This window comes from Eubalaena glacialis, chromosome 1 (genome assembly GCF_028564815.1).
Source record: "Eubalaena glacialis isolate mEubGla1 chromosome 1, mEubGla1.1.hap2.+ XY, whole genome shotgun sequence".
In the NCBI taxonomy this organism is placed as follows: domain Eukaryota; kingdom Metazoa; phylum Chordata; class Mammalia; order Artiodactyla; family Balaenidae; genus Eubalaena; species Eubalaena glacialis.
Window position 1 is genome coordinate 46,996,766 of NC_083716.1, and position 71,062 is coordinate 47,067,827.

The 71,062-nt window shown below is 49.2% G+C and overlaps 1 protein-coding gene across 2 annotated transcripts; it reads right to left on the reverse strand.

The window, feature by feature from the left end:
- Window positions 1-23,814: 23,814 nt before the first annotated feature.
- On the reverse strand, window positions 23,815-52,081 carry CXCL12 (C-X-C motif chemokine ligand 12). Of its 2 annotated transcripts, none has more exons than XM_061177300.1 (4): window positions 51,940-52,081; window positions 47,793-47,910; window positions 45,499-45,585; window positions 23,815-24,119 (listed from the first exon to the last, which is right to left on the reverse strand). In XM_061177300.1, the coding sequence occupies exons 1-4, from the start codon at window positions 51,998-52,000 to the stop codon at window positions 24,035-24,037; spliced, it is 351 nt and encodes a 116-aa protein (XP_061033283.1). In that variant the 5' UTR covers window positions 52,001-52,081; the 3' UTR covers window positions 23,815-24,034. The 2 variants fall into 2 exon arrangements, with proteins under 2 accessions (XP_061033283.1, XP_061033346.1); XM_061177363.1 differs by lacking the exon at window positions 23,815-24,119 and adding an exon at window positions 39,740-40,199 and having other exon boundaries at window positions 51,940-52,080.
- Window positions 52,082-71,062: the final 18,981 nt, after the last annotated feature.

Below are 71,062 nucleotides of genomic sequence, written 5' to 3' on the forward strand. Positions count from 1 at the left end.
ACAGCTGTGTTGACAGTCCTGGGATGAATGAGGAAAATGTTACAGAGATTTAAAATGTGTGACTAAATGACTCAGTTCTTTGATGCTCCACTCTCAGAAGAAGGCTACTTGGAAAACTTGGATTTTTCTAGAGCTGAATTCAGCCACAGCCGAGGGTGGTCACAGTTTTTCAGGTTTATTTACGAACAGCCATTCGATGGACACACACTACTTTGTACACACCTCACACTTAAGAATACACACATCACACAGACACACACCGCAAAATGTGTGCATGCATCTTCCAATTTCAAAAGGCCATTGCAAGTATTACCATTAGGCACCTCCCACTTGAGGAGCAAGTAGATCAACATTATAGCAGTTGTGACCATGTATACTTATATGATAGCCTAGGTACTCAGATAACTAACCCTTTGAGGCAGGCATTGTCCTCTTTATTCACAGGTAAGGAAACAAAGCCTCAGTGAGGCTAAGTTATTGGCTCAAAGTCACACAGCAAGTAACTCAAAGTTTATCTGATTATCAAGCCCATTCTCTACCACTTCAGCAAACCAGACCGTCTCCTACAGACAACTGAATCAAAGAAAAATATGAAGAGCCCTGATTTCCATAAAGAAGTATAATGATCTCTTCTACTTCCCATACCCATCATGCATAAATTAATTCATCCATTCAACAAATATGAATATGCAGGGCCTACTGCCTGCCAGACATTGCTCATTTTGAGAAGCCCATCCCAGCCAGAACCAAACGTACTGAGAAGCAGCTTCATATCTAGGATTTTATTTCATTTGCATCTCACATGCCAAGAAGCAGAGATAGTTTTGCAAGTCAGGTCATCAAAAGAATAAGAAATTAGAGGTATCTGGAAATGTCACCTCAACTGTTTCAACAGGGATATCCCTTCTCACTCCTGAGTAGGTGTGTTAGTGTCCTAGGGCTATCATAACAAATTACCACAAATTGGGCAGCTTAACACATCAGAAATTTATTGTCTCACAGTTCATGAGGACAGAGTCAGAAATCAAGGTGTCAGCAGAGCCATACTGCCTCCAAAGCCTCTAGGGGAAAATCCTTTCTTGCCTCTTTCAGGTTCTGGTTGTTGCAGTCAATCCTTGGTGTCTCTTGGCTTGTGGCAGCATCATTTCTGCTTCTGTCATCACATGACCTTCTTATCTATAATACATGTATTTCTGCATGTCTACTCCTTTTCTTATAAGGACACAAGTCATATTTAGGGCTCACCCTAATCCAGGATAGCCTCATCTTAACTGTTACATCTGCAAAGATCTCATCTCTAAATAAGGTCATAGTCTGAGGTTCCAGGTGGACATGTATTTGGGATGGGGTGGGGGTGGGGGACACTAATCAACCCACCATAGTAGGAAAGAAATCAGGGAAAACCTAGCTTGGCTTCTCATCTACTCCCTTGCTACCAACACGACTATCTACTAGTTTCCCAAATTTGTGTCTTGATGCCCCCTTTTCTGACCCTGTACCTCTCGACTTAAGAGAAATCTTGGTTGGAAAGTCCTTGGAGTCACTATCTTGCCCCATGAATCTAAGCCCTTGGGCAAGTAATCTTACTTCAGACCTGGACACCCAGGACAATGGACCCAGTGCTCCAACACTCTTACTTAGCTATGGGAGGGTGTAAACCCAGTGGTCAAGATGAGATCTGAACCAGACTAGCATGGGATTACTTTTCAGCTCTACTACCAACTAATGAGGTTTTAGGAAAGTCACTTTAGGAAAATCTCAGTTTCCTCATCTGTAGAATGGGTATGTATAACTCACAGGGTTACTGAGAGGATTAAATTAGGTAATAATTGAATGTTTTTAAATAGTAGCTTTAGTAGTAGCAGTAAAGGGAAAGAATCACAAGAGCCATGGGAAGGCTACAATGAGCTCTGCTACCTGGTTTACTGGGAGGAGTATGGCTGGGGTGAAAGGAAATCAGAACTCCCTCCCATGTTCAGATTGCTCCAGAAATGGTAGGGTCTTCTACCCACTGGACCTGAGAGACCTATTTTACCTGAAGTAAGAGCTTGATTGAGAGAGAAGTAGAGTAGGGGAGAGAGATCTGAAGAGCTCAAAATGCTTAACAGTTCATCCTTGGCTGAGCTGAATACTGCTTCTCTGGAACTTCATGGAATTCCTCCGGGTTTTACTTCCAACTATCAACTCCTCTCTCACTACCTGTCTCCTTTCCTGGTAAAAGAGTAAAACTAAACGACTACGTTAAATAATTCTGAAAAGGAAGAAGAAAGGGAGGTACTGTATTAAGACAGGTAAAAGTCATATTGTATAACTATAATAATTAAATCAATGTGGTTGTTATGGACTGAATTGCATTCCCCGTCACCAAAAAAAATTCATATGGTGACCCTCTAAACGCTCAGTACTTCAGAACATGAGCAATATTTGGAGATCGAGCCTTTAAAGAGGTGATCAAGTTATGATAAGGCTGTCAGGGTAGTGTCGTTACAAGAAGAGTAATCTGACTGGCGTCCTTACAATCTGACTGGTGTCCTTACAAGAAGAGGCTTTAGTTTCCTTGACGCCTCTGGGAATTACCTGGTTACCCTCCCCTCTACACGGACCATCATCTCCATCCCCATTTAAAACATCTGTTCTCATTTTTAGTTCCAGGAATCTGTTCTTTTGCATCATAGCTGGACCCTTCCCTTCTTCACCATCTCTGTGATGGGCAGATGGTTCAAATGTTTAAACCTGCTCAGCCTGGCCTGAGCATTTGTGGCCTCTCAGACCCGGGTTTCCAGGGCTCCTCCTGCATAAGAAACAACGTTTCAACCCAGCAGTCTTCCCAGAATCCTAACTCTAAGCTTTGTTCATGGGAAGTCCTAGGGGTGAGAGCCCAGTTACAAGTCAGTGCTGCTGTTTCCATTGGGAACTGGTCCAGATTGAGCAAAAAATTCAATTTGGGGATACCCAGAATCAAATGTTGAATTTCACTCCATATCAAGTCTCATTTCTCAGCTGCATTGAGGAGCATCTTCATCAGAGGTGAGAGGACCTTGGTTCAGCCTGGGGCCCAGAGCCATGGTTAAGGCAAGTTAACACGTCTCCCTCTGTCCCCCGGTACTAGGCATGGTTACATCTCATCCTCTGCGGTGTTTCCTTCTCGACTGAGCAGAGGCACAGCATTCACAATAGTTCTGCCTCTCCTCTTACTAGACGATGTGTTGGATGTACGACGTTTTGCTACTCATCTGATCCATCAATTCTTTTTTTAAATTTAAATTTTATTGAAGTATGATTGATTTACAATGTTGTGTTAATTTCTGCTATACAGCAAAGTGACTCAGTTACACATATATCGGTTATAGATCTATCTATCTATATACATATATATACATTCTTTTTCATATTTTTTCTGTTATGGTTTATCACAGGATACTGAATATAGTTCCCTGTGCTATACAGTAGGACCTTGTTGTTTATCCATCCTATATATAATAGTTTGCATCTATTAATCCCAAACTCCCAGTGCATCCCTCCCTCACCCTTGGTAACCAAAAGTCTATTCTCTTTGTCTGTGAGTCTGTTTCTGTTTTGTAGGTATGTTCATTTGTGTCATATTTTAGATTCCATATAGAAATGATATCATATGGTATTTGTCTTTCTCTTTCTGACTTACTTTGCTTAGTATAATAATCTCTAGGTCCATCCATGTTGCTGCAAATGGCATTATTTCATTCTTTTTTATGGCTGAGTAGTATTCCATTGTATATATATATACCACATCTTCTTTATCCATTCATCTGTCGATGGACATTTAGGTTGTTTCCATGTCTTGGCTATTGTAAATAGTGCTGCTATGAACATAGGGGTGCATGTGTCTTTTCAAATTATAGTTTTATCTGAGTATATGCCCAGGAGTGGGATTGTTGTGATCCATTGATTCTTGACACAGCAGGGACCTCAAACGAGACTCTTAAAACCAGACTCTTGAGTAAATCCCAGGTTTTGAGAAATCAGGACCTCTACAAGAAGTGAGAGGAACTATGAGAGGAAGGGGTCTTCTAGGGGCAGAGATTTGGTCCAGCAACAGTCAGGAAGTAGAAATGTGATGGTATGGTGGGGTCGGGGCGGGGGGTGGGAGCGGACATGATTGGATCACAGAGAGATTTCTCTCTTAGCTGGAGTCTGAAATTTGTGCAAGTGAATAAGTAGAAAATATGGTCTGAAAGATAAGCCAGGGTCCTTTTTTGGAGGTCTGAGAAATTGGTACTTCTATCTATTGAGAACAAAAACCATAATCATTTTCAGAGCAACGTAGAGGAATCACTGGGATTTATTTTAATATCAACACTTATTGAGCTACCCAGGCTACAAGGAAATAGGCACCCTTTTACTGCCTTACAGAGTCACTCGATCATAGGAAAGTGACCACGCGCACCTCTATAGGAGCATCGGCTTGTCTACACCTTGGGAAGACCTAGTTGCTGACAAAGAGTTCACTGTCCTTAAGCCAGACTCCTGGTGTGTGCACTTTGCCTCTTTCCTCTCTCACATCCCATGTCTTTGCTCCACCTTCCTTTATTTATTTTATATTTTTAATGACTCACAGGCACAGATTGCTAAGTACCCATGGAGCCTGACACTCCTGAAGTGTTCTCAAGCTCCAGAGAAGTGAGCAAGTCACAGAGACCCACCCACACTGTCCTCGGAGCAGTCTGGAGTGCAGTGTGCACAGGGCCCTAAAGCCATTCACTTCCTTTCTAGGAATGACCCTAAAGAACCCGCTCCCCACCGAGGACACACGATGATTTGTGCATGGTGCTGTTCATAGCAGCAGTACTTTTAGGAAGAGAAGGGTTAGGTAAATTACGGCCCATTGTATGATGAAATGGTGAGCATGCTCTCAGATGCATTTTTTTCTAGGAAACTTGAATAATGTGGGGAAAATGGGGAATTCCCTGGTGGTCCAGTGGTTAGGACTCCTCACTTCCAGTGCAGGGGGCATGGGTTCGATCCCTGGTGGGGGAGCTAAGATCCCACACGCCATGGTGCAGCCAAAAAAAAAAAAAAAATGTGGGGAAAATGTTTCTGTTAAAATAATAAGTGAAAAACAAATCTCTGTATATTTATATATATATATAAATAGTAAGTGAAAATCAAATATATATTATATTTATCTATCTATATAAAACTTAATATAAATGATGCCCCCCAGCTTTGTTAACTATGTATGTAAATGTATGCATCTATAAAAGACCAGAAGAAGATATGTTTAGATGTTAACATGTATTTGTCCAAGTTGTGGAAATTTAGAGAGTTTTTATTTTCCTCTTTATACTTATCTATATTTTCAAGAGTTCCTACAGTTGAACTCATATTAATTCCATAACTAAACACAAAAGGTGTTACTTAAAAAGAAGAATAAAGTACTATACTTAACAGGTGTTTCTTGAATACTTATTACATGCCTGGTACTGGTCTGTTCTAAGTGAAGAAATAGAGAAGGAGAAAGGGGGAAAAAAGGAAAACAAACAAAGCCCAACTTTCTTCCGAAAGGAAAAAAACACCCCCTCACGTCCTGCACTGTGTGGGCGGATCACAGGCTGGGCTGGAGAGAAAGACATGCTTCCGGCTGCAGAAGCTGAGCTCAGGTGCTTGAGGCCAGGTCGGCCCACACCCCGGGAGCATTTCAAAGTGAAGGGCTGGGACTTCCCTGGTGGCGCAGTAGTTAAAAATCCGCCTGCCAATGCAGGGGACATGGGTTCGAGCCCTGGTCCGGGAAGATCCCACATGCTGCAGAGAAGCTAAGCCTGTGCGCCACAACTACTGAGCCTGCAAGCCACAACTACTGAAGCCCACGGGCCTAGAGCCCATGCTCCACAACAAGAGAAGCCACCGCAATGAGAAGCCCACACACCGCAACGAAGTATAGGCCCCGCTCGCTGCAACTAGAGAAAGCCGGCGCGCAGCAACAAAGGCCCAACGCAGCCAAAAATAAATGAATGAATGAATGAATGAATCAATCAATCAATCAATAAAGTGAGGGGCCGTTCTGGTCTGCAGGGTCCTGGCAGGCACCCAGCTGGGAGGCAGACCTCTGATTCCAGGCCCAGCCCTGCCCCTGCATCTGGGTGTCAGGGAGCCTTTCCCTGTCCCCACAAATGAAGACCCCAAGACACTCTGTCTCTGTCTTGCAGCTGTGAGATTCTCCTAGATAACACAGGCTTGCGTCCTTCCTTGATGCATGCATGCCTTTCTCCCAGATCCAGCTGTCCAATCCAGATGTCCTCACAGCCCAGTTTACAGTCCAGGTCTAGACGTCGTGGAGGCAAGAAGGCCAAAGCTCAGGAAAGGTGGATTTGCTTTCTTCTTGCTCAGCTATAAACGATGCTGTTCTGAATAATAAACTGGGGATAATTACTTTCAAACTCCCTTAGATCCCCAGCATCACCACCTGCTTGATTCCCCATGGGTGTAAGGCGATCCCCTAAGGCTCCAATCACTTCCACGTGCCTGCTGAGCAGGGCCTTCTCCTTTCTGGCTTTGTTTTGTCTTCTTCCTCTCTGTCTCTTTACAGATTCTTTTGCAGAGACTACATTCTGTGCCTTTTGCAATGATGCATATTGGGAGCAAAGCGTCTGTCCCATCTCTGTGGTCTCTGAAAGTGCACATAGAATCAGCCACAGCATCCATATTCCACAGGCTCCACCCCACACTGAAGCCCAGCATCACGTTTCAGGCACAGGGCAAAGGAGCCACTCCCCTCTGTCCCTTTGCCCGGCCCTTGGATTACCTAGAAGACGAAAATCAGCACTGCCACCTGCTTTCCTAATGAGGCCATGAGAAGGATCGATTGGACTTTCCCAGGTAAAAGAGCTCTGAGATTTTCGAGGTCTTGTGCAGGGGTAGCCATAATTATTATTAGCTGGGAGATGGTCGTGACTCATAGGATATAATTAGAGACTGATTCCCTGCGAAATCCCGTGGCCCTCACCACAGCTGTGGTGAAATCAGGCTGCAGTGAGGCCAGCGTGACCACGGAGTAGAGGAACAGAGCTGGGAGGAGAGGAGGATGGACGTGGAGGGAATGCCGAGGGGAGGGAATACCGAGGGGAGGGATGCAGGTGGCTGCGTGCAGGTGCACCAGCCCGAGCTCCCAGCCTGGGACACACAGAGCCTGCCAGCACTGGACAAGCTCAGGGGGCCCCGTCCTGTAGGTGTGTGTGTTTGTAAACTCTTAGTTTGAAGGTTTCCATTTAAATTCCAGTTGAGAGTGGAACACAAACTTTAAGAGCGAAACTGTGGTTGTGAGAGGGCTGGTGGGTGTGAATTTCAGTGGGTCACGCCTGGTCTGTGTCCTTGAAAAGATCATGTAATCTCCCAGTGCCTCAGTTTCCTCATTTGCAGTGTAACAAGAGAAGCAGCCTCACTGGGTTCTAGTTTGCTCACACGCATTAATACATGGGAGCCACCTCACCGAGGGGTCTGGCACAGAATAAACGTTAGCTATTATTATAGGGATGCCTATAATTTAAATTTAGATCGGTCCATGATCTACAGCTACAGTCTGAGAGCCTTCAACTCTCACGTTCCTAAAATGAGTGCCTCTGCCTGCACATCACAGGTGGGCACAGAGCAGGTGATCAAAAATCAACCAGGACTGGAGAGGGTGTGGAGAAAAGGGAACCCTCTTGCACTGTTGGTGGGAATGTAAATTGATACAGCCACTATGGAGAACAGTATGGAGGTTCCTTAAAAAACTAAAAATAGATTTACCATATGATCCAGCAATCCCGCTACTGGGCGTATACCCAGAGAAAACCATAATTCAAAAAGACACATGCACCCCGATGTTCATTGCAGCACTATTTACAATAGCCAGGACATGGAAGCAACCTAAATGCCCATCAACAGACGAATGGATAAAGAAGTTGTGGTACATATATACAATGGAATATTACTCAGCCATAAAAAGGAATGAAATTGAGTCATTTGTTGAGACGTGGATGGATCTAGGGACTGTCATGCAGAGTGAAGTAAGTCAAAAAGAGAAAAACAAATATCGTATATTAACGCATGTATGTGGACACTAGAAAAATGGTACAGATGAGCCGGTTTGCAGGGCAGAAGTTGAGACACAGATGTAGAGAACAGACATATGGACACCAAGGGGGGAAAACCGTGGTGGGGTGGGGATGGTGGTGTGCTGAATTGGGCTATTGGGATTGACATGTATACACTGATGTGTATAAAATTGATGACTAATAAGAACCTGCAGTATAAAAAAACAAACAAAACAACTAATACTAAACTTTCATTGGGTTATTTGTATGGAAATACGTTAATAAATAAATGTTTCAGACATTACGTGAAATTTCTAAAAATCTTATATGTTCTGGTATAATGTTATAAGTCATAATTCTAGTTATTACTTTAAAATGTATATCTCAGAAATAACTAAATCTCCTTGTCAATTGCACTATTATGAACTTTCATCAAATCTTTAACTGTGGTCATTTTTAAGTCTTTTGTCATTTATAGACAGTTCTGGGTGTACTCTGATGCTTTTGCAAATATGTTCCTATAAAAGGGGTTCATCTTCAAGGAATTCATAGAAAAGACTCTGACAAGTACAGGTTTCTGGTAACTGTACTGCTGAACTGAATGAATAAGCATTTTCAGAACTCTAATGAAAAACTGATGAACTCATAAAAGTGTTAACAAAAGATCAAGATGAAAAAAAAAATTAATTACATGGGACTGAGTGAACTGATGAGGATGATTATAAATTTTGTGACTTTGTTTGAATTTAAAAAAAAAAATCCCACAAGGACTCAGAGGCAAAGAATATACAAATCAATTTTCACTGCAAAGTAAAGGAGCTGTTACAGTGGAGGATTACTGGACTGAATGTCAATATTATGACATAGTCTGAGTGTGTTTCGTGTTTGGTAATTGCAATCATTGTTGCTTTTGTTGTGGTCATCCATGTACAATGCTTGGTGTCAGTCTATTTATCTCTTGTAAAAATAAAATACAGTGTGTGTGTGTGAAAAAAAAATGTAAACAATGCTTGATAGGATAATGAGATTAGAAAAAAAAAAAAAATCAACCAGGAAGTGCTAGAGACATCTCATGGGCACTGTGCCCGGCCACTATAGATGCAGGGAGGAGTCAGAGACCCGCACACGCAGCAAGCCCCAGGCCAGCAGGGGCTTCAAACAACGCCTGTGGGGAAGCAAGACATAAGGTGGGCAGAGCAGGTAGGCCCAGAGGTCACCCGGCTCGGTGTTCAGGGGAGTCCAGCCACCCGCCACAGATTTGCAACTGGAAGGACAACCTCCCAGCTCCACCCCTGCCCCTGTGTGACCTGCCCAGGCCGTTGACTTTCTCTGGACCCCTACTTCTCAGGCTCTGAGAGAACAAAACAACCCGAGACGAGGACCAGCTTTCTGAGCACCGTTGGTCTAACCGACCAAGCACTGTCACCTTAGGGAGGGGCTGGGCTTGCTTCCTGCACTCAAGCCTTTGGAGGGGATGAGACACATTCACAGCCAGGCCTCCTGCCACATAACCAAGCCCAAGGCAGAGGACAGCGGATGGGGAGGGCCATGCACAAATGATGGAGAAACCTTCCCAGTCAGCTCTGGTGGACAAATCTGGAATGGTTTTCTGCATTCAAGCTGAGCCTTTATCATGGGTCTGATATAAAAACTGCAAGTTAAAAGGGGGAGAGTGGGAGGCACTCCAGGAATGAGGGAAGGAAGAGTCTGGAACATAATCAGGGAATATTTATCAGTTCCTCTGCATATATGAACACCGAATTAGGCTAGGTATATGCAAAGGTGAGTAAGCAAGGAGTTCCTACTAGGCGGGCAGAGACACTCGGGAGAACAATGGGATGAAGGACGCGATAGACGTGCGGGGAGCCCCACCCGTGGAGATTTAGGGCTGGGGAACCAACGGCTCTGGTCTGCTCAGGACTGTCCCAGTTTTAGCATCCACAGTCTCACGTTGTAGAAAACCCCTCAATCCCCTTCAAACCAGGGCAATTACTTCCCTACTTGGGGCTTGCTGATTTGGGCTGAACTGTGTCCCCCAAAATTCATATGTTGAAGTCCTAACCCCCAATACCTCAGAATGTGGCTGAATTTAGAAATAAGGCCTCTAAAGAGGTAAGTTAAAAGAAGGTTACTAGGGTGGGCCCTAATTCAACATGACCAGTGTCCTTATAAGGAACAGAGGTTGGGACAGAGACATGTACGTACAGAGGAAAGACCTTGTGAAGACCCAGGGAGAAGGTGGTCATCTGCAAGCCAAGGAGAGGGACCTGGAACAAACTTTTCCCTCATGGCCCTCAGAAGGAATCAACCCTGCCCACACCTTGACCTCGGTCTTTCCAGCCTCCAGAACTGTGAGAGAATAAATATCTGTTGTAGCAGCCACCCGGACCGTGGTATTTTATTATGGCAGCCCTGGCAGACAAATACACTGGGTAAGAGGTAGCCTTGAAACAAGGTGGGGGTCATTCATTCAAGGGGTCCAGCATGTGAGAAGACACACAAGTGGCAGTGACATTGTGGTTTAGTAAAACACCAAAATAGGTGGTCAGGCCAGAGACACAGCCAGGACCCCAATAGTTAAAGCCACATGTGCCAAACTGAGGAGTTTGGGAATTGTCCTCAAGGACGAGGGGATGCTGGGAGGTGAAGTGGGGCCTGAGACATCAAGTTGGAGTTTTAGCCAGTTTCTCTGCTGGGTAGAGTAGGAAGCAAGCGGGCTCGGAGAGACCCAGCAGAGACACCCAGCACAGCTGATGGAGCGGCTCAGAATCCCGCTGTTCACTTTCACCTTCGTCTCTTACTGACACGTGTCTTCAACATGTTCCTCCTGGCCTACAGCCCTCAGTTTCCCCAGAGGTAAACAATACCCAAAACCATAGGGCGTCCCCTTCACTGCCCACCACCCTGGCAGGGGTAGGTTCCTCCCATGGAGTTCGCTGTGCAGAATTTGAGGACAAGACCTCAGCAGTCACCCTTTCTATCAGATACTCCCCTCCTCCTCTTCCTCCTTCTAAGGAGGTTCAGGGGAGGGCGAGATGGTTCCCGCCCCGCCCATGGGGAGCCCACGGCAACCTCGTGGCCACCTCCACTCTGGGAACCCCACCTTACTCCTGGTAAGAGATGCTACAGCGGTCAGCGCACACAGGTTCAGTGGAACCGCAGCTGGTGGATCACACAGGCAGGCGCAGGCCCCCAGGAGAGCTAACGCAGTCACAGATGCAAGGCAGGAAGGGTGGTGAAGGTCAGCCGGCCAGCCACTCTGGGCCCAGCCTGGAAGCTGAGCATACGCAGAGGACATTTACTAACGGAGAAAGTTCTCTGACCTTCATTCTTGGCTTGGAAAAGAAAATGTGTTGAAACAGGTGGGGAAAATGGTAGCTTTAGGAAGGTTCAGACAGAGGAAGAGAAGAGATGTTACCTAAGACATTTTCAGGCCAGAACTTTTCCAGGTGGTACCAAATCCCACTCGGGTGTGGAGTCCTGCGGGCTCAAGTCAGAGCCAGGCGACTGCCAGAGACAAGGCTAATCGCAGTGCGCTGAAGACCAGGCTCGGCCACATGTGCTGAAAGTCCACTCGGAAATGTCTGTCTGGGCCTCAACAAGTCCCTAAAAACCAGTCGACCACACACTGATGGGTGACTGGACCATTGGGCACTGGAGGGCTAATTTAATGTTTTAAATGTAAAGCTTTTAATGTTTTAATGTTTCAGTATTTCAAATCTGCAAACTTGGCAGAGTTACCAAAATATTTATTAAAGTCTCTAGTGATTTATATTTGATGGATTGGCAGGGTAAGAGAGCTGTAGGAGTCTGGGCTCTGGGGCCTCTGTATTCTGCTGATAACTGCCAGCCCCTCCCTCTCTGAGTCAGGCAGTCCGGGGGGATCCATGTGCTGATTGCCTTTGCCTTTCCTCCATCAGAGAATTCCTTTACGTCCCGGTGCCCTCCAGGATCCCTACAGCAGCACAAGTGAAACGTCCCTTAAAACGTCAATAAGCTGATAAAATCATCACATCCAGTAAGATTGCCAAAGTCTCAATAAAGAATCAAAAGAAACAAGTTGTTGACAAATCTGTTTATTTATATATATGGTCACTGAATTAGTCATTTTGCCAATTGATTTGTGACTTAATTGGCTTCCATTGAATTGGAAGGGCAGCTGGGGACAGCCCAGAAAAAGAGACAATGAAATCTGCAACACTCCAGTGGGGAACTGGGCCTTGAGCGGGGAGAGAGAGGGAGGCACCAGGAATGGACGTGGCCTGGGAGCTGAGGCGGATGTACGGATGGGGGAGGAAGGGGCAAGAAGCACTGATTCTGCGGCACCTCTCTGAGGATGCATAGCCTGGACTATGATTAAAGAGTCTAAGAATCTAAGATTCTTGTCTGTTTCACAGGTGAACTCTCAGTAAAGGATAGACCGACCCAGAGGATGGACCACTATGTTCTCAGTGCTTTGCACACGGTAGTTGCACAGAAAATGTATCTTTAATAAATGAATAATGATGATGACAACAAGGATAATAATAATTAAAATAGCTAATATATATTGAGTTTGCAGGAATTATTTAATTTTCAACCGTATGTGATAGTTCATATTATTAAACCCATCTGCAACAGCATGATGGAACCAACAGACCTTGTAATGAAGCATGAAGAAGAAAACGCTGGACCAAGCTTTCCCCCCAGGATAACTGCAGAGAGTAGCTTGATTGTGTAACAGGAAACCGCATCTGTAATCCAACCCCTGGGTCCTCAGTTTATACTCAGGTTCCTGGGCCACGTGGTTCAAATATTTAGAGAAATTCTAAATAGCCCAACTGTGCCTGTTAGCTGTTTGTCCTTAGAGGGGATGCTGTGAGGAAGGGCTCACAGCCCTCACCAGTTTCCAAGTCCCAGGGCTTTGCCTGTCCTGGTGCCTCGCCCATCACTTCTGCCCCATCCTCCACTCCGCCTGCACTTGTCCGATTGTACGTGACCTCTTTCCTGGAGACAAGTATCTGCTTTCTCATTTCAGCCTGCCCAACACACCACAACCAGGGCAATCTGCTTTAAGAGGATCTCAGATCACAGTACTCTCTTGCTCAAAACTGCTGCGGGACTCCCCAGTACCTGGGAGCAGAGGGTCTCAAACAAGAGCCTGCCTCAGAGCTTGCTGGGCCCCCTCCCCAGAGTTTCTCATTTAGTAGCTCTGGGGTGGGGCTGAGAATTTGCATTTCTTGTAAGTTCCCAGGTGGTGCTTGTGGTGCCCATGCTGCTGGCCCAGGGATCACACTTCGAGAAGCACAGCTTTAAACAAAAGCCAAAGGCCTCAACCTGGCATTCCAGCCCTTTCATCATCAGGTGGCAGTCCTCGTGTCCTGCATCTACTTCCATGAAATGTCTTATGCACATCCAGCTGTTAACAGTTAGGGCCGCCATGTGTGTTCCTGCCTCTGCATATCCACTCATCCTGTGTCTCTGCCAGAAATGCCTGTGCCTCTCCACCTTCCCCACCGTTCCCCCAGCTTCTCTGCACATCTGTGTCTTACACAGATCCTTCCCCCTCTACTCCAAGCCACCTGCTTCAGGAAGCCTTTCCTTACTTCTCTGAGCAGGACAGGTTCATTCCTTCCTTGCTCTTAGAATAATTTATCAGCTCCTCTCTTCTAGTGCTTATCAATTTCAACCTCAATTTCTGGTCCTATATGTCTGTGTTTTATGTGCCCTGCTAGAATGTGGGCTCACACAGAGGCAGGGTGTAGCTGAGCTTGTTCAAGTCTCCTCTCTGCTGCTTACTAGCTGTGTGAACCACCACACTCACCGCAGCCTCTCCAGATCTTAGTTTCCTCATCTCTAAAAGGAGAGGAATAATAACCTGCGATGGTTTTTAGCATGTCTGAAAGCACTTTGATACCCCTTCCCCTGAATATGGCCTGACCTCAGTGATGCTTGCAGCTGATAGAATGCAGTGGAAGTGATGCTACGTGATTCCGAAGTGAGGTCACAAGAAGCCGGCCAGCTTCTGCCTGGTTCTCTTGGGCTGCTCCCTCTCGGCACCCAATCACTCTCCATGAAGGACCAATGCAGACGTTCCAGCTGACGGTCCCAGTGGAGGTTCCGTGACAGCCTCAGCAGCCAGACCTGTGAGCGAGTGAGCCTCAGGTGACTTCGGCCCTCACTGCCGCCTGAGACACGTCCATGGAGAGCTGCCAGCTGAGCTGAGTCCACCCAGAACCACAAGGATGGATAACGAAATGATTGTTCCTGCCGCACGCCACTAGATCTGGGGGGCGATTGGTTCAGCAACAACGGATAACTACTCTACATGCTTATTTGAAAAGTTAAATGAGACAATGAAAGAGTTTGAGTACAACTTATACAGTAAGCACACTGAGAGGAGGCGTCTTGGGGTGCGTGCACTCGGCCATCCCCTCAGCCTGACCCACATTAAAATTTTAGGTTTTGCCTATATGCCCTCTTCCAAGTTGTCTACTCTGTCACACAGATTAGATCCATGGTACACAAGCCACAGGCTTCTCCCAAAGCTCAGAGCAAGGCAGCAGTTCTCTTGACGGTTGGTCCCACCCAAGACCTAGGACAAATGTGACCTTGACCATCCCCTCTTGTCTCCAGTAAGGAAATGCATTCAGAGGCTGTGTGATGATGCCGGGGCTCTTGGCACAGACATGATCTTCAATCTGTACTTCCTCTGGCTCCTGAGATAATTATCGGGAAACTTTACCCTGTGTCTGATCCTCGTTCTCAAAGGGCCTTTGTGGATTTTATAGTGGGCAGGCTGGAAGACATGGACCCACATTCCTTGACACGCTTCCTGTTGAGAGGTGGTCTACACCCCCTCCCCCTGAATCTGGGCTTAACCAACAGAGCATGGAGCAGTGACGCTCTGTGACTTCTGGGGCTCAGCCAGAAAAGGCCCAGATGCTTCAGCCTTCCAATTAGGTCTCTCGGGATTGTCCCTCTTGAGCCCCTAGGTGTTAGGGTTCTCTAGAGAAACAGAACTAATAGAAACAGAACAAATAAACAGAACTAATAACATGTTTTAAGGAATTATCTCACCTGATTGTGGAGCCTGGCAAATCCAAAATCAGCAGGGTAGGTGGATAGGCAGGCTGAAGACCCAGGGAAGAGTTGATGCTACAGTCTTGAGTTCCAGGGAAGTCTGGAGGCAGAATTCCCTCTTCTTTGGGAGAGGTTAGTCTTTTTCTCTTAAGGCCTTCACCTGATTGGATGAGGCCTACCCACATTATGGAGGATCGTCTGCTTTATTCAAAGTCTACTGATTTAAATCTTAATCTCACCTAAAAAAAACCAAAACCAAAACCACAACAAAACAAAACAAAACAAAACAAAAACGCTTCACAGTGACATACAGACAGTGTTTGACCAAATATCTAGGTACTATGGCCTTGTCAAGTTGACACATAAAATTAACCATCACAGGCCCTTTCACTTGGAATCCAGTGGCCAAGAAAGGCTACATGGAAAGGCAAGGCCTTCGTGCTGTGGTTGGCAATCACAGTGGAGCCTAACCTGCTTGTTATCTAGCCCAGGTGCCAGACATTGAGAGAAGGCACCTCCAGATGACTCCAGTTCAGCCCTCAGCTGTGAGCATCACTCCTGCCCATTCAGTTCTTTCCAGCTGAGGCCCCCAAGTGCATGGAGGGGAGACCAGTCACCCCCTTCTTCCCTGTTCAAACTCATGAGCCACAGACTCCATGAGCACAGTGAAGTGGTGGTGAAGTGGCTTTATGTCACTGTGTTTGGGATGGTTTGGTAGACAGTAATACATAACTGAACTACTCACATCTTTAGGAGAAATATTCCTACGTAGTCCTCAAATATTGCTGAGGGAGGATTTTGTTGGCATGGCTGAAAGCCTATAGCTCCCCAAACAGTACTCACTACACCAAATACTAAGACTTCTCACCTCTTCCTGTCTCATCTTTCTTTGTTTTCCTTCCCCAGAAATACAGCCTTCTCTGAACCAGCTCAAGAAATCTCAGTTTTAAAGTATTAAGTCCCAAGTTCCCCTCATTTCATCTTCTCATGTTCCACTGAACCCTCAACAAAAGAAGTCTATAGGATGGATCAGTTTAAAGCTTTAAAAGGAATCTAGTTATATATAGGCTCTGGAATTTATATTTGATGAATTACTTAGCTGAGGCTACGTCGGGGGTTACTCTATTAATAAAAAGAAAAAAAACATCATAATTACTTGAGTTAGTGAGTGATTCTTTCCATCTACAAGGGCTCTCTTGTGAATTTCACAGTTTCCCTTGAGCTGGCTGCGAGCCACTTGTAATGAAGGACACTGGGAACATACACAAATAATTAGATTGCTTTGGAGGGAAATGCATTTCTTTAGGAAGGGAAGAGAAAGGAACAGGCTATTTGTTTCCTGGACTCCACTGCCCAGCCCAGACCGGTGTAAAGAGCCATGCCCACTTTTGTTGAAGGGAGGGAACAAGGGGATGGAAAATCTGGCTCTCCACATCCCGTCTGCAGAAGGACTCTAGGCTCATCCTTTCTCTTTAAACTTTTCTGAGCAAGAATGTTTGGAAAAATGTCATTAGAACCTTGGTGTATCTCTAAGATATGAAAATGGGATTGCAGTGGGCAACATGGGACATCCTTTCCATATGGGGTGTAAATGAGTCACAATCCAGCTGAGAGAGGCAAGGATGACTGTCAAATGGATTAGACGAAGGGGAATCCTTGATTCCACCTTTTCCCCTGAGGGAGCGGGGAGTCTCAGAGTCCTGCTTTCTAGTCCAAACTCAGCTCTTGGTGCCATTTCTTAAAAGGCACCTATAAAACTTGAACAGTACGGAAGAAATCCATGGCAATAGTGAAGGAATTAAAAGACACATCCTAAAGGAAAGAAGGGGACAGAATGCAAGTTAGTCCTCAACAAGACCTGTCGCCCAGGTCTCTCTCATCACCTGCAGACTAGGGGAAGAAGGGTTGAGGTGCCGAAAGGGCATTTGAGACGTTGAAAGTTCTGTAGAAGTTCTGATCAAGACTTTGACCGCGTGTAGATGGGAGGAATTTCAAATGCCTTGGATGAAAGAACCAAGATCCAAAGTTAACTTACCAACCCAGAAATATGTACACAATTTAGCAAGCCCTACTGCAGAGAAAAAGACAGGTGAGAACTTGAAAGCCTTGGACATGCAGCAATCATGCATCTGAGGGCTGCCTTGAAGGTTAATGAGATCTTGGGGCGTGTAGATCAGCTGCAGCCTTCCGAATGCACGCACACGTCTCCTCTGCACTGCTCAAGGACCAGCCCTTTCACCCCACATTTTGGAGACTGTCGGTCTGAAAAGGCAGAGCCCCAGGGGCAGAGGACAGGGCAGCCGTGGGTGCATGGGCAGTTAAGAGTGCCTCCACAGGGTGCCAGCCACATGTGAACCTGGACGTGGCAGCTGCCCAGATCTAGCTTCCCAACCCAACCTGCCACATCTCATTTCTTAGTTAAACTAGCGTAGCTTCAGGGAATAACTTTTCTTGCATTTAATTTTCTGTACTTTCTTCCAAGGTGGGGCTTGGAAGCATCAAACTAACATAGATTCCTCTGAATTTCCTGTACATTGTTAAGTTGTCCCTGGGGCTCTTTGGGGGAAGAATCCCATGACTTTTTTAGGGGGTGGGGGGACTCTGAAAGGTTAAAAAATTACATGTCCTATACTTTTAAAAATTAATCAATCTGTTCTTACAGTCAGGTTCATACCAACCACTCATCCCTCCCAAAAAGTGGTTTCTTAATACAGGGTCACCTGGAACTTGACAGAACACAGGACGTGCTTTCGAGTTTCAATAAACTGGGGAAAGAGAGAACTTGGATTTCAGGGACTTGAAGGAAATGACAGGAATCTGCTACAAACTCTTAATTAGTGTACTGAATGTTGAAGCTCACGATTATTTTTAATGACCTCGAGTAATGAATCCAAAGTTTAAAAACACCAAAATTACTTAACTGGCAATAAAGTCAGAGTGTTTATTGGAAGAGCAATTATTTATTTCTGCTCTGGAATTCTTTTGAAAGGGTTTGGACATACTGACCTCCCTGGGTGCAAGCTGGTCAGATGGAGTTCCCTCGTGACGATGTCTCTTTTTTTTTTTTTTTAATTTATTTATTTATTTTTGGCTGTGTTGGGTCTTCGTTTCTGTGCAAGGGCTTTCTCCAGTTGCGGCAAGCGGGGGCCACTCTTCATCGCGGTGCGCGGGCCTCTCACTATCGCGGCCTCTCTTGTTGCGGAGCACAGGCTCCAGATGCGCAGGCTCAGCAGTTGTGGCTCACGGGCCTAGTTGCTCCGCGGCATGTGGGATCTTCCCAGACCAGGGCTCGAACCCGTGTCCCCTGCATTGGCAGGCGGATTCTCAACCACCGCGCCACCAGGGAAGCCCCCGATGTCTCTTTAAGGAACGTTCATAGTGAGCTCTGAGGAAAAGCTCCCCTTTTAGTCTGGTTGCTAGGAGAAGGCAGCAAGAACAGCTGGGAGGTCTCCTGCAGTTTGACCACTAGAGGGTGGATATTCCTTTCTGCCCCAAGGCCCGGGAGAGACACCATGGTGCTGCCAGGACATACTTCCCCAAGAGGCTACATCAGCACAAGAGGGCTAGGTACTGGCTACACAGGAAAGTCACATGGAAGTACCTCCAAAAGGAGATGTCATGTGTTATATGATCTTGGCCCTCCACAATGGGTGGGATTTGAATATGTTGAGAAACGACCCTTTAGGCAGGGGAAAGAACAAAGGTGAGCATGTGGGGAAGGAGCTCAGAGGAGCCAAACTGGAAGATCTCCAGGGGACATCCTTCTGGAAAGGGGGCGGGGCGCAGACTGGGACAGTCCTGGAATGTCAGAGGGAAGGACTTACTCTTATGTTCTCTAGCTTTGGGGAGCGGTGTTTAAGTGAGAACCCAAGAGAGCAATGCAGTGACCAGCTGTGGAGTCACCGCAGGCTCCCTGCTTCACCCTGGTGAGCTGTGCCACCTCTAAGCTCAGTTTTCCTCGTATTTATTTATTTATTTATTTATTTAATTTTTTAATTGAAATATACTTGACCTACAAGAATATGTTAGTTTCAGGTGTACTACATAATGATTTGACATTTGCATACATTATGAAATGATCACCAACATAAGGCTAGTTACCATCTATCCCCATACAAAGTTACAATGTTATTAACCATATTTCTTATGCTGTGTATTACATCCCTGTGACTTATTTATTATATAACTGGATGTTTGTACCTCTTAATCCCCTTCACCTATTTTATCCGCTCCCCCATTCCCCTCCCCTCTGGCAACCACCCCTTTGTTCTCTGTATCTATGAGTCTGTTTTTGTTTTGATTTGTTTGTTTGTTTTGTTTTTTAGATTCCACATATAAGTGAAATTCCACGGTATTTGTCTTTCTGTCTGATTTATTTCACTTAGCATAATATCCTCTAGGTCCATCCATATTGCCACAAATGGCAATATTTTATTTCTATGGATGAATAATATTCCAAGGTGTATACACACATACATATATATATATATATATATGTATGTATGTGTATATACACACCACATCTTCTCTATCCATTTGTCTATTGATGGACAATTAGGTTGCTTCCACATCTTGGCAATTGTAAAGCTACAATGAACACTGGAGTTCATTTCTCTTTTCAGATTAGTGTTTTTGTTTTCTTTGGGTAAATACACAGAAGTGAAATTGTTGGATCATATGGCAGTTCTATTTTCAGGTTTTTGAGGAATCTCCATACTGTTTTCCATAGTGTCTGTACCAATTGACAATCCCACTAATATTGCACGAGGGTTTCAGTTTTCCTCTTGTACAGGGATGGGGGGAGAAATAGGGCTACCTGCGTAACGTGGTGACTTTGATGAGCAAGTTAGCCCATGTATGTGAGATGCTCAGCACAGGGCCAGGCACACAGTAGGACATATGTGTACGTGTCAAATATCAAACCTTGGCTTGAGAAAGATTTAGCTGGCCAAATGCATTGGAATGGAGGAAAACTGAAGAGGGGGACAAATGAAGATGCTACCTCATAGTACAGTTCGAAGAAGAAGACTTGAGTTGGGGAAGCAGAGAGGGGACAGGGAGGATGGCAGGGGTGGGGCTCACTGGGCTTCACAAGGGAGTGATTTCCATTTAGGCGGATGGTGGTGTCTCTTATCAATTTATTCACTCAGTGAACAGCCATTGATCACCCGCTGCATGCAAAGGACCTAGTAATGTGTGGGGAGGTGGAGGAATGCTGCAGAAATACAATTGCTTTCCAAGCAGTCCTTCTACTTCTCATTTTTGATGTATTCCTTCTATCTCTGTATATTACTTGACGCTCAGAGGCCAGATTTCAGTAAGTTTGAGGGGTCGATGGGGCATCAGGCTGGAGGTGGTAATAGAAAATGTGAGACTGAATTTTGGAAGTGAAATGAGGACAGAGTGGAGATTTGGGAACGATTTACATGGAACAATTGGGCTAGATAAGCTCTGTGCGGGAGACTGGATAGGAAGCAGGGAGAAGAGGGCTGGAGAGACCCGGCAGGGATGGCGCTAAGCTGCCTTATCTCTCTTCTCTGCAGAGAGCACACACTAGAAAACGGAATTTCTGACGAGACCCGTTTCTGGAAAGAGAGTGCTTCTGACTCAGGTGTTTGCAAGCAGGGGCTCCGCAGAAGTTCTAACCTGTGAAACTTCATATGTTGATCCCTTCAAAGTACCTCTAGCTTTTCAAAGTTCCATTTTGTTTAGTTGGTTTTACTTCAGATAAATTGCGTAATCACTCAACTCTTCCTTTGCTTCTTCCTCTGTCTCACCCTCTCCTTCATTTTCCTCGTCTTATTTTCTTCCGCTTTTCACCCTTTTTCTCATGTATTTCTCGTCCCTCCCTCCCTCCCCTCTCCTCTTCTCCCCTCCCTTCCCCTCCCCCCCCCCAATGGAGATTGAGTCAGGAAGGAGGAAAGTGTCCACACTTTCCAGTTTGTTTTCCTGCACCGGAGCTGTGGCTTCAAACCAATAGAGAAACTGTTTGGGAGAAAGAGACCTCCGAGGATTCGGCCCTTATCAAAGGCACATCAGCGTCCGGGCAGTGGACTTCCTGTTTACACAGCTCTCCTCCTCTGGGGAGGCTCAGCTGAGCCTGGCCAGCTGTGGCCTGGGCAAGCCGCCTAGCTCCAAAGCTCAGCATCCCACCGGTTGGTGTCAGGCTCAGGCTTGCTGGAAACCCACAGCGTCCATACCTGTCCCCCGCCACCAGCGCTCCCCACACCTGAACGTCCTCGGTTTCTGAATACCCACTTCCTCCGCATCCCCAGTCTCTCTCTGTCAGGTGCACTGGGGGTCTGCACTCTTCAGAAGCCAGGCTGGGACACTTCCTACCTCTATTTCCCTGTTGTGTAACTGGTCCACAGGGGGCATGGCTGCCTGGGCTTCTCTGGGCTCTCTGGCCTGGAGCCAGGACCCCCGTGTCTCTACACTGCAAGGCACTTGGGGAATCATCACCCATCCTCACCTATTTATTAAATCCCTGCTATGTTCTCTTCACTGTCCTAGGGGCCTGGTGACACAGGTGGAAATGAACAGGCTCTCTGCCCTTACACGCTTACGTTCACAGACAGACGATGAGGGAGAAAATGTCAAATGATAAATGGGGTGGGGGCAGGTAGGGTGCAGGCAGGACTGAGGAGGAGAGGGGGTCTGCCTGAGGACCAGAAGAGGGCTCCCTGGGGGGACTTCTTTAAGTTGGGGGTGAAGAGGGGGCAGTGTGGGAAGATGCAGGGGACAGTGCTCCAGGCAAGGGAACCCTAAGTACAAACGTCCTGGTCCTGAGGAGGGAGCAAGTGGGGCTTGGTCAAGGGACAGAGAAATGGTGGGGAGACTGGATCTCCGGAAACAGGTGATGGGGTGTTTTTTGATGAGCACTGGACGGTAACCAGAGGCAGAGCTTCCTGAGCCTGTGCGTGGGCTCTAGAGAGATGCTTGAATTTTATTATAAAGGCACAGAAAAAAAGCATTGAAGAATTTTACTCAGGGAGAAGGGTGTGAACAAATTTATATTTTAAAGATCAGTCTGGCAGCTGGGAGCTGTTGGATGCCCAGTAGAGGGCCTGGTGCCATAGAGAACCCCACTGGTGGACACGTGTCCTGCAGCTGGGCCTGCGGTTGCATAGTGGACACCAGGAGCTGAGCCCCGAGCCACGCGGACACTACACCCATGATCTCCGTGATCCTCCCACAGACCTGGGCCATAGATGTGCAGAGGGAGAGTGGCCAGGGAAGGGCAGAAACAAGAGTGTGACACAGTCATGGGGACCAGCTGTCCTTCGAGTGCCATCCCGAGAGCCTCCCGTGCGAGCCTTTGCTCCCAGCCCTTAGGGGTTGGACAAGGAAGTGGCTTCGGTCTTTCAGGCCTGGAGACGTATAGCTTCAAGGCGACCATTCCTACCTTCACCTCCGATGACCCCCCCCGATGGACACGGTCAAACACATAGTGCTTTTTCCACTAAGGCCCTCTGACCGTGGAGGAGTGGTTGGATGGACGGAGAGGACAGGGTGCCTTTATAGGGGAATTGTCCCGTGTCCTGTGGGAGCACTGAGCTTGAATCTCATTCAGGAAAAGACTGTTCCCGAACAGCAAACGTTTAAGATGGCAGCCCCAAAACCGCACTGAGCCAGACACAGAGCCCTCAGGTGACCGACAGCAAGATGCTTGTCCCAACTGGCCACCAGGCTGGCGGCTGGAGTCCTGGGAAACTTACTGGAGGGAAGCTTTCTTCCTCAGACATCAGGTGGTAACACATCTGTGCGTGAAGTGACCTTTGAATGACTATAGATCCCCAGACTGCGGATCTTCTGCCAACTGTGGCAAAGCCCTTGAGAGGAGGGCTTGCCACCCCAAGGCAGAGCAAATTGGGCCTCAGGTATTTCGGGACCCTCAGCTGAGGATGGACAGAATAGGGGCTGAAGACCTTGAAGCAGCCCAGGCTAGACTGGGACCAAAAATGCCTCTTGCCACACATGCCATGTGAAAAACTAGAAGTGTGTATATCATCATCCATCTTACTGTACTCATGATTGCTCAAGGTATGGAATAGCATTTATAATAATTATATGAGAATTATCTCCATGTTTTGAGGACCTGCTGGGTGCTCATTATGCTAAAGATTGAAAATATATTATCTCATTTAATTCTCTCCACAGCTAATATTCTGCCAATGACAAGGTTGGGGTTCAGAGAAGTTAGGTGACTTCTCTGAGGTCACACAGGCTGGAGCCCAGGTCTGCCTAACTCCAAAGCCTGGCCTTGTAGCCTCTGAGCTTGATGTAGGCCTTGAAATGAATGCAGACTAAAGTTATAACCTTCTCACTCCAGAGGGTGAATTGAGTCGTTCTTGGCAAATCCTTTTGCATCATCATAATTCGCTGAGTTAAAATCTTCCCCTGGGTATTTTATGCACAGATGCAGGGACCTGGGTCAGTTCTGTGTCCCCTTGGGGGTTGACACCTGGGCCCAGAGTGAGCCAGGTCAGGGAGCAGCTCTCCGCCCCATGCAGCATACTGACCGCTGCCTTTCCTTGCTTCTTCTCTTTGCTGTTTACTTCTTCTACTGTAAAAGTAACATGGGCTTGTTATAAGAAATGCAAACATCATGGAAAAATATAATCTGAAAATGTGAAAGTGAATGCAGCAATCAGGGTCCCAGCAGAGATGAGACGGCACACTCCAGTTAACATCATTTCAGGAGAGTTTAATAAAGGAATTCCTTACAAAAGTGCAGGCGGGACACAGAGTCACCTCCCCTGGAGAGGGGGGAGGGGAGGGAGCAGTCACCAGATACAAAGTCAGGGAGCAGGCCTGGACAGAGGGACAGAGTTCCCGCCTTCCATCAGCAGAAGCGGGGCGGGGGGCTGGGGGAGGCGGGACGACTTGGCTCAGGGTTCCAGGGAATAAACGTCCCGTCGTCCTCAGCTCCTGCTGGTGATGCCGACAGTGGTGTTGGCCAGGTTGGTTCCCAGGGCAGAGGTCAGGCCCAAGAGTGTGGGACTGGGTCTGGAAGGTGACAGAAGATATTCCACACACTGCCCCAGAATCCCATCCTATAAAGTAACCTCTACTGGCAGCTATGTCTCTAAATACCATCTTAGGAACTGAGTCCTCGAGACACTCACTGAACCTCGACCGTTCCTCGCAACCAAAGCCCCGGCAGCCCACTGCCCTCAAGTTCTGCAGGGCACTGAGTGAGTAGCGTGAGGTCTGCCACATACGCTCAGAGAATCCCACTAATCAAACGAGAGCGAAAGAAATTAACGAAGAGGAAGAGGGAGCAGCAACCCAGAGGCTGGGTCCACAGTGACAGGCTGAGAAGAGGAGGAGGATGCCCACGGCTGAAGGCAGCAAACGGGCAGGACACCTGCACCAACAAGGCTCCAGGACTGGTCCTGCCTCTGCCTCTGGACACCCCTCCCACTTCCACGTGCCACTCTCTCCCCGCAAGCCCTGAGAGCTTCCTGGGCAGCCCGGTGAGGTATAGGCAAAAGCAGGTATAATGAGGCATGGGGGCCCAGAGGCTGTGTGAAGCTATTAGAGAGTTTGATTTAGTTTTCAAACAATCCCTAGGGCTTTGCCTTTTCCCCAAGGCAAAGCATCCCAGGTCCAGAGCACAGGCTCGCTGTCATCCTGTGGTCCTGGACCTGCAGCGTCAACATCCCCTGGGACCCGTTAGAAATGCACCTGTTTAGGTGCCACCCAGGCCTGCTGAGTCAGAAGCTCTGGGGTGCTGCCAAGAAATGTGTCCTAAGAAGCCCTCTGATCATCTCTCAAACTTGAGCACCTCTGGTCTACAGCAGTGATTTCCCACCGTGAGTTTCCCTAAGAACAAAGAAAGTACTGCCACCTGGTTCCCACCCCCCGGCCTCTGATTTTGTTGGTCACAGTCTGGGAATCGTGGTCCTAACGTGCAGCTCGGGCTGAGCCCCTGGCCTGGGCCTTCTCCCAGGAGGACTCTTGCCTCTAGACTTGCTCTTCCTATCTCTTTGCTTTCCTGTATTTCTTTTACTAAATCTTGTTCTTGGATTTGCCTTCTCTTTTTTTCATCTACTCACTGAAAACAAGTTAGGGTAATAATTGTCTTTCCAAACATGTACTGCGAAAAAAAAAGTACCTAAACAAGATAGATCCTTGTGAGCAAATCCTCTGGGGGTTTTGCACAGTATGTTAAAAATAATATATTCGATTTTTCCTAACGCTTCAGCCTGTAGTCTTGGGGACTTACAGTGTTCCATATGAAACTTGCCATGTGATTTTGTTTTTAATAAAATGAATACTATAGTTTATGTTAATGTATTAACATACATTACAAATGTAACCACATGAAAGTTTTCAGAGAAATATTAACTTACCACATTATTCAAATTATGTCAATTTGACCAATGTAAAACCCTCAGGGCATGTAAGCAACAGCAACGAAAAAGGTACTGCTTTGTAAATAGTTAACAGGAGACAGTTTTGCTGCCTTCCTTCTTGGGATAGTAGGTCAGGCTTTGGCTAAAGAGAAGGTAAACAAACCTGGACTTGGCTGTGTGACAGGAGAAAACTTCCAGAGAGACAAGACCGAAGAATGCCAGCTGCCCGCAGAGGCTGTCCTATCAGGGACGGCTGGGGCGCGGTGTGGAGGAGAGTGCCTGGTGGAGCTGGCAGCCAGGGGGAGGACAGACCACAGACACAGACACGTGAGCAAGGGAGTGAAGATGATGTGGAGATCTGTGCGTTGTGAGGGAAACAGGGTAGAGCAGAAATGGTTATCAGGGAGGCATCTTGGTGGAAGATGGCTGGGCATCTGGGAAGAGGCTTGGGCAAAGGAAAGATGCATTTGAGGACCCTGGTGAGATGGTGTGATTGAGGATGGGGAAGGGAAGTGGGGCTGCAGAGGGGAGCTGTGGGAATTTCTTGGAGGGTTTCAAATAAAGGATGTTAAGATCCACGCAGAGCATTTTTATTTAGTGCCTACAATGAATTCACACTTTCTTGAGCACACAGGGAACCCCAAAGCAAGGTGAGGCTGATCTTTCTTCTCCAGAATCTAACACATTGCTACCTTTGAGATACTTTTCATTCTTCTGTGAGGAAAGACACTGAATCCAAAATCCTAAAAGGCTCGAGACCATTACAAAGGCTCTCTTCACATTGTTTAAAATTAAATGTTTAATATTATTTTGTAAATTATGTTTTCCTTCCATCCATTTCCATTTTTGCTTGGTTTTTCCCTCCAGGCTCTTCTTAAATCGCTGCATCTCTTTTCTCACCATGGATGACGCCCACCGGCCACATCCAGGGAATCAGGTAGCCTCTTTTGTTTCTCTTTCTGGATGCTGGGAAGTGCAAAGGTCCGAAAACATGCTTTCTCTTCTCCTAAGCATTGGGGGCATACCCAAAGAGTCACAAATCAGGCTGGAGTTACTCCCAAAGGCTGGCAGCAGCTCCCTGACTCATTCAGTTTGGGTTTGGCTGGGTCCCTGAGATGGGAGGTCTCATAAGTGTCTTTAATTCCAGCCACAATTCCAAGCCCTAACCTGCCAAAGGTGCCTTCTTCTGTCTTTAGTTTCACTTTGATAGTGAATTGTGTGAGCATGTGAGCGAAAACAGTGGGGAAGTTGCATTTAGTTGCTGGAAACTTCACAAGTTTGTTCCACTTTGATCTGATTCCTGTAAAACAGCCCACGGTGTGTGTTGGGAGAAGAGATGCAAGTCATTTCCAAGCTGCCTTGGACATTCTGTATATGTTTCTAAGCAACCTCTGGGTGGAGACCCGTTTGAGCGGTGGGTGGCTTAGGTTGAGGGGACGAGGTGGAGGACTCTTGTCTGTCTGTCTTATTTTACTTGGAAACCATTTTTAATTAAAAAAAAGTTTTTGCATAGGAGGCCATCTGGCTGCTCTGAGAAAGGATCTGTAACACTGGCATGAGGTGGTGCTGGGGTCCCCTGGCAGGACAGCTGGTGAAATGAAATTGCTGAAGCTGGAACAGTTGGGAGTGAAGGATGAAAGTCGGGAATTTGAACTCCCAAGAATACATACGTTCAACACTGTGGAGATCTGTGGTTTGTGAACCCTCAGCAAAATTAAGAAATGGTAAAATCCAGATAAAAGAATTTCAGTTCACAGACAAAGGAGCAAAAATGCTTTTCAAACCACATCCTCATTAGCAGACTTACAATCAGATGTGCCATGTGTGCTGAAATGTCACAGGGATGGGCAACTCTAAGGAGCTTCTGGGTCCAGCCCAGGGCACAGTTGTCCCAACGCTTCCAGAGCTGCGGGTCAGGGAGCTGCAGCTGGTGGCAATTACATAACCTCAGTTGTTTGTTTAAATATTTTCTTCAGCAAGTAATTAAAATTTCTTGCAATGAGTGAGCGGTGGACCCAAGATGGAGACTTAGGAGCTGGAAATTTCCATGAAATTGGGCAGAGCTGGTGACTCTTGATGATGGACCCAGGGGAACAGGGCCCAAAGCCCTGGATGAGTGGGAAATCTTGGAGAAGGGCTGAGCTAGGAGCTGGGGTCCCTGAGGATGGGGTGAGACTACAGACAGACAGCAGCATGGGGATGAGGAAGGGAAGGGAAGCAACAGGCTGAGCCCAGGGTGGGTGGACTGGGGGCCTGTGTACCCTAAGGCCAAGGACAGAGCCTAATCACATGAATCTGAAAAGATTCCTGAATCCTGGCTTCATGAGAAGTCCTGCCCTGGGTACTTCAAACAGCCCAGGCCACCCCAGGAGGAGCCCACTGGGAGACAGCCCTAGGGAAAAAGCTGAAGGGGGGGTGTTGGGCTTTAACCCTTTATCCCAGCCTGGTCTCCAGCAAAGGAACAACCTCAACACAGACAGCTGAGGGGATGAACATCACCAAGAGCCCCTGGCACTTCATAAAGATATGGGTTTGATTACAAATGGAGGACATAGGAGGCAGCCCTGAAGAATGAAAGAGCCTCATGTTGGCAGCTTTGAGGGGCAAAGCCAGGGAGGGGAACCCCAGCTCAGCACTGCACTCCCTGGAACCCAACATATCAAGCTGCAAAGCCCCCATGGCTAGCCTTCAAACCCCCACCATGCAGAGATGGGATGGATCTGGTCCGCATCTGCTACTAATCCTGCGTGGCCCTGAGCAAGTCACTCCCTTTCTCCCAGGTTGAATGAGGTCGCAGATCTAGAGCAGCCAGCGCTGTGTGGCACATAATCAGTACGTGGGGAACATTAGCGGGCGTCATTTTTGTCCTTATTATTCCTGTTATTCTTTATCAGCCTCTACCTTGGCTCCCTCCATGCCACCTGCTCAGGGCAAGGTCTAACTCCCCCCCTTTTCCAACCCAAGAATGCATTTCTTTCAGCCACACTCCTGAGCCCATGGCTGCGCGTGGCTGGGGGCACGTCAGTCAACAGGGTCACGTCCAGGAGACACTTCTGCATACGTTGCATGTGCAGACCCCATGAGAGTCGCAATCACGTCACCCCTCTATCCCAGGGCAGCTCCCAGCTAAGTGGATGGTGAAGGAGTGTCCACTGCCTTTTAGGCTCAGAGTGACCCCTCCCCACCCCAGCACCTCCCTTTCATCCCTCCACGGCTGATGGTTACTTCTGAGACACACAGGAAGGAGGACTAACAGGTGATACAGATGGTGCAATGACACATGTGGAGACTCAAGCTTCTGTTACTTTTACACACATGGCTTGGGAAAGTGCTTAACTTGACTTTCCTGACATGCAAAATAGGAACACCATCTCCCTTGCAATGAGCACCCATTCGTGTGTGTTGTGCGCCGGGCACAAGGAAGATGCAATGAATGCAACGTTGGTACCTTCCCTGCACTCAGGCGCCTGCCCTGCCCGCCTCCAGAGCAATCCAGAGCTGTCCCTTCTCCCCTCTCTGTGAGCTCCAGATGAGGAACCACAGACAAGGAGACCAGGGCTCAGGGAGGTACAGAGGCTTCCCTGGGTCCCCAGTGTGGTCTGGGACAGGTGGGCATTGACTGTGGGTCCAGTGACTCTTCAAAAGCTCTGTGGATTCTGGTGTCACCTCTTCCTGGGCCAGCCGCCCTATCTTGTACCTGGCCTCTGGGGAGAATGAGAAGCCCAAGGCTGGGCCAGGGATTCAGATACCCCAGAAAGCAGCTCTGGTTTGGGTGAGCAGAGGAGATGAGGACCAGGGGAGGAAGTGGGACAGGGACCTGAGGCATGTTCAGGCTTTCCTGAAGGGAAGGGAGGAGAAAGAGGGGAAAGAGGGCTGGGAGAAGCAGGCATGAGCTTAGCGGAGTCCACAAACTCATTCATCCTTTGATAAGGCGGCCATATAATTTATCATTCAAACTAGGACATTCTGAGAGAGAAAGGGCACTCTTAGTGATTTTGTTGGGACAATAGGCAGACACTGGGACTGTTTGGACACATCCGGGGCCAGGATCACTCCATTTTTAAGGACACTGAAAGGGCATCTTAACAGCATCACTGATACTCTTTATTGCCCAGGGGACTACTCCCTCTGGCTTCGCTCTTTGGGAATCTTGAGGTTCAGGCCCTCCCCTCTCTGGGACCCAGGTTCCAGGCCCTTGCTCCTTGGGCTTCCCGAGTACAGACCAGGCTTGGGGAGGTCAGTTGGGGTCCCCTTTGGAACTGGACTCCCTGGAAAGGCATAATGATGGGGATCTGGCTCCTGCCCTCCTGCCACTTGAGAACATGGGCCAGGAAAGTACCCTGTGGGTTAGATCTGATTTTGCTATTCTAGAGAAGCCTACAGCTCTTTAGGAAAGAAAGAAAAAAAAAGTAGCCATTTGATGCATACTGTAATTATTACTGCATCCTCATTTTAGAAACATAAGAATTTTTTTAACTCATTAAATCAAGGAAATCTAGTGCTATCCTCTAACTTCTTTCCTTCTACTCAGGGAGGGTGAGACACATTCATCACTGGGTTGTATGTACACAAGACCAGTACACTTTTGACCACTGTCTACAATAAAAATTGCATTTGATGTTATGAAACATACACACACACATACCCACACAAGTGTGAATTGTTCTTCCCTTTAGTAAGTGTGACATATGCCCATATTTTCCAATTTATTCTCTTCTTTTCTATTCAGTGCTATTTCATTTTTAAAAATTGCTGCTTCTGACAGGCTATACTGACTTCACAGCCAGAGTTTGCCTAGCATTTCTTCTAAATGGATTCTCATTTGGGGTCTGGAAATACGCTTGGGCCATATAGGGCAGAAGGGATCTGAAACCCGGCAGCCCTTGCCCACCGCCTCTGCCTGGGACTCCGCTTTGCAAACAGCAAGGACGGGTTGTCTGGTGCACTGGAGCCAAAATGCCCAGGATCAGATCTGCCCTCTCCACATCCCAGCTCTGAGACATGAAGGCTCCATGGCCACCCTGGACCTTGGTGCCTGTGTCCATCACACGGGACAGGGCTGGTCTCTCGTGGGATTGTTGGGAGGACAAGAAGACCATGCCTAGAAAGTACTGCTATGGGCCTGGCAGGTACAGCTGCACCAGAAATGTCAGCAGGATGGAAAGCACCTGACCAAGGGGTTTGTTTGTCCCCGCTAGGAACTCTGTCCTGCCCACATAAGGAAACGCGCGGTGAATGCATTAGCCTCTGGTTCCCCTTGGCCTCCTGAGCAGGGGGCAGGCCTTGGCTGGGCAGGTGATCTGTCAGGGGAAGAACTGGAAAGAGCTGGTCCCTCACAGACCTCGTTCCTAGGTGCCAAGGACTCGGCATGGTGCTGGGGGTTCCCACAGTGGCCAGAAGGACAGTCCCCTCCCCCAAAGCTCAGGAATGCTCAGAATGGCTGTTTCCTCACGGCCTACAAGCCTGTGTGACCTGGGCTGATGTTCCCGTGTTCAGGAAAATGCCTGGGAAGAGGCCAGGACAAGGTGAGAGCCTGTGGCTGCATCTGGGGCCTTCTAGGCTGACCGGTCACTCCTCCCCCCGAGCAATTTGTACGGCTGCAGTGCAGTGCTTGGTTGCTGCTCAGGAAAGCTGAGCACAGACCCTGCTGCCACCCACCTTCCTGAGCTCTCGGCCCCTGGCCGGACCTCCTCCCGGGTCTGGCTGCCAGCATCTGCCTTTAGGCCAAGCCAGCAGCATCCAGGTACCTGGAACCCTCCACCTGGGAAGGGCAGTGGGAAAGACCTGGGTACCCCTAGAAATGAGGCAGGGAATCCTGATGGTTATGGAGGTTGGAACCCCTCCAGTCTGTCACTTCCCACTCGTGTCTATTTGTGGTCACACAGCCTCCGTTTCCTGTAGCTGATCCCTGTAGATTGTTCTTTTCTGCTCAGTATTTCTGGAATCATGCTCCTCTAGGGCTCTTGCTGGGTCCTAAGGTCTGGCCAGCCATCCTCTGCCTGTGATGAAGCACCAGCAGCAGAGATCTCATCCCTGGGGACCTGTACTGGCCGTGGCCGTCCTCCCCCTGAGCCCCCGGCTGCAGAGCCCAGGCCAACTGGACCCCAGCCCAGCACTCGCCGCCCCTGTGGTCTGCACAGGGAGTGTGTGCAGATCCCCACAGGCGGGAGGAACACGCAGAAGGAGGGGCCTCTGGGGAAAGGGATGATTCTTTAATCTGGACTCACAGGAAATGAACCACTATAGTTCTTCATGTGATGGGGACTTCAGGGGGAAGGGTCAGGCACAGGGGATTCTAGAGAAGGGTCATGTGTGTGACCACTGACATACAGACAGTAGAGTAAGATGAATTGGATCCAAGTAATGACTTACCAGTGTGACCTTGGGTGCATGAATGAACGCACAACCTTGCGAGCATGGCTATCTTTATTTTAGAGATGAGCAAAGAAAGCATCCAATATGTTAGCATCCTGTTGATTTATCAGGCAGTCATTCAAAAAATATTTCTTTAGTACCTTCTATGTACCAGCCGCAAAGAATAATTAGTGAGTGAAACAGACCAAGCCCCTCTCTTCCTGAGTGGTATTAAAACTCTCCTGTGGGGAAGCAGTCCGCAAGCAAGTAAACAGGGCAGGTGGTGCTGTGGACAGAAAAAAGCAGGATAGGGTGCCAGAGCACATACAGGTGAGGAGCTGCTGTACGGGATGGGGGGTCTGCAAAGGCTTTTCTGACAAGGTGATGGCGATCAGAGACGGAAGGAAGGGAGGGGGTAAACCATGTGTTTTCTAGGCAGAGACCACCAAGTGCAAAGGTCCTCTGCCAGGGGCAGTCCTGGCCTGTTCAAGGGAGAGGAGGCCAGCGTGGCCAGAGTAGAGAGAGGTGACATCAGAGAGATGACAGGGGCCCACAGGTGAAAGCCTCTGTTGGCCACTGGAGGGTCTGAGTAGGGGTGACATCGCCATGCCTGGCCACCCTTGCTGCTGTTGAGAGGACACTGCAGGACATGACGGTGGGCCAGGTTAGGGGCTAGTGTAAGGATTCAAAGAGGAGATGACTGTGGCTTGGATCAGATGGTAGCATGGTGATTGGGTTCTGGATATATTTTGAAGGTAACTAATTGAGTTTGGTAATGGTTTAGCTGAGGGCTGTAAGATAATACAATAAATCAAAGACAACTAAAAGGTTTTGGCCTGAGCAACTGGAAGAAATGGAGTTGTTATTTGCAGAAATCGGGATGAGCATGTTGGGAGAAACTGGGAATTAGCAGTTTCATTTTGCATATGGTAAATTTCAGAGGAGGAGCTGAGTTTACAAGGTGAGAGTCCAGGAGAGAGATCACTGGTTTCCTTAACCTTCACATGGAGTTCAAGGCCAAGAGAGTGAGTGAGTTCACCTGGTGCTTAAGAAGAGCATCTGAGGACTGAGTCCCGGGGTGTTCCTGTCTGGATGATGTCTGGAGGATGAGAAGGAAGCAGCAAAGAGACACGAGAAGGCATGAAGCCAAAGAAACAGCCAGGAGTGGTCTCCTGAGAGCCAACCAGAAAATGTGTTTCCAGGAGGGTGTTCCACGATGTCCAATGATGCCAAGAGATTGAAGAAGCTGAGGACTGATAACCGACCATTCGATTTCCCAACAGGGCTCAGTGACGCCCTCGACAAAGAGCAGCTCTAGTGGAGTGAGTGGTAGGGTGGGTTCAGGAAGGATAAAAGAGAGAGGAGGAGAGGAGGTGGACATAGGAAATACAGGCAACTATTCTGAGGACTTTTGTGTGATAAGAAACAGAAATACTGTAGAAGTTGTAGGGGGACCTAGGGGTAGAAGATACAGTATAGAGGCTGTTTTTATTTTTGCTTTGTTTTGCTTTCCAAGGGAGCTATCATAGCATGTTGGCATGATGGAGAGAGTGAAAGATTGATGGTGCAGGAGACGGGGGAAGTTAGGAGAGATGTCCTTTTGCAGGTGAGAAGCACTGGGCACCACTCCCAGGTGACAGCAGTGACAGTGGGTACAGGATGGACAGACAGTGGATGAGAGGGGAAGCTCAAGGAAATGCCCTTCTTACCTCTTCCTTTTATTCTGACATAGAAGCCAGACCATCAGCTGGGAGGGTGCAGGGAGAGGGGGATGAAGATTTAAAGAGAGAGGAAAGTGTGGAATCAGCACCCAGGAGAAGGAGGAGCAAATGGAACAGGGAAGTGTGGCAGCACTAAGGACCCACTTCTGGTGAGTGTCAGGAATTTAAACAGACCGGATAACGGGGATGTACTTTTTTCTCTGAGCTCCAGTCAGCTACAGAGGTGCAGGCAGGCGCCCTGTGGACTGAGTTAGATTGAACTGGGGATGGGTCATACAGCAATCCGCAGCTACTCGCTTTCACTGCAAATCCAAGGCTCCTCCCACCCAGCCTCCCAATCCATAAGCACCCCTTGCCACTCTACTCTCCCCCCTCCATCTAGGGCTTCACTCTGCTTTGTTTCTGTTTGGTTTCATGGGCCAAGAGGTAGCTGCAATTCATTTGCTCTAAAATGAGTGTTAACTTCTGGAAACCTAGCAGAACAACCTTCTTGGAATTTGAGATTAGCTCCAGTCCCAGGTAGGAACACCAGGGCTTGGTTGTGGCTTGCCCGGGAAGCTGCTGCTAGGGTCTGTTGATGCCTCACGACTCGAGGACATCAGCTCACATATCAAATGTTTGTTAAACACCCACTATGACAAGCACTCTTCACCGCAGAGCTCCCCCATCCCCAACAAGACATTACAGAGCCTGCAGCCCAGCAGGGGATGCCCTGGGGATGGATGCACTTGAGAGTCCATTGTCCCAGTTTGTTCTCATTGGATACATAAGCTGTGGGTGGACTGCAGCCTCCCCTCCACACATCTGGGGTTGGGCTAGAGCTCTCCACAGGCTGATGGTTCAGCCATCTCACCACCATTTATGTTGGGCAGGTTGGGTTGGTGCTCTTCAGGGAAGGAAGGGCATCTTGGTCCTAAACAGAATCTGTGTACTTTTTTATGGGGAGAGGGGCTTAGGGGAGGCTTCTGGGTCATTTATCAGTCTTAACAGGGTAGCAAGCACAGGGTTGAGGGGTCTTTCCTTGGAGATCAAGCTGAAGCCAGGGACAAACCCCAGAAAAGACCCCTGGGGAGGCTGGGGAGGAGGTAGGGCGGTCTCCAAAATGATTCCTTGTGCAAGTGCGAGCCCATGTCCAGAACCTCATTGTTCCCCACCTGCCTTGCCCCCCATGCCTGTCTAATTGCCTGCAGTGGTGGTTATTTGGGTGTAATTAGCAGAAATCCTCATCCTAGCTCTTGAGAGGGATTTATCTGGAACACACGGAAGCCGAGGGCAGGGAGTGTGGCCGGACGTCCCTGTCCACTTCTCACCTGCATCTAGGGCCTCCTGCTCTCTCACCCCCCTTCTCTCTCTGAATCTGTTTCATCCAGTTGTAGCTCCCTCTACGTCTCTCTCTCTCCAGCTACCCACACTTACGAGAACAAGGCTCTCAGTTGTAGGCACAGAGAAACCCAGAGAACCCGAGGAAGTGTGAATCACAACTCTGCACTCCTGGGGCAGGAAACTGGACCAGGCAGCCAGGGTCAGGTGTCTAAACCATGCAATCAGCTGTACCAAGGGCACCCCTTCATCATGTTTCCCAGCTGTCAGGACCCCATCCGCATGGGGGGCCCAGCCCTTCTCAGCCGCCGTTGTGCAGTTTGTGCCTTATGCAAGGCTGCAGCAGGCGAGTGAGGGGCTGAAATCCAGCTCTCTCTGCCCTCATGCTGGGCTTCCCACGGGAGCTGCGCCCCTGGCAGAATAAGCTCCCATTTCTAACTCACAGCAGGACACCACGTGGGCTCACAAGGGCAGTCCTCATGGGTCAGTAGATACTCCCCTCCCTGGAAATAATCTACTTCTCTCAGGTCTCAGCTTCAGCAGCACTTCTTTTAAGGAGCCCTCGATGGTGCTCTAAGGTTCCCTGACCCCTGGATGCACCCTGACCTACATTACCACGCTTTACGAAAATGCTCACTTAATTGCAAGACAGTCCCCCAGACTACAGGCTCCCTGAAATCAGGGGGCACGCCAGCTTGCTCACCACAGTATCCCTACTACCCATCTAGTACGGGGCTTGGCATGGCAGGTATTGTTGGCTGGCTAAATGAGGGCCATCAGCTGTGTAAAGCATGAAAGGACATGGATTCATTTATTTATTATTATTGTTTTTTAATGCAACATCATTCTGAAGAGTCAACATCATTCTGGGGAATTAACCCAGAGGTTAGGTTGTGAGTTCCTGGTGCTAGGATAGTAGTGGAACATGTTGGGATCAGCACTGCACAGGCACCGGGACACCTACAAGACCCAACCAACAGACTTTTCCCCACCTGTCGGCTAAGCGGGTGAAGCTCAACTTTTAAGATCACTTCGAGCTCCAGCTGGTATCAGAGCTTTGCTGAGGGTCTAAGCAGAGGCAGGCAGGATCTTATCCCAACGCTCTTGACCCCGGAGAGCAGTGGGGTGAGAGAGAGTGAGCAAAATGGCTTCCACACACAGGATCCCAGTCTAATCCTCACAACTCTCGGTGATTCTAAGCTCCAGCATTATATGGGGAGAATGAGAGTCAGGCAAGGGTCTCAAATCACACAGTGAGCAGAGAGAAGGCCAGGATTCAAGCACTGGCCTGCTAATCCTCACTGCCACGCCTGTCCTAGGACGCCGCGCTGCCTCTTGACGTGGTCTCTCTAATCCTTCCTTCTCCCTCCAGTTAAGCTGCAACTTGGTAACCACATTGCAGTCACCCTAGAAATACCCGGGATGTACTGAGCACAGGGGTGACGTGGTCACATCTGGGCATGTGGGCAAGAGGGTCTGGAGGACAGAACAATCTGGATTTAGGCATTTTGGGGCTTTCGTGCTGGCCTCTCCTTTCCAGCATGGTTGACTGGATCAGAGAGAATGTGGTGGAAAGTGTGAAAGGCTGACCGACCTCTGTGAGGACAGAACCCTGTCTGTTGGGCTCAGCCCCTGTCCCCAGTATTCAGGACACTGTTGGCTGAACCAGCATCTGGCTTCCAGCAGAGGCCCCGGTGCAGGACAGAAAATACTAAAGCTGCTGGGTGTTGGGCCATGCCTTCGGGGACGGGGCCTCTGTTGCCTTCTACTAAGCCTGAGAAGTACAGAGTGGAAGTTTCCTTCCCCACGGCTGACAGGCAATCACCCAGGACCTTGCACAAAACTATCCCTTCTGGAGTAGCAGGCTGGCTCGCTTTTAAGAAGGGATTCCAGCAAAACCAAGGACATTCAGAGAAAAGGGAGAGCCTTTCCCCCTGCTAAGGACACAGACTAGGAGATGCAAGTCTGCCCCCAGAATTCTTGCCTATGATGAGTATGATTACAATGGCCTGTTTTTCACTGACTATTGCAGCTAGAATTACATAACCCCTCCGTGTTGGGTCTGAGGAAGAAAAACCAAGTCTGGAGAGTTCCAAATGGTAACACTAATTTCAAACCATTGGCTGCTACATTTGAGTACATGTCTTTATTAGGAAAATTATAAGTGCATATACATCTTTTCATTGATATGACTTCAAAGTAGAAATTGTTGTTTCTCAAAAGGACTTGTTACTTGTTAAAAAAAAAAAAAGCACACTGCATAGAGAAAGCTGCCTTCTCCTGGACCATTTTCACATTATGTGGGAGATGCAATTTAAACAATACAAAATACAGTATTTATCACATTTAACACTGAACCCATCACTGCTCAGAGACTGAGAGTCCAGCGAGGTTGCAGAATAACAGCCTATGGGATTTTTCAACTTGACAATGTCAGTGGTCTCCTTAGGGGACTTGAAGGTTTCCAGGGAACATTTCCCAGGGATGGGAAATTTCCCAGGGAATATGTGTAGAGAGATCAGGACCCCACAGTTCTCATCCAGCTACAAAAGGATGCACCACCGGGAAAGGTGATGAACTACCAGTGAGAGATCCCATAGTGATAACACCAGGGGGCAGTCAGAAAAGGAAGGTCAAATCGGATCCAGTGAAAAGGCTTAGAAGTTCTCTGGACTTCACACAGTGGGGGCTGCAACCTTTTGCTACTCAGGCCCTCTGCTCAAAGCTGGCCCTCCTTTCTCTGGAGGATAGGCAGATAAGCAGAGGGTCCTTCGTGTGTCTCGCTGGGGTCTCAGCACCTGGCCGGAGTGGGACAAAGAACAGTGCAAAACAACACAAGGCACAGATTCGGATTCCAACACACAGCACGTCTGTGAGTTCAGTCCCCCCAAGTCTTCTCTGCCTGGGTCCTGATGCAAAGGCTGGCAGTGGAGGACCACCCTGGAGGTTACATGGAGCCCAAGGGAAGGTCAGGTAGAGGCAGCACTGGACCAGGAGGAACAGCTAGGTGACCCCTAATCAAAGTGATCCACGGAACTTGTATTTTGAAAGCAAAAGGGGATCAGGAGAGCCTTTTCCTTTGCAAATGGACTATTTAAATGCATATTTGCTTTAGCTGGGCAGTCTCCACTTAGGAGCGGATTGCAAGTAGAGGGATTGTCACACAAATCATTTTTCCTGCAGTTTCTCCTCTTATCTATTTTTTCCCCTATAGGGGAGAAACAAAAATTATTCTTAACTGTAGTCAAGATTTGTTTAGGGCCATGTTAATTTTCTTGGAGAAAGAGATTTAATGGTTCCGGTTCATGGGTTCCAGGGGATGATAATTCCAAATTTTCCACGAGATGTTAAAATGTCTTGAATTACTTGGAAAATGACTCTCCCACTGAAAATTCGATCATTTCATGTCTAATTCAGGAGTCCTGTAGTGACAGGTTAACTTCAGAAGAGGGTTTTGAAACCAGCTCTGTATCCCTTATAACTAATAAAGGCCCCTCCATACTCTTGTTTGCAATATAACAAAGCTGGTTTGAGGATGTGAATTTTTGTTTGGTTGATGGATTTGCGTCTATTTGCGTGAAGATCTAATTTAAAGGCATATTTATGAAAATGCCTAACACATGTTACTGATAACCCAAAGATTATTAAATCTGAGAACACCTACAATTCAAGATTATTTTACAAGAATATACTTTCTGCATGTTATTTACATCATCCTGTCAATTGATACATTTCCTTGTTTTGACCTTCTTTTTTTCTACTTTCTTAATTAAAAAAAACTTAAACAGAGGGGAAAAGTATTAGTGAGACCAAATGAAAAACAAGACAAGCCAAAACCCCTCAAGTGCCTACCTTTTCAGAAAGTGAGATTTTTAAACTGTTTAATGCAACTCTACAAACTGCTCTCAGTAAAGGGAAACACCCTAAATGTCAGGATTTTTAAGCTACTTTCCCAACCAGCCCATTCTTTTCTAAGAGGAATGCCCTGCTGGACGTCCTGTAAGTACAAGATGACAGCGGCAGCAGAGAAGGTCCAGGGGCCACTGTGCAAAGTTAAGAGATGATGGGATCATCAAATGGTGAAAAAAATGAGGTTAGATTTTAATTGGGAAGGAATCTTCATGTCCAGGATTGATTATTTTATGGATTGGGCTTTCAAAACCAAAAAAAAGTTGAAAATTCTTTTCTTGTTATTCCCCAAACAATGCTGACACCATGAAGACAAAACTCTCTGTAGTTCTGAGGTACCAACAATTATAGACGCCTTGAGAAGGTCATACTGCTGCAAACCGAATTCCCTTGGGCTCTGTTGATCCAACATGGGTTTGTGATCATGGGGAAAACAAGGTTCCATCCAAAAGGATCACAGCCCTAATCAGAAACCTGGTCAAAGGCCCCAAGGGGCATCTCCTCACTCTCAGGCTTTGCATTTGAGGAACTGACAGTGCATGCACAGAGGACATTGGCTTTGAACAAAAACACAGGATTGGACAATGGACAATATCCCAAACAAGCCACAGATGTGCACAGTGCTTTCAGGACCGGGTAACACGAGACATTTTGATTTACTTCTTGGTGCCCAGTTTAAAGTAAAGCTTTGCTCTTGAGAGAGTCCTTTTCCTGGGTCATGGAGACAGTCTTGGATACACATGATGATGGATGAGAGAGAGAATGATGAGAAGGACGTGATGGGATGTAGAGGAGAGCTTGGGATGAGGGGTGAATCTCACCCTACCCTGGCCTCACACTCCTGCCTGCCTCAGCTCAGGGAAGCCCTGCGGTACTTGCCAAAGAGGCAGAACCCTGCTCTCACCCTGAGGAAGGGTGAGGCTCCTGCCTGGCCCCCCAGAACCTCTCCCCCCCCACCCCCCGCCCCTGCACAGGGCAGCCTTCACTAAGGTCTGCCCACGCTGACTGGTGCTGACACCTCCTGGTGGCTCTCCAGCCTGGACATGGTGATGTGGGCAAGGCTCCCTCGGTCTGGGGTTCCAGCCTGCACAGCTCAGAAACCTCTGGCTAGATAAGCGGTTCCGTGGGAAGGATATTATAACAAAGCAGGTAAAAGAATGGCCTTAATCTAAGTTCCTATCTGTCGCCAGTGACACTGGATAATCAGACTAAATGAGAAGTAAACGCCATATATTTTGCTACATAATCAAATGGTGAAGTAAGGCAAACTGTGCAAGACAAGGCCCTTGGAAATGCATTCAGGCCTGCCTGGGTGCAGGGGAGTGGCTACAGACCCTTCCTAACACTGATTTCAGACCTGGGCTCCTACTGTAAGGTTTCCTCAGGCGTCTGACCCAACCTGCGCCTCTCACATCTTGAACCTCCTGTTAACAAGAACAGAGGGAGACACCATTAAGGCGGGTTCCTGCAGTGGCCGGGCCGCACACCTGAGACGCTGAGCCCCGCTCCAGCCGGGGACACACCCCTGATTTCCAAATCTCTGCGGTGCTTCTGCCTTCCGAGACCCTGAGCAGGGGGACTGAAGTGAGAGAGACAGCATGGCAGAAGCGAAGGATAGATGGAAGGCGGGAAGCGGAGAGGGCAGGTGGGCACAGCAAGCACAGGGCGGATGGACGAACAAGGGCACGGAGATGGCATGGCACAGTGGTCACAAGGCAGGACGAAGTGCGATGCCTTAGCCCAGCATAGACATTAAGCCCCAGGACCTCTGGGCTGGCGCGGCGGAGTGGCCCCGGAGCTAGGCGCCCAGGCAGCCGGCACTGGGACCGCGCATGCGCACCCGGTGGCAGCCGCGCCAGCGCTGCCTAGTCAGTTTCAACCCACAACGGAATGGAGGTCCAGCTCTTCGGCTCTTCCACGGCGACCCTGCCTTCAGCGGGGCTGAGGCCCGCTGGTCAGATACAGTGAGGCCCCAGGGCCAGTGGAGTCATATAAGGACAGACAGGGGCTTGCCTATGTTTTTTAGTGGGGGTCCAACCCTCTGAGTCCCCGCAGCCCCGGCTCCCCCAGGAGAGGTGGCAGATGCTGTCTCCCTGGGCACTGCAGAAAGCAGTTTGTGAGCTATTGCTTACCTCAGGGAAGCAATAGCTTGACCCACGGTTGCTACAGGGCAAACAGCTCTCCCAGAACAGACCTGTCACCCTCTCTGGCACAGAAAGGTACTGCTCCTGCGGTGTGAAAAAGGGAGCGTGGAGTCACAGGTCTGACCCTCTGCAGGTGCTTTTGTAAGAGTAGCGCTACCCTGGCCAAGGTCCTGCAGACCACAACTGCTGCTGGCTTCCACGGAAAGGACTGCAGCGCTGGGTAGCCCAGCAGCCATCCAGAGGCCTTCGGAGGCACCACAGGCAGGATGAGGTAAGTGGGCAACCCACACGCTCGGGAGCAGGACTGCCATCCCTGTTGCTGGCAAGAGGGCCACAGGCTGGGGGAGTTAGCCAGGTACAAGGGATGGCAGTGGGAAGTAAAAGTCTTTGGCTACAGTGCCCTAGGGGGACACTTCTCCAGTGAGGAAAAGTAATGGCTGTAATTCCTTATGCTGTAATTAAAAGGAGCGCACTAAAGCGTGAGGGGGACACAGCGCTCTGTGACCTGGGTGACAGGCAAGGACCTTGGGTTTCTTCTCCTGAAATCCATGTTCTCCATCCTTCAACCATGTCGTCTTTCTGGATCCATGTACTGAAATTATGACCAGGGGTCTGGGGTACAGGGTGAGTGTGTGTCCCTGTGTGACAGGGGGATGGGGAGAAGAGTAGATATTCAAGGTTTCCCTTTTCAAAGCACTACTGAAGTCAGGGCCTTGCTCTCCCCTGTGATCCCCCTCCTTCCAGCCCAAATTAGAGAGACTTGGCAAGAAAGCTCAGCCATGAATCTGTGTGTGTGTGTGTGTTGAGGTCGGGGTGGTGAGTGAGGACTGAGGCGGCTGAGTCCCAGAACCTAATCACTTGGGGTCACGCAGAAGGGGGAAGGGGATAGGCTAGGAGTCCCCAGAGCTACAGGCCCTTCACACACCTCCTCTGCATCAGGGACCCGTTTAAAGAATCTACAAAGTAAATTGCCCTGCAAAGAGGCTCCCTGAGAAGCATTTCCACAACTGCCCTCTGGAAATGCAGAGCTGTCAGCCATTCTCCCCACACGGTCTGAAGAAACCCACCCAAGCTCGGAGGTAAAGCCGCTCATACAGCCCCAGGCTCAGGGAGGGAGCGGCCAGAAAAGTCCTACCCCAGGTGGCAGAGTGGTGGAGAGCCAGGCAACAGGCATTTGGGGAAAGGAGTCAGTTATCGCCTGCAAATGGCATGGCCACAGCCAGCTCTGCCCCGCAAAGGCAGTGATGCCACCAGCAGTGGCAGATGAGAGGGTATCAGGCACGTGGCCCTTGCTGAGTGAGATGGCGGCTGCTGGGCCAGCAGACCGCTCTGTGCACAGGCCAGGTGGCCACACGCTGGCCTCAGACGGGAACGCAGCTTGTAAGAGTGGGGAGCTGTGTGAGCTCTGAGCGCTCGTGATCATGGGCCTTGCGAGAGAGGGAGCGGAGGGCAGGGTGGAGGCTCATCAGCCCAGGGTGATGCTGGAGAGAGACCCTGGGCCATTCTAGATGGAGCCCTGGGCCATTCCGGAGTCCCAGGCTGTTCTAGATAGAGGCCTGAGCACACAGGCTCCGTGTCACAGACTCCAACCCCGGTCTTTGTACAACTACTTTCTTCTTAACTTAGCAGACCAGGAAAGGCCCTAAAAAGCACATAAATACAGGACCCGGGGTGGCCACAGTGGCGGCAAAGTGCTGCTCCCCCATGGAAGTCTGAGCGCCCGCCCGGGAGGCAGGGGCTGTGCCCTGGAGGAGGGTTAGGGCAGATTTACAAAGCGCCGGGAGACACAAGAGCAGAGCGCACTGTGGTCCTTCTCGAGGTGGCAGATAACTAGTTTTTCCTTTTCTGAGCAGCCTTTCTCTTCTTCTGTCGCTTCTTTTTTCCTATCTTTTCTTTTTTCCCCACTTTTTCTTCTCTGCGCCCCCTTAGATAAAATTAGTAGAACCATTAATAACGTTGAAATAAACAGGAGTCTTTCTCAGTCTGCACAATATTTAAAAGTGGCCCGTGTATTTGTTTAACCCTGTCTTTAGTCTCAGGCCTGGAGGCCCGTGGGCAAAGCACTGTCTGTCAGTACTTCATTAAAATAAATTAGACATTTTCCCCAATTCAAAAAAATGTTAGATGGGCTTCCAGAACACAGATACCCGTGAACTGGTTATAGCAGTTGGCCATTTGCCAACTTGCCCCTGGTTCCCTCTCTTGCCTGAGGCTTCTAACAGGGATGAGGACTTGATATCCCAAAGGGTGGGAAGGCACGCCCAGGGCCAGGCCGGACTGGTCTTCTGTCTCACCCCAACCTGCTCTCCTAGGGCTTCTTTACATCTCAATGCAGGGCTGAACTCTCTGCTTTATCTTTAAAATCTCTGCATTTCAAATCGAATAAGCTTTGGAGGTTGGAGGCCCAAGGTTCAGATGGCCATCCAGGAGAAGAGAAAGAAGGCAGCCTGATCCCACCTTCTCCTTTCTGGATGCCTGTGCACACCCCCTGGGAATGACTGGGATTGTTCTGGAGAGCAAGGGAGAGAGCTGGTTAGCAGAATTTTATTAGAGCAACTTTATTAGAGCAATCGGCTCCTGACTGTCACATTAAAATGATTCAAGCTGAATGGTATTTAATGATTTATGGGGTAAGGCCACCTGTTCCTGAGAAAGCTTGATATTAGCCATGGGCTGGAATTATGGGATTTTTACATGGGAAAACGTGAAAGCTGGATATTATGAGGATTGAGTCTCTGGAGATTACATGGGGATGTTAGGAGAACCGAGGAGCAGTAAGAAGGGGAAAAGGAATTAGTGAGTCAAATATTATTCTTCAGAAAACTAGCCCTACTGCTTCTACTGGGTTTAAAAAAAAAAAAGACATAAAAACTTGAGCTGCAGATCTAATCTGCTCCTGAGCAAGGCCCATGTGCTGTCACTTGCATGTGAACTCGGCAGGAGGGATGCAAGGCACCTGACCAGCAGGCCAGCTTCTCTGAATAAATTCCAGAAATGTGTGTGAGCCCCATGTCTGACAACTAATGGACTTTATCTCAGGTAAATAAATTCCCACATACAGTAGGAGGTTTATACCATGAAACAATGAGCATTTTATTGCTAGTGCATATAATGTCACATTTGATACAATTTTAGTACAAGTGAAAAAATACACTGTGGGTAACATTAAAAAGCTGCAGTCACACTTATATATCATATATATTTCTTTACAAATCGCCAGTAGTTTACGGTAATAGAGAAATGTAACCTACTGACATTCATATGGCTCCACTTCAAATATAGGAATTGTTTGACTATAAATATATTCTGAAATACATTTGTTTACTAAAGTAATGTTTAAAAAATTGTGCACGAAAATATATATAAAAAAATGCCTTGCAAAAAGTTACAAATACCACCAGGCCCATCTGTGGATCACATTTATGCAGGGGATTTCATCTTGCCAACATTTCTGATTGGAACCTGAAACCATCTTGTGGCTTCAGGAGGAGGGGTTAGTGGCAAGAGGCTCATTGATTCATCTATTTTTTCACTTCTGATTTCAGAAACCTCAGAGTTTGTAGAGCCTCCATGGCATACATAGGTTTCAGAGGCAATCACAGAAACCAAATTCCTCAAAGCAAGCTCTCAGATTGAAAACTGCATTTGATTCTGCAAAGACCGTCTTTCGTGGGAAGGAGGAGACATGATCTCATACCCCCAGCAGAGGGCCAGCCCCGTTCTGGAGGAGGCCAGAGAAGGATCTCACAGAGGGCCTGCAGAGGAGGGGCGGGCAAAGGGAAGAGGGGGCCACAGGGTGGGAGCCCCTGCGGTCACCCTCCTCCAGCTGGGTGCGTACAGAAATGAGAAGCAGAAGCGAGATGAAAGCATATTCCGGGAGGCAGGGAGAGGCCGGGAGTGACCCGGAGAGGGTCTCTGAGCACAGTCCCCAGTGATGGCGGTTCTACATGGAGCCCACCCATCCAATCACTGAGCTTGAAAGAGGAGGTGAAGGTAGTGGCCGCTGCCTAGCACTGGTCAGCATGTGGGTTGTCATTTCAGGAGGGGTACCCCCTGCAGGAGTTGCCCACAGTCTTCCTCCGAGCCTCAGCGTCTGGAGGAAGGATGCTTATCTGAGCTCCCTGCTTGGCCATCACCTGGCTGTGCTCAGACCCCCCCGGGGGAGAAAAGGAGAATCTCCAAAACAAACCAAATACAAAGCTTGAAGTAATCATCGATTTAAAAAAGGGTAATGAGAATGATGATGATTGTGATGATGACGAGGGAACCGACTGGTGGGAAATGCTATTGGGATGATACAATTTCTTAGAAAAACCCCAGTTATAAAACAGCCAATGTGAAAGGTACGGGGCACAGATGAACACATGCTGCGATATTGTACCGTAGGCTATAAATGCAGTTGTCTACATGCTGGACAAACCTCTCGCCTGTGCCCAGGTCAATGCGCTGCCCCCCAGGCACACCTGGTCCTCACCATTCAGGCCTTCCTCCCCCACACACCTTTGCCCTTTCATCTCATATGGGTTTAGCTTTCCTCAAGTGGATCTAGTGGAAAGTCCTTTTTGGTTGTTGTGCTTACTTGTTTAAAGCTTTCTCCAGGTATTCCTGAATCCACTTCAATTTCGGGTCGATGCACACTTGTCTATTGTTGTTCTTCAGCCTTGCCCTGCCAAAACAGAAGAGGCGACAGTGTGCAGCTGATCGTTAGGGAACATGGCTGTGACCTGGACATCTGCTCATCCGACACCCAGGTTAGGACCCAACTGTAGCGGAGTGCCCCGCTTGTTAGGCTCAGGCTCGGGAGGAACCCCAGGTGTGCTGGGGAGACAGTGCTAGCCGTGCTGCAAGTTTTACCCCAGAGACACTGGGGAGTGAAGAAAAGTCTTTAAGGAGTCCAGGGAGAATTCACACAGGGAACATTTGAGTTGGCTTTTGAAGGATAAGTAGGAGCTGGGCAAGTGAAGTAAAGGGGGAAGGAAAAGCAAGAGCAAATAGCCCAAAGGGGTGACAGTGCAGAGAGGATGTGAGGAACTTGGGAGACAGGACACTCAAGAAGCCCGCGGCCAGATGTAAGGGGCAAAGCAGTGGGGCTTCATCTGCAATTTTGTTTATGACGGGAACTTGTGGGGTGGCAGAAGCAGATTTTTCTTTTGATGGACCATCTTGATAGTACATGGAAGACAGACTTAAGAATAAGCCTAGAGGCAGGAGACCTACAAAGAGGTACCGCATAGTCTGGGGGATGGGGAGAGGTGAGAGTACAGTGGGGGGAGGGGCAGTGTGGGGCGGGGTGGGGGGGGAGGGGGGGAGGGCAGGGGAGAGGTAGGGTAGGTAGTTTGCCAGAAAATGGTTTCCAGAGAGATTTTACAAGTTCACTGAATGTTCATGGTCTCATTTGTTCTTTGAAAGTTCGTACTGCACCTTCCTCCCAATTCTCACATTCACCCAGAGCCTCCCTCCCTGAAGACTCCTGGAAGAGGACCTGGACTTATCTCTGGATCCCTCTCCATAAAGCCCCTGGGTACCAGGTAATCTCAAGCAGCCGGAGGACACCACCGCCCAGCCACTTGGGGTCTAGGAGGACCCGTGCGGCCAGCACGGAGGCTCGTGGACACCAGGAGTCGTCACACAGCCTGCCTGTTGAGTCAACGAGCTGTGCAGAGGGCCTGGCTCAGAGCAAGGCGGATCCAGGTCCAATTCTGGGGATTGCTGTTTATTAATGTGTTTGCCCCGAAAGACCTGAGGATTCTGTCTGGCTTCTTCAACCTCGAGGCAAGGGAACCCACAGAGTCTGCACCGCAAAGTGGGCCCATCCTCGCTGAATTCATTATCTGATTAAATACTTCTCAAAAGAGAGTATTTTATTACAAGCACAGAAAATGAAAAAAAAAAAAATTCGTCTTCTAGTGCCCTAAAGCATATTGTAAATGACAAACACATTCAAGGCAGCAAAGGCTAGAGAAAAAGAAAAGTCAAACCTAAAACCAGTTGGTGTCGGGTGGAAAGTCGTCAGGTGGGTGTAGCTTTTGCTCTAACTGCTGTGTCCCCGTCCTGCTTTTAGTGCTGGGACTTTTCAGGAGGTGAGCTCTGCCCAGGAGACCCCGAGCCTCAACTCCCTGACATCTAGACACACGGCCAAGCTCGCTGTGAGCGAGCATGGGGACACACGGGCCCTGGAGGGCTGAGCAATGGACGGCCACGTGTGGCTTTCTTTCTGGGCTTGGCTCAGCCTCCTGCTCTCCAGGAGAGATCTTAGTGTCTCATGTATGTGTGATTTTGGTATGTCTCATTTCCCACATGGATGAAATCAAATGTTAGCAGCTGCCGTCAACACCAGCAAAACTAAAACCTTGTGTGTTGGCTTTCAGAAAATGCAGTTAAGTAAGCTGGTAATTTTGAGTTTCACCGAACAGTTTAACGATGACTTCAACTGAATTTGAGTCTTGTGAGTTTGTGCTATGTGATAAAGGATTAAATTAGGGCACCAAAGCCCTGAAATTGGCAGAACTATTACCAGCAAGGGGCTGGCTAATTTACTGTACTTCAGCAGAAAGAAACTTTGGTGAATCCCATGTTTCTCCAGTCTAAGGGTGCATCTGAATGTGCTCCCATCTCTTGCACTAAAGGGAGGAAGCTTGGAAAGAAGAGGCAAGGGCCCTCTGTGAGTGAGCACAGCACCAAGGGTTAGGGCACCAACGGTAAGAGCAGCTTTTGAAACCCCTGCCTGGTGGTACTGTCAGCTGCCTCTAATTATGCCAGGTTCGAGCCTGGACACTTGGCATGTGTCATTTCTCTAGCTTTAACAAGTCTGCGAATTAGGTGTTACTATGCCCATCAAATGTAACATCCCTGGAGGATGATGTTCAGACTTACACGATCTGAAGGGCACAATTCGGAGTGTTGAGGATTTTGAGATGCTTGACATTGGCTCTGGCGACATGGCTCTCAAAGAATCGGCAAGGGCATCTGTAGCTCAGGCTGACCGGTTTCCCTAGAGAGGTAATGAGAACAAAGCAGCTTGTTATTATCCTGCCAGGCCTTGGGGATACAAGTTTGTCTGAGTCTGCGGCCGAGTGATCAGATGGTGGAATGAGGGTAGGATGGGGAACGATGGGAGGAGTCATGGGTGCATCCTGGCAGAGACCTTTTCCTTGGGCAGCACAGGGAGCTCTGAGTGGGCTGAGGCTCAGCTTCTACAGGGCAAGAGGCCAGAAGAACCTGAGGAGAGCTGGACCCTAGGAGGGTAGGGAAGCTAAAATCGGAAGGCCCCTGCTCGGGTGTCTCAAGATAAAGATTAATGTCCTGTGACATTAATCACAGGAGAAAACTGTTTCAGTCCAAGGTACTGAGGTTCCTAGTTATCCTTTGCAAAATAAACTCCTCCAGGGCCAACTGAGAAAGACTTCCCGATTCAGGGAACAGGGAGGGGGAAGAAGGAGGCTCCAGGCTCGCTCTCTCCCAGGAGCTACTGCAGCTGCCCTGGGAATGCTCCCCTCCCCCACCTGCAGTCTTCTCTGTCCTCACATTTACCTTAAGCCAAGGCAACCACAAAAGAATCCCACTGGCTTCCTACCTGGGTGTCCCCAGAGGGCAGGCAAGGGCCCATCTTTTCCCCTGCACTTCCAGGGCTGGAGGCAAACGTGGCTTTCATTGCCTGTGCAGGGATGCTCCAGCCTCCTGGGTTGTATTACATCTTTGTTTGCCAGTTCACCAATTTGCAAAATGCCATAAATGACACTCATTAGTGTAAATTAGCAAAGAGCTCCTGCAGAACCCACAGCTCACCCTGGAAGTCTAGAATTGCAAGCCCCGGGGGGTGGGGGGTGGGTACTGACATTTGTGTGTGTGTGTGTGTGTGTGTGTGTGCGCGTGCGTGCGCGCGTGTATGTGTGCGCGCGTGTATGTGTACGCGTTTTCTGCAGATTTTATCCAAGCCCTACTTAATACCCCAAATTATTTGAATTTGTGGATCTTTTCATCAGGGATTAAATGTATGTCTGAGAATATTTAGTCCACAGATTAAAAAAAAAGTTTGCCTGTTTACAGAGCTCCCAGAGGCCTCCTGGTGGTTCTTAAGTTCCATATTTGGGGCAAGAGAGCTGGGGAAGCTTGTGAGTGAGGGACTTAATTTTTTTTCTAAAGGCTGAATTCCGTCGAGAGGTGGCATGGCCAACAAGTCAGGGGGAAAGCAGACCACCTGGCCCCCCAAGACCAAACTCGACTCCCTGAAAACCAGGAAGAAGAAAGCCTGGCTTCAAGGCTCTCAGTGACTCGTGGCACTGGAGAGCCTGGAGCAGGCTTCAGGTTTACACCTGGGCTAAGTCCAGAAAGTCGCTGCTGGGGCCTGGCTTTTAGCAAGTGCACCGGGTCCCTGCAGAAGTCTGTATGGCCCTGTAACCAGATCACCTGGGAAAGTGGCCTGCAGCTGGGGGCTGGGTGGCCAGGGTAAAGGAAGAGCCAAAGTCTCCCCTCCGAGTGTCCTGCCTCCAGGTTCCCCTGAAATTCTCAGGGGTCCTTCAGAGCTGAGCAGAACCGGCATGTGGGGCCCACTGGTGAGGCAGGACTGGTCCCAACCCCAGAGCAGCAAACTGGAAGGTGCACAGTATGACAGCTGCTGGGGGCAGCGCTGTGCAAGATGGGGGCTGCTCCTCCCCTGTGTCCCTGAGATGCTGTTCTGAGTCCATTAGCTAAGCAGTGGCGATCAGGCCAGAAATCAGAGCCCGTTCTGAGCTCAGAACACAAGCTTTCTCTTTTTCTCCTCTCCCCTCTCCACCTCCTGGGATTATCCATTTCCTTCCAAGGCAATTTTTATTCCTGCTCCCAGGACCCAGTTGCCTGCCTGTCAAGTGGAGAATTTCAACAGGTTTTTTAAAGTGACAGAGCCCCAAGTGTTCTTACCAAGAGAGCTAGGTGCTGTGTCCACCTGGTGACCTTCCTGCCAGCTTTTTGTCAATATTACTAACCTTTCCAACTGTTTTGCATATGGGTCCGTGTACAGGCAAGAGGCCTGACTGGTCCAGATGTTACGCAGGGTTCGGGGGAACTTGGCTTCTGGTGAACTTGGCTCCGCTCCGGAGCAGTCCTTCCACTCTAATGCAGAGACAAGAGCCCCCAAGCCAGCCCCTCCAGCCAGGCCTGGGAATGGGGCCCACCCTGGCTTTAACCCCTAGAAGCGCAGGGCAGCCGGGGGCCCAGCTGCTTCGCTGAGGTTAGCCAATGGAGGGAGGGCATGAGCCAGAGTCAGAGCCTGAACAAGGGGACCCAGCATGGGTACACAGGCTCCAGGTGGTCAAAAAGTGCATTCTGGCCTATGCGTGCAAGGAGAGCCCGACCAAGCGGGAGCCCAGGACCCTGACTTGGCCACTTGGCTGCCAAGAGGGCAACTCAGATGGGCAAGCAACCAACCCTTCCCAGAGTCAGGAGGAGTCTGTGGATGAGGCCCCCACTCCTTCTGTGCTCCCCCCAGGTCAGCTGTGCCCAGGACTCAAGGACCTGGGTCCTTGCATTCTAGGCACTTCTGCAGTTCCCCAGGGCAGGGGGCAGCTAGAAGAAGCACCATTTCCTCCCACAGCTGGATGATGACACCTCTACTCTCACCAAACCACTGAATTGTTAATACCCAAACCAGAGTGTGCCCCATGACCTGGGTTGGGGGTGTCAGTGTCAGTGTAAAGACACAGGCTAGGTTACTTTTTCAGCTTACAGAAAAATTGTGAATTCCCTTTGGTGCCAGTCTCTCTGCAGCTCTGACCAGCAACTTGCTACACTTTTAAAGAACACTTCCCAGGTGGTCAGCCACCAGCCAGCGAGAATGCAGCAGTGGTCTTCAGCCGGCACCTAGCAGACTGCTCCAGGGCCTGGGGCCCTGCACAGACCTCAGCTGCACCAAGCACAGTGTCCTTCAACCCTTTGCGGGATTTGTTGGAAACTTCGCAGCCAAGAAAGCTCAGCATGGCCTGACCATGCTGACATGGTTTGTTTTGTGTGTTCAGAGGCAACAGTTTATTTTGGTTTGCAGCAGTGGTGTCCTGTAACAGGACAGTGAGATTTCGCTTAAGCCTCAAAAGGAAAAAAGCTCTCTCCCTCTCACAGTGAAACGGTACACCGCCTTTCCCCACCGCCTAAAGCCTTGGCGATTGAACTTTGCTGCAGCGCTCACTCCGAGATAGAGTAGTGCTCGCCCGTCTGGCGACAAAGGCGCCAGCCTGCAAGTGTGTTTTGGGGGCTGGGCAGGCGCATGCATGACCCGGATCGCCCCTGGGCCTCTCCTGGGTGACCCCAGGAAGAGGCAGGGAAGGCACTGTCTGGATGCGCTTCCAGCTTCGCCGCGTCGCTGCGGACCGCGTTGCGGTACAGAAGCGCAGCCAGGCGTTCGCCGCAAACCCGACAGCTGCTCGGAACGATAATACTGCGAGGGACGCCTCGCAGCTGCACCCGATCGCATTGCCACCACAAGCAAGTCGCGATGCCAAACAGGCTTTGCAAAGCGCTCTCTCCAACAGGAACCGCAGATCGCCTTGGCGCGGGCCGGGGCAGAGCAGCCGTGGCCCCGCACGGAGCCAGGAGCCCATTCTACTCTGGAAACCGAGCTGGGCCGCGGGAAGGCACTAGCTGGGAGGTGGATGGTCAAGGGCCAGGGACCCGCGGCTCCCGACTCGGCTCCACACCTCCGCGCCCTCCCGCGCCGGCTCCGAAAGCGCCCTGGGCGCGCTCGCACCCAGTTATCCTGCCCGACCTCGCTCTGCAGCCCGCCAGAGGTCTGGCGGCAGCTCACGCGTCCCGGAACCCGAGCTCGGCAGCGGAGTGCGAGCCTCAGCGCGGGGGTCGCTACGCTGGGGACCTCAAACGCCGCACGCCGAGGGAGCGCGCCCCGCGAGGTGGGCTGCCTCGATCTCCCGGGTGCAAAGCGGCGCGGATTAGGTTCGCTCGGGACGGCGCGGGCCGGGGCAGAGGAGCCGTGGCCCCGCACGGAGTCAGGAGCCTGGCGCCTGCCCACGCCTCCGTCTCCGGACGCACTCACCGTCGCTGAGGCACAGCGCAGCCAGCACGAGGGCCAGCACAGCGACGATCTTGGCATCCATGGCAAGAGCGGGCGGCGGGCGGACGGAGGCAGGACGCGGAGGGGATGCGACTGCGGAGAGTGAAAGTGCGGCAGCAGGAGGCGCGCGCCCAGCACTTTAGAGGCGAAAGCGGGGCGGGGTGGGGCGGGGCGGGCGCGCGGCAAGGGGCGGGCCTGGAGCCGAATTCTGCCGGCGGCCCAGGGCTCTGACCAGAGTCCCCTCCCACGCGGCCGCTCCCCCTGTCCCCTCTCTCCCACCGCTGCTCAGCGCCCGGGATGCTCCTGGGACTGCGGTGCGCCCCAGCCTTTGACCTCTCGGTTGCGCTGGGCCCTGCTTTGTAGGCCTAACCTGCACCGAGGAAGCCAGCCGCTCAGTGAGGGTCGCGGATAGGACTGGTTACTGCTCCCATTATGCAGATGGAAAGATTGAGCCCCAGAGGCGGGAACAGAATGAGAACCAAGGAAAAACAAACAGGTCGGTCCTAGAGGTGAGGACCAGCTAGGCCAGCGGCGTCCCGGGTAGCTAAGAGGGTCCTTTTTGGGGAGTGTAGGACCTGGAGGTGACCACCGGCTTCAGCTCGCTGCTCAGCGGCGGGGAAAGCTGGGACTAAGGGAAACAGACTAGTCTTTGCAGTCAGAGCGACTCCGATTCCAAGCCAAAGCTATAACTTATTAGCCGAGCCTCAGTTTCCTCAACTGTGAAATTGAAGTTCTAAAATAGAGTGCTCTGCCACCAAAAGGAAATAATGGCAGTTCGCCCCGGAGGCTCTTAGTAAACGTGAATTTACTTAGCCCTTTGCACCTCTGCTCTTTCCACTGTGAAATGGAATTAAACCCAGTTCCCACCCCGCGGAGGGGAACTGTGGGATTTGACTTGAGAATCCCCTCCCAACCACCACGAAGTGCTCAGCACTGCGTCTGACACATAGTCTGTACTCAAGAAATGGAAGCTAGAAATAATTGTTTACACTTCAGTTATTTTCTCCCTCTCCCCAAAGGATGCCCTGCGCCACCCGAAGTGATGAAAGAACTCCCCTCTCCCCCCACATCCAGGAGGGTGCTCCTTGTCTTGCTGGTCCAGAGGACTACACCCACGGGGTCGTCTTTCGGCGGTGTCCAGCCCTCCTGGCAGGTTGCCGCACCCTAACCTGGACACCTGAGATGGCCCCAGCAGAGCACAGGGTTGCAAGCAGGCGGTCTGGGAGGCGCAGGGGTGAGAAGAGTGCCCTTCTGAGCCTCGCTAGTGGTCACAAGCCTCTCCGGCCACCTCCCTCTGCTCTTTCCCTCATAACCTGACAATGGAGTGGATTCTGTCCCCGCGTCCATTCAAGGGGTGTTCGGTGGGGACAGGTCTCTGGAGTCCCGGATCTCTGGCCTTGGGGGAGCGGGCGGGTCCCGCCTGGCCTGGGCTCAGCTGCTCCAACTGGGGGCCAAGGGGAGGGGCAATCAGCAGGAAGCTGCGAGAGCCCCGGGGATTCCGGCCGTGGGGATGGTGTCTCTTGCATTTTTCGTTTTGTTTTTTTTTCCAAACTACTTTCGCGCCCAATTAGATGCTCTGTGAACCTGTATTCATTCATTCATTCATTCACTCCGGGCCGAGCCTGCTTCTGAGTGCTGGGTGTAGAGCCGGGAATCCCACTGACTTGGTCCCTGCCCTTAAAGAACTAACAACCCAATAGATAAGACGGTCCTCCGGCATCCCCCGGTCTCCACCTCCTCTCGGGAGACCTGGGGCAGGAAATCTCCCAGTTGGAGCCCTAGCCCGCTGCTGACAAGCTGGCGAGTGGCGGCTGAGCTCGGGCGCCCTCTGGTGGCAAAGTCTCTCATTTTCCCCCCTTCCCCCCTCCCCCGCGCCCCTGCGGTCCGAGTGGACCAAGACTCAGGCCCGCCCCAGATCACTGCACAGACGGGTGAAGCTGCAAGGTCCAGTCATATATCGGGTGGCCGGGACTTAGGGGCACACCACAGAGGCCATAGCCCAGCGACAGCCGCGCTTGTGGAGCCTTACCTGCAAGTCCGGCCAAAGCCAATGTCAAAGCCTCTCGCTTGTTTGCTTTTGGTCACAAATCGGTTGTTGCTCCCACAGTCTGAGGGAGCCACTGGGAGGGACCCGCGTGGGCTGAAGGGAAACCAGGGCCTTGTGTCTGGCGGCGCCCCGCAACCCCAGGACAGACATTAGTGTGGGACCCATCCGTGCCATCACTTCCTCCATTAATTCAGTAAAATTCTTATTGAGCACCTGTTATGTTCCAGACATGGGATAAGTGTTTGAAATACTTCAGTAAAGGAAGCACAAACAAACAGACGAAACAACCCAAACCCCTTTCCTCCTGGAGTGTACATTCTGGGGGATGGGGAAAAAGAAAACGGCACTATACATAAGTAATTAAGCACATAAACTATGGAAGGTCATTAAGTGCTTGGAGAAAATGGACCAGAAGGAAGGGGAGTGAGTTAGGATTTTAAATAGGGAAGCCAAGGATCTGTAAACTGTCCACAGTTTATAAGTTGGCAAGCTACTTAAATTTAAAACTCTGCACAAGTCAACACTCTGGGGACCAGACTGTGCCTTTTTAACCTGGGCTCTGTGCTCTGTCACAGGGGTGCCTCCCAAATTCAGGGTAGCAGGGCCCACTACTCTTTCTCCTCTGTCCTTTGCTTATGGCACTATCTGTGCTTAAAAGGCTCCACCTTTCTTTCTCTGCCAGGAAACTCAGTTCCCTGTCAAGGCCCAAAGCAATGCCACCTTCCCTATGAAATCTTGCAGATTTCTCCCACACTCAGCACTCAGAGCTGCAGCTCCTCAGGGACACCTCAGTCATGAGGAGTTCAAGGTGAGAGGGAGGCAGGGGTCTGGCTGTTGGGTTAACAGACAGGTGCATCTCCAAGGCTCGATTTTGTGCTATGGTCTCTAGACCCCTCGTGCCAGTCCAGGTGCCTGCCCACAGCCCTCTGCCCAGCATAGGCTGTTCACACCTGCAGAGTTCAGTGACTGGGCTTTTGGAGAAGGACCTTAGTACAGGGTTGAAAGTTTGCACACAATCATTGTTTCCCAGTGTGAAACCAACAAGATGACTTCAGGTGGTACTCTGAAAACATTATTTTAAACAACATAGATTTATAAACTTATTTTTTAAAGTAATAAAAAATAACTGGCACATTAAAGCAGACATTTCAGATATTGCTCAAGACTGATTTCATGATTTAAGTTTTAAAAAATAAGTAGATTTAAACTAACAAAGCATGCAATAGTATAGGTGGTTGGGGAGATAGCAAAAAATCAGACAGTGGTACAAAAAGATCTGAAGTTTGAAAATAAATAAAGAACATTTTTAAATTGCTTGACACTCCTCCTTTTATAAACAAACCATTTGGTCTCAAAGTGGTAAAACAAAATAATACAAGGGAGATATGGCATCTTCACTCTTGCCATCCAGATAAGGCCAGAGAATGCTCACCCAGGAGTGCTCAGGTCCTAGGAAGAGTGTGGGGATACATGAGATCCCAACCCCCAACCCTGGATACCCATGACCCTCCCACCACAATCATGAGTCTTCTTTCATACAGCCTTGAGTGTGGGCCTGGAGGGGCTACACCCCACCCACCCCTGCTCTCCCACCTTTGACATCTCGCATCGGGGTTCACTGGTATATGTCCTACCCTGGGAACCAGGAGGCCCGTGAGAAAGACAAAACCTCAGAGCCTCGATGCTATCATCTGTGGAATGGGTATATTATCTCTCAGGGTTGGCCTTCGGATTTACTAAGTGTGAAAGCACTTGGCACAGAGAAGGCCCTCAGGAAGATATTTACACAGGACTTCAGTTTGTTGTCTCTGAATTCGTCACATTTGGTTCTTACAAAGATGACACCAGCAGAATAAGCCCTAATATCTCAGCTTTGAAGACAGGAGCCTGAAGTTCAGAGCAGTTCAAGGCCTTGGCCAACATGGCAGAGCTGGCCAAGGACAAAGGCACAACTCTCTGGACCAGCGTCTCTGGATTCTGGAACATCAGTGTGTGCGGGGATGGAGGTCACTTCCGTGGCAGGTGTCTAGGGAACCTCTTGGAGTCCTGTTCCCAGGGCCCGGGCTTAGCATCTGTCAGGCTGACTATGTTTTCATTGACTGGATCCCAAATTGGCCTCAGGAGCCAGTTCCAAGAGCCCCAGTTCATCCTGGAGGGAAGGACCCAGGGAAGCTGAGGCAGGGCTCCTGCATGGGGCTCGCTCTGTGCTGGGTCCTGGCTGGCTTTGGGACACACATGCAGGCAGGGCTCACCCTAGGTGACGGTGCACGTCCAACAAGCCAGATCTTCTGTGTAAGGTGGCTGTACCCAAAGACTCTCCCTTGATATGGACACTTCTAAAGCAGGGGTGGTATTTTCTGGAACATCCTTGTGCCCCCAGCCTGCACACCAGCTCCCACACACCAATGCAACTCTGCCTGCACCCCATCGCCAAAATCAGTGGAGGCAGGTCCAAATTTGCTCTGCCAATCCTAACCCTACCCCTCTCTCTTAGTACCCTTGCCTCTGGGCAGACTGGTCTCAGCATCTGGAGCTCCATCAAAGTTTCTGGAGCTGGAGTATACACCAGCCCCTACCATAAACCCCTGGGTGATCGGAAGTGTGTGCCCTGGGGGATAAATAACATTTACACAGGAGTTACTCCGTGTTGTATATCTTTTGCCTCCTTCATCCCCACATCTACCTGCGAGGCGGGTTCAGTGTTAACCCCATTCCCCAGATTTGGGAACTAAGATTACATGGCTACTCTTTGGCAGAGCGGGGATGTAAACCAGCTCAGCCTGCCTGTGGAGTAGGGCTGTTCCTGGTGAAGGATAGAAGAGTAGATTTGCCACGTAAACTAGAGGACACCCAGTTAAATGTGAATTGCAGATAAATGTGTCTTTTTTTTTTAGTATAAATATGTTCCAAATATTGCATGGGACATAGTTACCCTAGAAGGAATTATTCGTTGTTCACCTGAAATTCAAGTTTAAGTAGGTGTGCAGGATTTTTATTTGTTGAGTCTGGTAACCCGACCCCAGGGTCTTACACTCTTCACGACACAGTGGAGCCCCTCTCTGTGGGCTCCCTGCCTGCCACTTCAGGACCTGTGGGCAGAGGGTGGGAAGGGCATTGGGAAGGTAAGTTCTGAAATCACCCACTTTCTCAGTGAGAGAATTTCTTGAATTTTACTACAACAGAGTCTTATTATGCTGGCCAGTGGTGCATTAAAGCGGTATGGGAGTGATCTTTTTTATTCTCCTTTTTGCTATGAACAGTTTAATGACACACTAGCCCCAATCCTGACCTTCCAGAAATAGTCCTGGTCATGCCTGAGGCAAGGAGATCCAGGCTTCTTCTCTCCAGCATCACCAGCCCTCCTCTTCCTCTGGTCTGAGCAGATGTATGTGAAGTCCAGCTACTGACACCCTTTCTGTCTGTTTAGGAGGCCTGGGCTGTGTATGGGGGAGGAGGAGAAGCCGTCTTGCCAGGAATGAGCATCACATGAGCAGTATCCTATCTGGAGGGATTCTCAGGTATAGAAAGAGGTCAAGCACTGCTGTGGGTCATGGAGGAGGAGCTGGGCCTACTGCCTGCACAGCTGGTCCCCTAGCCAGAGAAGTCAGGATCCCAGCCCCACTGGCCCTCCCTGTTCAGAGGAGGGACTTGTACATCTTCCTCCACCTTACATCCCTGTGGCCAGAGTCTGAAGTCTTTCTTCACAGATGTGCTGGACAAGACCGCACACGGAGGCTGCCCAGAGAGGCTTTCAAAGCCAAGTGCAAAGGCAGGTCCCCCTGGCAGCCTGGCCCAGGGGATATAAGTGGGAGATGGACTCGGGTGGCGAGGATTGCCAGCACTTCTAAGGTACGCATCCTCCCACCCCACTGCTCGGAAGCAGACTGAAGAGGTTAAACAAGTTGATAATTAAAAGATATTTTTGTTTGGGGATAAGTTATCGATACAACTTTGTATATTAGCGGTGTTGTTGTTGTTTTTCAGCCATGCAAATCCAGGATGCTGACTGGGAGTTTGAGTCTCACCCATGAAATCTCACTGGCTACCAGCTTCCAGCAACCTTTCTCTTCTTAGGTTCCCAGAATGAAGTTTTTACGTTTGTAATCAGACTGATGGATCACTGATGCTCCCTTTGTCTCTGTAAAGTACCCAAGTTTTGCCTCACAGCCCTAGGCTTGCCACCAAGAGGTGCTATACTTCTTTCATAAGTCTGCAATCCAACCTTCCATCCATCCGTCCATCCATCCATTCACCCTTCCACCACCCATCCATACATCTATCCATTCCTCTATACACCCACTCATCCATTCATCCAACCATCCCCCCATCCGTTCATTATCCACCCAACAATACAACCATCCATTTGTCCACTTATCCATCCATCCATCCACCCCTCCATCTGTTTACTCACCCATCCATACATCCATCCATCCACCCACCCATCTACCTGGCTCTCCCTTTCAACCACTCCACACCAATTCTCTCCAGGTACGGCTCTAGCCCTGAGATGCCTTTTCCACCAGGAACAGAAAGATGTACCTCCTGATTTCTGGGCCACAGGGGAAGAAGAATCAAGCACCAAGGGCCCAAAACCCAGAGATCACCCAGCAAGCCCTCACCTTGAAACAGATCAAAACCTTCGCTCTCTCCTTGCTGAAGGAATGGGCTCCCTGAAAGGCAGGGAGGGTTTCCTGGCTTCCCACCCAGGCAAGGCGCTAAGGAGGGACAACATCTGAGTACTCTTTACCTCTTACTGCCCATCCCATGATTTTCTTCCGTAAATAACAAAAAAATAAAAAAAAAAAAGGAAAGAAAGAAAAAAATAACAAAGAAACAAACCTTTATTTCACTGTTTACTCCTTTACATTTAATGAGCAGTTGTTAACATGACTAAAACCATCTGATGATTTTTGCCAAATGGAAAAATCTCCCTACAGGGGCAATAAAACAAATATTCAGGATAGAGAGAGGCAGTCATAAAAGGCATTACCCGGTTGTAAACAGAGACGGGTGGTGGTGATGTATTACCCCTGCCTTGGCAGCTTTCAACAAAGTTCTGAGATTCCAGGAGGGGCTCTGACCCGAGGCAATATTTACTTCTGTAGCTTCTTCCGCAGGTCAGTGTGGGTATAATTCTGTCTACCAGTTGACTGGAGTTGAGGTTTTGAGCAGGAAGCTCCAACCCTGAGCGCTCATAACTCAGGAGGGGTCAGGAACCCCTGCCCAAAGCGGGCCAAGAAAAGCACATTGTCCTGTCCTGGCTGGGCGGGGTGAGAGTCCCTGCACACCAGGCCATTATCAACAGAGATGGGTGACTTCAGTTTGTACCTGGTCCAACAGCACCACTGGTTTGTGAAGTTGTAGGCTGTATTTTGTCCCAGTGCCCTCAGGAGGCCCATGCTTTTCTGATATTCCACCACGCGGAGATGGCAGTCTTAGCTGTATCAGAATCTCATGCCTTCGTAGAAAGAGCCCATTAGACCTTGCACAGATCTTGAAGTCTGAAGGAAAAGCAAAGCTTAAACTTATGAGGACAGGCGTCCTTCCCTAGGGACCAAGCACCAAGCTACCTTTTGAGGCTGCACTTAGCCTGAGGTCTTGTGTGTGATGATAACCACAGTCTGGCCGAATGTCAGATCCTGACGATTCCAGAGATGGGTCACACTGCCAGCTCAGCTGAGCTTCCCAGCCGCACTGCCGGGTAAGCGTGCTTGATCCACTCTTCAGATGCTGACACCCAGGCCCAGACAGTGAATGGACTTCCCATCACCTGCTGAGCTGGCAATGCAGACCAGACTATGCTCAGAACTCATGCTATGGCCCACGTGTTCCCGGCTCGCTCCAGTCTGGGTGTGGAGGTGCCGGTCTTTTGGTTGCTTTGGACGTGGAAGGGCAAACTCCCCCCTGACCCAAGGCCCACTTTGCGGAGCACTGGCTGGTGTGTAACAGGGGTCTGAAACTTCACGGTTAGGTTGTACCCTAGAGCTGAGAGGAGGCAGTTTAATAACCCTGCAGATAGCTGACTGCAAAGACCAGAATGAAGCTCGCAGGCTCGCAGTCCTTCGGTCTGTGTCTGAGGCCTGCTGTGGGGTCTGCAGAGCCTCGGAGGCCCAGGCCGGCTGGGAGCCCCAGCGTGGGCCATGGGCCTCCTTTCATACCCATTGGCGCCTTCCTGGAGGATTCCAGGCATGGCTCTCTGGGCTCCTGACGAGGGCCCCCCTCATTCCTGCCCTAGCAGATCTGAAATCCTCACAGCTAAGGTACCAGCTTCTTAGAATGGAACATTGTTTACAGGAGCTGGAAGAGGTGGTGGGATCTGCTCTTCCCTTTTGGTGGAGCCAGAAGCTTGGAGGACGGCACGCTTTCATTCTGTGTAAGTGCATGGAATGCCAGCACTTATTATTATTATTATTATTTACGTCTTCCCAATTTACAACTCTTCTTGGCTTATGAAGCAGTTCTTGCATGCATTTCTGTCTCCCACTGAACCAGGGGTTCTCATCCCCATTTTGCTGGCAAGGAATGAATCCAGGACTCAAAGACTTGAGGGAGGTCGCTCAGGTGGTGGGTGGAGAGGCAGGGTCCTGGGGGTTTTCATGCCCTCAGCTGCAGGACCTCTAAAGGCTGGTGTACTCATTGAGAGGGTTGGGAATGCCGTCAGGAAGAAGCAGCTCATGCAAGGGTGAAGGTGCAGCTGCTTCAGCAGATTTGACCTTAGCAAGACGTCAGGAAAACCATTCATTGCCTGTAGTCACTGCCGGCCACCTCCATCTTAACACAGAGGCTTCTCAGGCCACTGGTCCCTGCGTCAGACCTGACAGCAAGAAAAACAGGTTTTGAGCACCCACTCCTCACCCCTGCCCCCTTGCTGCTTTCAGCCTGGCCCCTTAACAGGCTCTTAAATGGGAGCTTATTTTCTGTAAGCACCAGCCCCTGGAATTTGGGCAATCATGGTTTCAGTGAGAACCAGCCTGTCTGCAGGCCTAGGAACTGATACGAGATGGGAGTGAAGATAAATTGATCTCTGTACCCAGGGCCAGCTCCCCATCAGCACTGGGGAAGGGGAAAGGGGAGATGGAAGGAGACAGAAGGAGGGCAGGACAGGAGAGCTGTACTGAGGTCCGGGGAGGGAGGGCATTTCCCAGGAGCTGCATCTTGGTCGGAGGAAGAGGGTGCTTGTCTGTAAATGTCAGTCACCCTCCCTGGAGCAAGCCTCCAGTTCCAGGACCCCAGGAAGAGCAGTGAGGGCAGGGCCAGGCTGGGGTGGGCTGCCACCTGCCCGTCCTCCACCCCAAACAAGGGCAGGCCTCTCCTGCCCGGGCCACGGAAGTGAGACCCGCCTTTTCCCTCCTCTCACTTAGCCAGCCCAGGGGTGTCCTTACCCCAGAGTACTTCTGGGGCCAGGAGGTGGCCCAGGCTTTGAACAGCTGGATCGATTCTGAGAATGACCAGGAACCAAGAGGGGAAAAAACAAACAAACAAACAAAAAACTTGTTTATTCAGGCAGAAATTCTTCATGTGTGCAAAATTTGACCTCCATCTCCCCAGGTTGCCAGATGGTAGATGTGTTTAGTTTGCAGATAAGATAAAGGAAGAAACTGGCCTGGATGGAGAGCTACCTGTCAGACCTCACAGTGGCCTGCTGCCCACTTCAGGCTCCCCTTAGGGTCTGTGCCCAGTGAGGAGGGGCACCAGTAGGTGGCAGCACCCAGCGTGCCCCTAAAAAGAGCCTTAAGCTCCCTAGCCTGGCCCCCTCCACCTTCCCAGCCCCGCCTGCAGTGTCCGCGCTAAGACCCTGGGCAGTGCTCAGCCAGTGCTAAGCTCAGCTCAGATCACAGCCATGGAGGGAAGAGGGGCATTCAGCACTGCAGCCAGCCGGAGTCTCCCACCAACAGCCGGGCACCTGGGAAAGAACCCATCTGGCTTACATAGCTGCAGATCTGGGATGCTTTGGAGGCCAGCATGAGTGTGAGCCCCACACTTTCCGCCTCTGGCAGGTCAGCTCAGGGAGGGTGAGTTAATGGTGAGAAAGGCCAGCCGCAGCCACGAAGGCTCTGTGTGCCTGCCCAGTAAGCCCCCTGCCTCCTGGGATCTATTTGGGGCAAGAATCTGGAAAGGCACCTCTACTCCTGTCCTTGGGCACTCAGCGGCCTCCCCGGCCCCTCTCCCCACACCCTGTGTATTTGCTTTCCCCGAGGGACCAACAAACCGAGTCATCTCAGCGATGCCACGTCTCCAACCCCAGCAGTCACACCTGAGCACCAGGACTGGCCCTCCTGGGCACCCAGCGCCGCCCTCGGGTGCTCCTTGCTTCCAGTCTGCCCTGCAGTGGCAAGGGTGCGCTCCTCCCTTGTGGTCCCCTGGGCTCTTCCTCCCTCCCTTTCAGGGGGTAACTGGAGGTCCTGGCAGAGGCTGACCCCCAAGAGTATGGCTTTCAGGCAGAAGCCAGAGTGGACAGCCCGAACTCCCCAGAAGCTCTTCTCCTCCCTGGATGAAGAGTCCTCGGAGCTCGCCTGGTGCCAACATGTTGTTACCCATCCCTCTGTCGCAGATGAGGAAATTGAGGCTCGGGGAGTTTGTCACCAATAAATGGAAAAGATGGGATCTGAACTCACACTCAGCCACAAATCCCAGCTTCTCCCCTCCTTTATGCGGCACACACCCTCTCAGGGCAGGAGGAAGGGGGCGTCTCATCAGGATGGGCCTGAGGTCTTGAGCTAAACAAAGGAGGGGAGGAGGGCAGAGGAGAGGCACATCGTGGGGGAGATTTGAAAGGTTGGATGAAGGAGGGGGTTTCCTAAATGCTTAAGACTGAAAAGATCTAAAAAGTAAAGATGAGGCAGGTGGAGGGAGAGGGTTAGGGGAGCAAAAGAGAGGACGAGGATGCTGGGGGGCATGTTGGGGGCACCTAGGAACATATGATTTGGTGGAGTATCAGATGCTAAACAGTGAGGGCAGGTTGTGGCCAGGCCACAGAGACCTCGAGTGTCTGACCAAGGAGTGGGGTAGTATCACTCACTGTCCCCACCTTTCCCAGCCCGTGGGCACAAATGGGCTCCATCTGCAGGAAACGGTCACTCTGCCCCCTTTCACTGGAGCCCCCCCTTCACAAAGACCTGCTCCAAGGGCATCTGGCTGCAGCCGGCTATTTCATGTCCGGCCAGCACAGCTATTTGAGGGCACGCTGACACCGGCCCTCCTGCTGGGACTCACCCTAAAGCCATGGTGCGTGCCATGGGCTGATTGAGGCCACACTTCTCCAGCTGCCAAGGCAGAGGCCGTGCTCCTCTCGGTGCTGGCTGGAGCGGCCCCTGTTTGTCCCCTGCACCATGCTCCAGCCCTCAGAGCTTCCATCTTGGCAGCTGTGCACCTTTGACCGTCTCAGACCCACTCAGGGGGCTTGGCCAGGAGCCAGAATGCACCCTGCAGTGCTCCTGTCCCGCCACCTACAGCTTCATGTCTCTGCTTTTCTCTCTAGACACTCTCTTGGCCATCTGAGTTCAGCCAGTCCGTCCCTGGCAGGACATGCCCAGGATGACCTGAGCCCCCATGGTTGGCCTCATTGGACCATGGTGGGGAGTGCTGCAGAGTTCTGGAGGATAAAGGGGGCCCCTGAAAATGTCTGAGCCCAGGACTACTGGGATTGCAGATGATGCCTTTATTTTCCTGTGTACTTTGTTAATATGCAGCAAATTTATTCTGGAGTACTCCTGAGGCTGATACCTGTGGAAGGGGAGGGAAGGAAGCAGGACTGAGCAGAGGGGGATGTCAAGCTATGAGGCAGCCTTAAAAAGGCGCCAGTTGAGAGCCCAGACTCTGAGGGAAAGGGGCCCTCATGCTCCCACCCTGCTGAGTTGCTGGTGATGCCGCCCTGGGAAGAGTACGACCGTGGGTGAGGCTGCTCTCTCCAGCAGAGGGCAGCTTCTGATGGGGCGGCTGCGAGGTGGCCTTCAGCTGGTGACACTCCCAGCACTTGGAAGAAACAAGTCCTTCGGGCCGGAAGGGGGACCTGGTGACCCATCACAGCGTCTACTATAGTCCACCCCTTGCCTGGCCAAGCCCTGTCTCTCAGGAAGTGTTTTCTGTTAGAAGGGGACCTGGCCGGTTAAGGCTCTGGCCTTGGACCGTGATAAGGACCCACGCACACGCACGCAGGAGGCTCCTGGGTGTGGGTGGTCTGTTTGGACAAGCCGGGCAGACAAGGTCTCTGAAATCTCAGGGTGCCCAGTGGAGTTTCATGAGACACCTTTCAGAGTAGCGGTTTGGCTTGGTTTAAGATGAAATGTAATTTTAAGAAGCTTTTATAATGGAAACAGCAGGGATATAAAAATTCCACCAGCTTGTTAGAATAGAACATCTACAAACCTTTTGCAAGGGTTTTTTACAGTCACAGGTGACTAAAACCCAACTGAACAAACTCAGGCCAAGGTTGGGGGGGCACGGCGTTGGGATTGACTGTTTCTCGTAAATAGACGGAGGAAGGGAAGGGCTGGCGGACTTGCCTCAGGGAAGATTAGATCTCTGGTTCTCTCCCCCTTTGCATATTTAAAGTATAGAAGGAGCGGTTGCTCCAGAGAAGAGGACGTGGATCCCCTCCTGTATTTCACGCCTGGGCTTGGTCCTAAGGCAGGTCGGGGGGCCTCAGTGGGGCCCCTGACCAGGGAGACGGGAGGAGCAGAGCGAAGGATGCCTGGGAGTGCTCGCTGGAGAGCCGGGGCAGCCCAGCCCCAGTGGTTCAGCCAGGCGTGCAATAGATCTGGGTCTTGTGGCTGCTGTCCTGATCCTGATGGAGGGTCCTTGCATTCTAATGCCCTTGCACTCCCTTTCCTCCCCAGCTGCTGGGATATAGATGAGGCCAGGCCCAGAGTGGGGAACTAGCAAGAGCAGAAGCAGGGGGCTGGCAGGGTTCAGAATCCAATGTAGGCTCTCACAGCTGGCTTTTTTCTGCCTTATTTCTTAGCGCTGGATTTTTTTCAGAACGTAGTAGGATACTCAGGATGTCTGGTCAGAGACAATAATACACTTCCTCTGGGTCATATGGCCTGGCGAGGCCCCTTGAGGGTGAAGAGTGGCATTGCGGGGGGCTCACATGGACGCTTTGAGGGATTTGGTCCACATGGGCCCCTTAATCCTGAGCTCACAGCGGACAGTGCCAGACAAGGAGGAGGTGGAGGATACCAGCTGCCAGGTGACCCAAGAGCCAGGTCTGGGCATCACCAACCTTCAAACAGATGTGCCAGCAAGTGCACAAATTGAACATTCTCTTCTGGTTACTACTGTCTGTTAATATCTGTGCAATACCTACAGTGCAGGAAACGCAGTGAAAGAAGCGAGGAGGTGATCTTAGCTCTACTGAGCATATACTGTGTGTTGACATGCTCCTGGGAAATAGACATACGTTAGATTTTTAGTTGACACAGGAACTCTACAAAGCAGGCAATCTTATTGCCATTTGTTAACTTAAGAAAGAAACAGGCATAGGAGACATAAATAACTTGCCCAACCGTAGAGCTGGTGAGTGGCCAGGACTAAAATCTGCACTTTCTGATTGAATCCTGGGAGGACCACACTGCCTGTCTCTATCAGGCAGCACTCCTGCTGTGTTCCAGGGAAAGTCATTTAACAGTGCTGAGCCTCCATACTATCATCCTTGCTCGCAAACAAGGCTGACCAAAGCCTTGGGTTACAAAGAATAAGTATGTGAAAGTGCTTTGGAAACTGTGAAGTGCACATTGCACCTCAAGGTGTCACAATTCTTACCATCTCAGCTGGTCACAACACGGCTCCATCAAGGTCACAAGGGCACCTCTGTTTGCTTGCTTTCTGTTGATTTACAAAAGCCTCAGAGGGTAACGGGAACACTGACGTCTCATTCCATTAACGCAGCACCTGGCCTGTTGTCATCCGCTAGCAGGTGGTTTTGCAGAGGAGGCTCTGAATGCGAAGCTCAGAAGGTGCACTAGACTCACGATCACTGGAATGATCAGCCTCTGCTTTCCTGACCTTGGTACCCTCATGCCCAGTGAATGCAAAGCACAGAGGACCCCTCCTTCCTGGAGGCCACTCCAGGAAGTGCTCTGAGGGATTGATGTGGAGAGAGGTTAGGCGACCTGTCCGAAGTCGGTAAGCCTGGGGATCTGACCCCAAGTCTCCTGATGTCCAGTGTGGGCAGATTTGACCAGGAGAGCTGTTAAAATAGAGGGAGTTGCACCCCAAACCACGTGTCTTTTTTTTTTATTAACCCTGGTGGGCCCAGCGGTGGAAGGACCTGAGTTCCTTGTTACAAAGACCTCAGGAAGCCCACTTCTCCCCACTGATCTGCAAACACCAAGAGCTCAGAGACCGTACAGGTGCCAGACTCTTCTCCACCCCAACTAGGCCTGGGAAGCACAAATTGATTTACTTCTCTTTCAAGGAAGGCAGAGCGCAGATGCACTTCAAGGTAGAGATTTCTGTTTGTTTCTTCCCCCAAGAAAAGTACAACTAAAGGCGCCAACACATTCCACACCCTCTTTTCAAGGCCTATTAATAAGGAGCCTGGGGCCAAATCATAAACATGGCAAACTCTGTAACCACCGAGGCCAGCAGAGCGAGGGCTGCATTAAGGGGGAATTTCAGCAAAATGCCGCACGGTTCCTAAATTCATACCAGATGAGCTCCAGAAGATTAAAGTTATTACAATAAAGCCCCAGGGAATCAATCATGCTCTGCCATATAACCTTCTCGCTTTACCTCATCATTCACACAAATCGCTTTCTCCAGGGCTTTGAAGAAGATGTGGAATCAATGGAGTTAAATGTGGCAAAGGGCAGAGGGACAGCTTCATGGGTTCAGAAGACCCTGGGGCGTTCCAAGCTGGGCTGGACTTCAGGCTGGAAAGCCCCAACAGTGGGGAGAATGTGGCCTGGATGGGTGGCTGGGCCTGGCATGTGACTTATTTTGTGACTCATCCTAGTTGGAGGGGGAGCACAGGAGGGGGGGGGTGTGATCCCTAACTTCCCAGCCTCCCTGGGCGTGGTCATTGTCCAAACGTTGACAAGAAACAGGCTAAAAGCTGTAAAGAAGCTTGGTAAGTTGTAAAGCATGGCACATTTCTCTTTGTCTTTTGTTGCTACTTTGATGTTTTCACTCTTTACACTTTTATTTTTCTCAAAGTTCCTCCCCGCCATCTAAGATAAATCTCCTCTGTGCTCAGGAACTATGAAGCCCCTGGGTCTGGGCTCCAGGCTCCTGTCTTGCAGACCACTCTGTTCCTGCTTAGAGGAGAGTTCTCTCTCCCAGAGGCCACTGTGGTCACCCCGCGCTCCTGCACCTCTGTCCTGGAGGGGGAGCCCAGCCCTCATTCCCCACCGCACCTCTGAGGCCAGGCATCAATGCTCACCGCTACTTTCCAGCAGAGTCCCAGAACAATTCACAGAGGCGTTTCAACCTCTCAGACTCAGACCCGCCTAGAGTCTTTGCCTGGTACCTGCATTTCGCTCCAGACCCGTCCTCTACAAACACCCCTAGCTCAGCAGCACTTGGTCAAGCCCCGGAGGCCCTTGGTCCAAGCACTCAATCTCATTCCATTTCCTCCAGCCAGGACCCTGCTTTCAGTCTCAGAAACGTAGTTGGACCCAATGACCAAGAAAGATACAAATTGGCTGCCATTGGCACATTGCCCCATTTCTCATTTATGCGTCCTTACTTAAGCTAATATTTAATTTAGGATTTATGCATCAATACCTGTGAGAGTTTTCTGTACTTTTTCTGTGCTATCTCTTTTAGTTTCATGTCAGAGATGTACTACTAGCTTTCCAAAAAATAATTGAGAGGCTTTTTTTCCCCCCCTAACTTTACAAACTAGATCAGTTTAAATTCAGTGTTTGCAAAAAGCTCAGCTAGAAAAAAGTTTGGATCAGGTGTTTTACAGGGCGTAGTTCTTTGAAAACTGTTTGGATTTGCTCTTTAGGCTTTCCTATCTCTTCTGGAGTCCATTTTGATAATTTGTATTTTCCTAGAAAAGAGGGCATCTTATTCAGGTTTTCAGAGTCATTAACATGTATGTATAATTCTGTTTCTTCTTTTTTAATACCTGTTTGTATATTTGTGCTTTCTCTTACTCTATTATTTCCCATCTTCCTTTCTTCCTTTCTTTTTCTTTTATTAGTTTATTTTTGTTTTCCTTGACTAGGCAAATAAATATTCTATTGTATTCTATTCTATTCTTCTTCCTCTCCCAAAGAAATACCTTTTGTATCATGATTAATTGTATGCTGCTTTTCTGTGTTAACTTCTTAATTTGCTTATATTCTGTTCAATATCCTTTTAAGCAAATTTAATTTTTTAAATGTATTGAATAGAATTCTCAATTCACTTGTTTTTGTTTTTTCATATTTATTACTAAAAATACTAATGGCTGTACATTTTCCCATGATTACAGTTATAAACAGAATCCCAAATTTTTTGATAAGGAGTTTTAAGAAAGTTCCATGAGTTATCTTCAGCTTTTCTTGACCAAAGTATTGTTTGGGGAAGAGTTTTTAAAATTCCAAAATTGTTCCTTGTTATTATTGGCAGTGACTAACCTTTGTTATGCATTTCCAGTTTGACTCTATTGACTTTATAGAAAGTAGTTTCTGCTATTTTTCATTTTATTTTCTTTTTTAATTTGAGATCTTCTTCATGAAATAATATAAGAAAATGGACAGTAGAAAAGAATGTAAACTTTCTGTTTGCAATGCATGGAGACCTATTCATATAAATAAACATGTGTTTACATAAATATATGTATGTGTTATATATATGATCAGTCTAATTAATTATATTATTTAGATTCTCTGCATTTTAATCATCCTTAATTTCTTGACTTATTGGTTTGAATGAGAGAGCTGCATTAAAATCTTCTAATGATTTTGTGATTTGCCAAATTTATACTTTTATTTACTCTGGCTATTGCTTTGTTTATTAGTGCTATGCTATTTAATAAATAAAAATGACTCTAAATCATTGAACAAAAAATCATACAGTATTTTATATTTTTATATTGAATATTTATGTTGAGTACAATATTTTTATATTGAATACAGTTCAATATTATTATGACACAATCCTCTTTTTTGGCCCTGAATGTAACTGTGTATGATAGTAACACCCAGATTTCTATTTAGGTACAATGAACTGGGATATTTTTGCTATTCTCTTTACTTTCAACCTTCCTAAGTTCCTTTATTTTAATTGCATATTTTTGTAGAATGCCTGAGATTTGTTTTGTTTTGGTCCTGACTGAGATAAGCCTTTCTTCTGTGAGTTAGGTTTATACATTTATATTTACTCCATAAAATAGATGTTGTAAGACACAGCTTTTGTGTTCTATTTTAATGCTTCTTTGGTGTTTTAAATTTTTTTCTGTCTTTTGAACTATGATCTGTTTTCTTCCATCTCAAAAACCATCTTCAGGAATTTGGAAGGGATATAGTTGATTTTTAGTTTTATTGTATAACTTCAAATTTAAAATAAATAGATATACTACCGTGTTATAAGACTTGATATGTTAGTACAAAGTCAGATTAGAAAAATGCCTTGTGGCTCAAGAACTTTTCATGATTCGACTTCAGTGTATTTTTTCCTCTATTGAGTCACTTGTGATCTATTGTTATAAAGTCAGATGTCTCCTCACCTCAACCCTCCTGTCTGTGAAACCTGGTCACAGAAAATAAAAACCTTATTTGGTAACATGTTTCTCTAGTCCTTCTGCCCATACGGACAAGCACTGGGTGGGAGAAGCGAATTGGGGTTTACCCTCGAGTCTCAGGGGAGTGCCAGCCGCTGGCCCTCACCCTCCTTGCTGGAGGGCAGTGGGGACACGCCCTCAGCCAGACAGCGTTGTCCTGGGGTGGCTAGTTTTGTGATGTGACGACCTTTGTCCCTGAGCTCATTCCCAACTGTGGTGTGTCTGAGGCTAGTCTACAGAGATTCTGGAATGAGGCGGGACTTCCCTGGTTTTGTGTAGAAGAATATTTTTCATTTTTCCTAGATTAAGTTAGTTTGGTTCATTTGAGAAGTTACTGAGCAGGAGGTTTGGCTGCATTTACTTGAAATGCCATTTTTAATTAATTCTAAGTCTGTCTGTCTTCTCCAGGATGTGACTCTTTGAGGAGGAGGAGTGTCCTTTTCATGTTGGGGCCTCTAGTGCCCCGTCTAGATGCCAGCAGACAAGCAGGGCTCAGGGCATAGTTGTGGAGCCCATACCTTGATGGTGTGCAGGCTGGAAGCCTCTAGTCTCCAGCGCAGACAACTGATGGTCAGGTTCGGATTCCCGTCACAGTTGCTACCAGCTAGGCCATATGCCCTTTCTGTGTTATAAATACCCAATTTGGATAATGTGACCCTTTGTCTTCCATCTTTATTGTAGCTAATGGTACTGTTTTGAGAGAAGAACCTGGAGCACATTGTGTTAAGTGAAATAAGTCAGACACAGAAAGACAAATACTGCATGATCTCACTTATATGTGGAATCTTTTTAAAAAGTCGAATTCATAGAAGTAGAGGGCAGAATGGTGGTTGCCAGGAGTTGGGGAGGTGGGGGGAATAGGGAGATGTTAGTCAAAGAGTACAAAGTACAAAGTTCATCTCTAGATGAATAAATTCTAGAGATGTAATGCACACCATGATGACTATGGTTAATAGTATGGTAATGGATACTTGAAGTTTGCTAAGACCATAGATCTCAGATATTCTTACCACACACAAAAAATGGTAACTATATGAGGAAGTTGGGTATGTTAATTAGCTTGACTATATCATTTCACTATGTATAGGTATATCAAAATATCATGTTGTAAACATTAAATGTATACAATTTTTATTTTAGAATAACTAAAAATTTACAAATACCTCACCAGAAAAAAGAAAGCTTTATTTTCAAAAAGGAAAGATTTACTCTTTAAAACAAACATTAAAAAAAATTTGGAGCACATTTTCTCATGATCTTGATTTTTATTATGAAAAAAATCCAGAAATTCCTTGGGAAAAATTATTAATGGCCAAAGTTCTGAATGGAAAGTTTAACTTTCATTG

Bases quoted from the DNA above. Each gene is read 5' to 3' on its own strand.
- CXCL12 (XM_061177300.1), bottom strand. From the start codon at position 52,000: ATGGATGCCAAGATCGTCGCTGTGCTGGCCCTCGTGCTGGCTGCGCTG. The intron at 47,911-51,939 runs GTGAGTGCGTCC...TTACCTCTCTAG, and splicing joins TGCGCTGTGCCTCAGCGACG to GGAAACCGGTCAGCCTGAGC. The intron at 24,120-45,498 runs GTAAGCACAACA...GTCACCTTCCAG, and splicing joins CTGGAGAAAGCTTTAAACAA to ACCCAGTCCCACACTCTTGG.